Below are 72089 nucleotides of genomic sequence, written 5' to 3'. Positions count from 1 at the left end.
ATACAGCTGGGGAAGCAAAGGATAAGAGAGGGGATGAGGTTTTCATTAGGCCTCACCAAGACCTCAAATATCCATCCATAAGCTCCTCCAAGGGTGGGTAATCAGTTCTAGCTGCTTTAAGTTTTGGCTCTTTCATATCCTGGATCTTATTGTCTACAGAGACATATCCACATCCTATACTGCTCGCTTCAAGTCAAACCCTTCTCCTCTTCAAAAAACAGAAATAAAAGGAAGTAACCTTTCTCTGGTTTTAGTCTGGTCTAAATAGAGATCAAACCTTCCTTGCTACCAAGCTAAGAGCAGGTTTTCACTTCCTCTCTCTACAAAACTCCACTCCCCTATACACACACACACACATTACCTGGCCCACTTGATAGGCTAAGGGCCAAAATTAATCCCTCATTTAAAACTGGGGGATTTAGGCATGTTCCTGTAGGGGAAAGAACATTGAACTTGAATCAGGAGATCTGGGTTTAAGGGTTATCTTTGCTGCTAAAATGTGTGACCTTGTCAAATCACTTTACTTCTATGAGCTTCAGTTTATGATTTGTAAAATAGGGGTACCTATCTCTGACCATCCTACAGCCCAGCTTTTCAAACCCAGATGAGATAATGGAGATGAAGAGACTTTGTAAACTGTATGACACTTTGGAAATATAAATTATTGAGGGTTGAGGCTTAATAGGTAGATTGGGAACCCCACATCCTGGATCCTCTCAGAGCTGAACAGTCACAATAATCATCTAACTCAAAACTATGAAAAACATTTCCAACCTTCAATCAGCTGGAGGAGTCACCAGGGAGGAATTGTGGATATGTGCTGGGTAGTATTCCTCAGGATAAATATTTTTGTACTAGGATTTAAAGGCATGTGTTTGAGGGTCATCTCTGTGACCAAGTCACTACTATAACCTTGAGAGTAACATCAATTAAAATATTATGGAAGCTACAATTTACCAAGCTCTTCTGATATGGCAGGCATGAGCTAAGCACTGTATTATGTGCATTTTATCATTTAATCTTCATAACACATTATGAGTAGGAATACTTTTATCCCTCTTTTATAAATAAGGAAACCAAGACACAAGGAGGTCATGTAGCACATATAACAGCTGGGATATGAACCTTGGACCTTTTAACACAAAGGAAATTTTCTTAAGCCTATATAATACTACCTCTTGCCTCTCTGGATCAGAGAGCTTGAAGGGTTCCTAAGAGCCCCTCCAGGTCCACTACCCTGAAGTTCTATTCTTCTATATTTAGGAGCAGAGGGGTCATCAAAGTATTCTAGCCATTGGAAACAGAGATGAGAAGGAACTGCTTTGTGATTTCCCTCTAAACTCATCCCCTAAGTGGTAACAATAGTAAAAAAGGAAAAGGAACTTACAAAATGTACCTATTTATCAAATATTTACATAGTATTTTTATGCCAAGTACTTTTCTAAATACCTAACAGATATTAAATAATGTAATCTTCAAGAAAACCCTCAAACTGAGGTACAGCAAGTACCCAGGGTCACACAGATAGAAAGTGGCAGAGCTAGGATTCAAATTGAAGAAGTTTTGCTTTAGGACCTGTGCTCTTAACCACTATGCCAAACCAACTGTCTACTTAGTAGCTACCAAGTAGTGCCAAGCACTCTGCTAGATGATTTCCATACGTAATCCTTAACAATATTATTCTTCCCACACATTGTTCATTCATAGGATCTCTAAGACTGAAAAGTGTATTCAGGAGACTTGGGTTCTAGTGTTAGCTCTGCTTCAGAGTTGTTGTGTCACCTTGGGCAATTACCTTTCCCTCTCTGGTCCTCAGCCAAATGAAGAGGTTAGACCAGAAAGTCTCTGCCTTTCTAGGTTTCTTAGTATGATTGTAGAGTTTGTATTCTTTTGGTTTGGAGAATAGAGTTCTCTTCCTCATGGCCTCTCTTAGGATCTCACCTTCTGATCAAGGGCACTCTATAATCAAAGGGGGCAGTTACAACATGCCCAACCTTCTGAAACTGACCATTTTTCCTATTCACTAGGCCACTTGTGCCTAGTCAGTACCATCTGGAGTGAACTACGTCCACTATCACCTCATCAACTCTGTTCCCACCATTTCTTGTAGTTTTTTTTTCCCAAATATAAACACTAACTCATCCTTCAAGACCCAGCTCAGAAACCGCTTCCTACAGCAAGACCTTAAGCCCTCCCTGACTACCCTCTTCCCAGACTCAGCTAGAATTTGACCCTCAATTATGCATTTGCTGGTGTGAGCTCCCTGAGGTATAGTATTTTTTCCATCCCTACCCCCCCCCACTACAGTGACTAGCACATTTCCTGGTAGCTCATTCAATAATGATTTATTAAAAACAAACAAAACCCTCAGAAGAGCCTCTGAAGGTCACTGAGCCCCTGTCTCATGGCCTGATAGAGCCTAACTGAGACAGGCAGAATCTTCCCTGCCCTCCATTTAAGGAGCTCCTCAGATCTCCATTCATGTTTTATCTGGTTCTCTCAGATGAGAAACAGACACCTCATGACTTGACTTACTTAGAATATTTACGTGGCCTGGGCTCAAGCAATCAAGTTCATGCCTACATAAAATTGCCTCCCTTTCTAACAGGGAAATTGATGTTGTTTGAGTTTGACAAGGTTTGTGCCTAGAGCACCCCAACGCACTTGGGGCTGGTTTGAAAGCTTCAATTTAGCTGGCTGGATTTCCTATGGCTCTGGACTGCATTCAGAGTAGTAAAGCTGACTACACAGTTTTTCTACAACCAATGAGTACAAGTTGCAAAGTACTTGGTACACACATGTTTAAGTGATTTTACTAGAGCAAGAAAAGTGGGAATATTACACAGATTATATGAATGGAGACAATGTTGAGAAAGTCTGATTTCTACACAATTAGTGAAAAAGGTTACGTGTGGAAAAAAAAAAAGAACACTCAAATTCCTACTCTTCTACCCTCCAGCTAAACCCAAGTATTTGACATATTTAAACAATTCATATTAGGCACTTACTATGCAGCAGGCACTTCATTATGAACTTAGAAGTGGATGAAGCTGAAGAAGTCTCAGCCCCAACCCTCAAGTGGTGTAGTAGAATCCTCTCTGCATTTCTCCTCTCAGATGATGCTGTTGGGCCTGCCTGTCCCCTTCAGTCATGCTGCCTGCCTACCAAACAATGTGATGTACTACAACCCTTCAAAATAGCAAGTTCAAAGTCAAATCCAACCTGTGATCCATGTCAGCCTTCTGAACCTCTCATTTTTCCTGTAGCTTTGTCATCTTAATTTTTCTAAGACCGAATGAGTTTGAGCTTCTGTAAGCAATCTAGATGTGTTTTCTCATTCTATGATATCTTTGTTAGTGCTCAGATAAGGACAATATGGTACGGTGGAAAGAGCATGGGGATCTGGAATCAGAAAATCAGGCAGTCAGATTCCCAGTCTGCTACTTATCAACTCTGTGACCTTAAGCAGGTCACTTTAACCACACTGAGTTTCAGTCTCCTCCTCTGTAAAATAAGGATGTGGTATTTACCTCACATGGGTAATTCAAAGAGCTTATGCTTGTAAATTCCCTAATTTAGATGCTATAACATGATAGAGGCGTATTATATAGCCCCCTTTCCTCATTCCCTTAATCTCTTTTTTCTATTACGTTTTGAGGAGGGTAACAAAAGTTATCTACTTTTGAGGGTGAATTTGAGGTTCAAATGGAAGGCCCCTTGTAAACTATAAGATGCTATACACAGAAGAGTAACTACATGGATATGATTCCCTGACACAAAATTTATTTTCTTTTCCTGCTACCATTTGGACCATTACTTTTTAAGCTCATTTAGTGTTGTTTTTTGTTTTTTTGTTTTTTTGTTTTTTTTTTTTTTTGCTTTCCACATACTCCTTCTAGGCCCCACGGTGGTGCCCGTTTCTCAAGTTTCTGTTTTGTTTTTTTTTTCTCCCTCAGTGAGCTGATTTTGTCTTTCAGATTCAACTGTCACTTCAGCAGTTATAAATCAGGGCTGAAGCCTGCCTCACAAGGGTGCTGGGAGAAGCCAAAAATTCTGAACACCAAGCTCTCAGAAAATGGTAAAGTACTCTAAGGGACTTAATTGTGAACATTACTACAAGTATAAATGACGAAGATGGGTGGAGTTGCCCAAATATAATGTGGAAAAAAAGGCCAGGATTTACAGTCAGAAATCCTGAATTCAAGCCCCTCATTAATTCTGAAATGAGTTATGACCATAATAACTCAGAGTTATATATGCATTACAGCTGAAAACTGCTTTCACATATATTCTCTCATTGAACATCTTAATTGGTTTTTCTCTTCCAGTCTCTCAGTGCTCCAATCCTGCCAGCCAGAGTAAGCTTCTTAGAACACAGGCCCGATCATGTCACATCCATAGTCTAAACTCTTCAAGGGCACCCTTCCACTGGTTAAATAAATTATGGTATATCCATAACAAAAAATACCATACAGCCATGAAAATGAAGGAAGCAATTTTAAACGTAGTGATATGGAACAATCTTCAAGATGAGGTAAGCATAATAGTAACTAATGGTAGTAGTAGCAGTAATTTTTCATAAAAGGGTATAAAGTATGCAACAATTTAATTTCTATTTTAGAGAAGAGCTGGCATTATATATATTATTGTATTAGTATGAAAAGGAAACCAACAGTTTTGGGAGTCAATAATTTTCTATAGATTTTCTTTTTACTGTTTACACTTCTTACCATATGTATGTTATCTTGTCAAAAGAAAAGAAAATTTAAAAATTCCAATGGATTCTCACCATCTATATGATTAAAGTCCTAACACTTTGACCTGACTTTTATAGACCTCCATAATCTGGTACCAAAAGACCTTTTGAAACTCATTTCCAAATACTGTATTACCTTTTGTGTACCCTATACTTTAGGCAAGTTAGGCTTAGTCACGGTTCCTATTATACATCTATGAAATTCTAGCTTCTATACCTCTGTGAATGTGTGACAGTCCTTCAGGTATCTAAGAATACAGAGCATGTCTCCTTGAGTATTCTTTTAAAGTGGTTCTGTTTCTATAAACCATTACTTGTGCCTAAGATCTGAACTCCAACACCTTCCCAATTGCTAATTCACCATGTAATGTTCCAGATGGTTTTCTACCTCTCTTAAAATACAGATCTCAGAGCTGTAACACTATATTCTATTAATGCAATTTAATAGCATACTAGACTTTTATTTTTTGTATCTGCATCAATTTTGACTTGGATTATCTTACAATTAAACAAATCCTTCTACCCCCACCAAGCCTTATTTTTTTTTTCATATATGCTGCTTGTAATTCACATCTGTCATAGGTTGTATGGATGATTTGGGGGGCCCATGTAAGATCTTTATGTATGTATTTAATGTATTCTCTGAGGACACCTCCTCCCTTTGCCAGACACCCAGGCTGGGGAGCCTGATGTGAGGCTCAGAACTTTCACTCCTGTGAGATAACCTCTGCAATATAATTATTTTCCAGTTTGTGGGTCACCCAACCAGCAGGTGTGGGATTTGATTTTACTATGATATCACCTCTCCTACCGTCTCCTTGTGGCTTCTTCTTTGTCTTTGGACGTAGGATATCTTTTTCGGCAGGGTGCAGCATTCTTTTGTTGATGGTTGTTCAGCAACTATTTATTTTGTTAGAATTAACCATTGCTCCAAACTGCTGATATCTTTGTGGTACATTATGGTTCTGTTATTCAATATGTCTTCTGGCCCTCCCAGATTTGTGATGTTCATACACAATTCACTGTCCCTCATTATTTCTTCTTTAGGCACATAAAAAACATTTCAAATTAGTAGAACAAAAATTAGTAAACTTTTACTGCATTGTGTTTGAGGGTTAGCTTTGGTTAATCTCAATAGGAGGGGTCAAGTGAAAATTTAAAGGCAAGTTTAATAAAACTCTTCATACTGTGCTAGAATTTCATATCAAAGACAAAAACTTAGGAGGTATAATTGAATCATTCATCATTGAAAAAATACATACTTATTTAAGCAGAACAAGATAGTATAAATTATGGTCAAAAATATGGTAAGTATACCAGCTTTAAATATATGGTATGTAGTAGAGGTTGAATAAATGCTTAGAAGGATTGGTATATGGATACTTCCATAGTCTGTAACAGAAGAATATCATCAAACAATATTAATTAATATTCTGATCACACATAGTGCTCTGTTGGGCCTTGTGCAAAAAAAAAAAAGAAAAAACAAGAAAAAACCCAACTATATACCTATGATCCAATTTCTGAGACACATACTGACCAACGAATGAACAAACAAATGAAATACCAAGAGGCCAGAGAAAAAAAGCATCAATCAATATCTGAGTGGACAGCAAAGGGTTAGTTAGCATCATCTACAGGTTAGAGGAAGTCTGTGGCTTTACCTCTTTCACTTAAGATCTAACTAGAATGGCTTGAATCACTGTTCCATGTTTTATGTATAATCCAGTGCCCTTCTTAAGACTTCTGTGTCTTGGTGAGAAGTTTAAGTTCTCTTGGTCACTACTGTCCTGGATTCATGACTCCACTGAATTCCATTTTGCTGCTCTACATATTGCAGCGTTCTCTTATCTTCCTCTAGGGCACTTGGACTTCTTCTTGATTTCCAAAAAAGAAAAAAAAAACAAAGTTTTTAATATGTGATACATTTTGATGAAGGGTTGGGAAGATGATGGAGATTTGTATCATAACCAGACAATTTCAATTGAATATTAGTAACCCCTCTTCTTAAAAAGTCCTTAGATTATGTGAACTAAATCAGGTGTATCCTCCATCCAATTTATTTCTTTCTTCTTTTTCATCTTTTCCTTGCCCCCACACCCAGCCCAGCAATTCAGTTTAAAACAATTTTTTGCACATGTTTTGTCCAACAATGCAGCTTTTCTTGCATGGACTGCCAACCTACATTTAGATATTCTTTGCATATATAAAGATTCATTAAAGTAATCTGCTCAACAATGGGTTATCTACACAGGATTTGCCTTTTCTTTCTACCTCATGGCAGGATAGAAATTTAATTCTTGATCAACATGATTTATATTAACCAATCCTCAAACCCAGTCACACCCCTCATTATATTGATTACCCACTGCTGCATAAAAAATAGACACCAAACATAGCAGCTTAAGGCAACCCACATTTATTATCCTACAGTTTCTACAGGTCAGGAATCTAGTAGCACTTAAAGTTCCTGCTCAGGATCTCTCATGAGGTTGCAATCAAGATGGGCACATATATACCATGGAATATTACTCAGCCATAAAAAGAAATGAAATTGAGATATTTGTAGTGAGGTAGATGGACCTAGAGTCTGTCATACAGAGTGAAGTAAGTCAGAAAGAGAAAAACAAATACTGTATGCTAACACATATATATGGACTCTAAGAAAAAAAAAGGTCATGAATTACCTAGGAGTAAGACGGGAATAAAGACACAGACCTACTAGAGAATGGACTTGAGGATATGGGGAGGGGGAAAGGTAAGCTATGACAAAGTGAGAGAGTGGCATGGACGTATATACACTACCAAACGTAAAATAGATAGCTAGTGGGAAGCAGCCGCATAGCACAGGGAGATCAGCTCGGTGCTTTGTGACCACTTAGAGGGGTGGGATAGGGAGGCTGGGAGGGAGGGAGATGCAAGAGGGAAGAGATATGGGAACATATGTATATGTATAACTGATTCACTTTGTTATAAAGCAGAAACTAATACACCATTTTAAAGCAATTATACTCCAATAAAAATGTTAAAATAAATAAATAAACCTTAAAAAAAAGATGTCAATGGGGATGCAGGCATCTGGAGCTGGAGTATCTACTTCCAAGCTCACTTATGTAGTTGTTGGCAGGCTTCAGTTCCATGCAGGCTGTTAGCAGGAGACCTCAGTTCCTCACCACATGGGCTTCTCCACAAGCTATCTGAGTGTCTTCATGACAGGGTAGCTGGCTTTCACCAGAGCAGATGATCTGAGAGAGGAAGCCAGTGAGCTACAATATCCTTTATAACATTATCTTGGGAGTGACATAGCATCATTTTTACCTAGGACTGGCTCCACTTCTACCCAGGACTGGCTCCATAATTACATAATTTCATAGAATAAAATTGTGGGGTCTCTTGTTAAAAAAGTAGGGGAAAAGTTATGGTAAAGGTACTAAAATATAAATAATTTATGTCTACTGAAGTCTCTGCTCAACTAGCTCAGTTGTCAACTAATGATTGAGCAGAGATTTCCTTTCATGCTTTGAAACACTAAGCATTCAACTCTTTGCTGAACAGCTGTGTGTGTGTGTGTGTGTGTGTGTGTGTGTGTGTGTGTGTGTGTGTGTACACTGTGGTATGCTTTCAATGCTATGACCACTTAAAATTTTGCCTTGGACTTCACTTTCTACTTGTGCAGAGCCTCGGGTTCAGCCAGAGTTAGGAGACTGAGGATCTGTCACGTCTCTCTTGGGCATGTGCACAGCTCTGCACATGTGCATGGCCTTCTAGATGCCAAGGAATGTACTGAAATATTTCTATCACCTTACGTATATCTCATTCTTCATATTTCCTTCTAAGTATTTTGCCCACCCTCTTTATTGCCCAAACTGGCCTCACCAACTCAGACAGCTGTAATGTTAAATTACTGTGATCATTTTCAACAAACTTCCTGGGTATGTCTTTTCCCACTGAGCAAGATTTGACTAGGGTGAAATAACAAAAGCCCTGCTAAAAGGAATTCTCTAGGGAGCTTCCAGACAAGCCACCTAGTAACAATTTGATTGGATGTGTCTTTATGAGGAACTCTAAACTTAGTTTCCCCTATTCAGTAGCTACTAGGATGCTGGTTTTCACAGCTACCTTATTTAAATTTACCTTCACAATTTTTGCCATTATTCTCATTGTATTTGTAGAGGATAAGCTTTTGGGGGTCCTTGCTCTGCCATTCCTCTTCTCCCTTTCTGGATTTTCAGAAAATTTTCCAGTTTTTTGGTTTCATAAACAGCGTTTCATTGAACAATTTGGCATCCGTGTCCAAGATACTTTCTATTTTTCTACTGACAAGCAGAAAAGATATCTTCAATGTCTTTGTTTTTGTCCTCAGGTTGTCCCCCCATAACCATAAGATGACTGCAGTAAATCCCAGCATCACGTCACACATAATACCAACAAAAGTCAAGAAGGCAAAACATCCCTCCTTTGTGTCTATTTTTTAAGAGTGAAGAAGTTTTGCCAGAATCCCTCTATCTCCATGCATATACTAGTAGACTTTCCCTCACATTTCTTTGGTCAGACTGCACTGCGAGTCCATTCCTAATCCAATCATCGCCTAGAGTGAAAGGATTACTATTATTGTCTCAGACTAATCAACTACCCTTTGGAGCTTGAGAGAGGGTTCAGTATTTCCTAACATTAATGGCTTTCAACATATCGTTAAATACTGAGATTTTATTAGTAAAGGAAAAAAATGATATACTTGCATTTTAACAGGCAAAAGATAAAGGTATGGTGATGGAACAGAACTATCAAAAGATTTTTTTTTGAAAAGCAAAGAGGGTGTCAGGTTTGGGGAATTGCAGTTATAACTGGAGGTGAGATTATGATAAAGGATAGTTAAGAGATAAGCAGAGACTAGATTTGTTAGTCTCCCAAATATCCATAATATAGTATTTTCCATTCAAATAAATTACATAAACAGATGTTGAGCATTTTATTCTATGCAAAGACCACATACACATACCCCCTATACCCCCCCACACACATGCCTCTTATAGTTTTTACAATGTTTCAGAGTTGCCACGGTTCACTTACTATCTCAAAGATGAGAAATGCATATTTCTTGCTATCATGGAGCCCACAGCTTTGGAAGGAACTTATAAACAGCTGCCACACAAGCCCATGGATAGAACATAAGGTTAAAATCACAGCATTAGAGTTATAGTTCTGGACAAGATAGAGTAGAAATATTTCTTCCAATTTCTTCTGCATAGTACAGCTAAAAACTCTGGACATCATATATAATACTAACAAAAAAACCTCTGACTGGTGGAAAGAAAAATTGGACTGGCTAGATACTTTGGAACTCAAGGAATGAAATAGTGGTAAGTTCCCCAGGTTTTCCTTAGCCTCCTATATATCCCAGTCTGGATGCTAGAGAAGCTACAACCTGAAAATAACAACAGGCACAGAAACAATATTCCCAGAAAGAGCCTGCTTTCTCTATCCAAATGATCTGGAAAGGAGTACCCTGGAAAAAGAGAAACCTTTTATGAGAATACCTGCTCTACTCCAGAGACACATCATGGGAAAACCCCACACCTTTCCCCAATCTCACAGCAGTGGGCTTCAGTGGGGACCTTGACATCCACCACTGCTTGGTGGTAGCAAGGCATTCACCACTCTCTCTTTTGGAATGGTGTCAGTGGAAGCTGAGTAGGGAGCCTGAATTCCCATCACCACTCAGTGGTAATGAGGTGGAACTTCCATTCCATTCCTCTCCTGGCACAATAGAGGTCTGTTAAAATAGAATTAAATAAGGTCCAGAGTCTCATAACACAATACAAAGAATGTCTATGACACAATTGAAAATCACTCATCGTGCAAAAAATAATAAAGAACAATAGGAAAATCTCAAATTGAATGAGAAAAGACAACAGGCACAACATCTGAAATGAAACAGATGTTGGAATTATCTGACATGCATTTCTAAAGTAGCCATCATAAAAATGCTTCAATAAGAAATAATAAAATGTTTGAAACAAATGAAAAAATAGAAAGTGTTGGTAAAGAAATAGAAGATATAAAAGCTAATTTTGAACCAAAAAACTAAAATAACCAAATAAAACCTCACTGAATAGACTCAATAGAAATATGTAAATGGCAGAGAAATGAGTTAGTGAACATGAAGATAGATAGAAACCAAACTGAACAATAAAGAGATTATAGATTAAAAAAATAAAATAAAATGGATAGTGTCTCAGGAACCTGTGGGACAATAACAAATAATATAGCCTTTATATATTGGAGTCCCAGAAGAAGACAATAAATAGTGTGGGATGGAAAAAAAATCTGAAAATATAATGGCTGACAATTTCCCCAATTTGAGAAAAGTTATAAACCCACATATTCAAGAAGCTGCAAGACCAGAGAATGTAGAGTGGGTATAGAAAATGAAAGAGAAAGAGAGAGAGAGAGAGAGAACTAACTAGACTCTGGTCTCCTTTGAAATCAGGGACTCTGTGTCATTTTTCTCTGCATTAGTCCATGCTGCTTAACAGAGTGCTTTGTACAAAATAGACACTTATGAGTACTTTCGGAGAGTAAACATATGTTGGTATTTCGCATGATACCATCTTGCTGCTACTACCTATCTGGTAGCCCTAATTTGTAGAATTTGGGCAATGGGGTTCCAATGAAGAGAGCACATGTTACAGCACTTCACACATGGTAGATGTATAATAAACACTTGGGAACTTGATTCTGACCAAAAGGGTTTTTATCATCTTGCCCTGTTGACTGCACTATGCCAATCTTCAGTAGCAGGCCTCTTATGTCAGGCATCCAGTAAAGGCCTTAAGGATGGAAATTGTTCAGTGATCATTGTTGTATCATCATTGAAAGAAGGTTATAGGGCTTTTCACAGTTGGCAGCCTCAAACACAGCAGGAAATCATTGCTGAATTGAGTAGTCCATATCAAAGTTGAGTGTATGGAAGAGGCACACACTAAAACCTGGAAGACAACAAAAAATCTAAGCCTGGGACCTGCTAGTCAAATGAAGACTCAGAAATATCTGTCCAGGAAAAGAGCCCAGTAGAAGGGATAGCACAGGCTAATGGACAACCACTGGGTACGGGGTTAGGAAACAAGTTCTTTCCAGGAGTTGTCATTAACTGGCTATGTGACCATAGCCCAATCTCTTCCTCTCTTCAGCTTCATATTAGATATATGAGGTGTTGTTGTTACAGTAGATAGTCTCCAAGGATCCTTTCAGTTCAGTTCTGCCATTATATATTATCTACCTTGACAAGTTGATTGAGGGTAAATCAAAAACATAGAATCATACTTTTAGACCTGGAAAGGCCCTTTGAAGTCACTAACTACAATTTCCTTGGTAACTATGAAAAATGAGGTAACAAGTAAAAAGAAGGGAAATAATTACCCGTAGTCACTTAGCTGGTGATTCACAGTGAGAACTAGAACACATGTCATCAGGCTCTGTATCTGGAACTCCTGCTACTGTAGCCTCTGTCTTCTGTAAGAATGATTCTTGACTAGGCCATCAGCCTGAACTTTGTTTGATCTCCTAGTCAAGGCTCTTTGCCACTTTTCTCATTACCACTGCTTTGCTGTGAGATAGTGAGAATTTGGCTTAAAATGATCTTCATTTTCTGATTTAGTGGCAGATAATGGTTTAATATTTGGTTCCTGTGTGAACACTGCTTTTGAGCATTGCCTCTTTCTGCTAACTGTTAGCAGAGGCTTTGCATCTCAGATCTATCTGGCATAAGGTTACAAAGATATATTCTCTCCATAAAAGAGAAGAAGAAATACGTGGGGAGTGGAAGAAATAAAGTACATTTAGGGTTCAAAGGACAGCTGAAGATGGTCTATGTGATGGTTATACATAGTACCAACTTTGATTCATCAGTCATCACTGTTGTTAAAACAAATGTGACATTGCATAGTCAAAAAATCCTGCTTTTCTCTGTCTTCAGCATTGTCTCTAAGGTTATTCACCCTGAACAGAGGCTTGGTAGAGCAACAAAGTCTAACCTATGGGAGTACCAGTGAACCCCTGGATATATGTAGTGATTTGGGGTAAAAGGGACAGGGAAACTAAGATATATTAAACATCTAGTGTGGTTCCATAATTTTCCAGTCACTTTACATTATAATTTATACTAATAGAAGATGCCATCTTTTGACTGCTTACAGTAAGACAGGCACTTTACAATCATCTCATTTAATCCTCACAGAAACTGTAGGGTAGTAATTATTCTTATAATGCCTGATTTACAGATGAAGCAACCAATGCTCAAAACAGAGAAACTGTCTGGTCTAAGATCACTTGACCAATAATACGCAAAGCTTGACTTTAATCCCAAGTCTTTGATTCTAGTTAACTCATGTATTTTCCCCTGTAAACTGGATCTTTGGCCTTAGTGAAGCTTCCAGTAGTGTTTTTCAGACCAAAGCCTGTTGAAAGAGGAATTATACTTGAGTTCTATTGACTTTAGTTAATACTGATGTCATGGAAGGGAAAAGGACACATAGATAGTACATTCCCATTGCACAGGAAGGAAAAGAAAGATATAATTAGAAGATAAAGGACTCCAAGAGGGAAACAAGGTACATTGGGATTAAACTCTGTCAGCCAAATTCACTTTTCCTCTGGTTGAATCACTGTTCCTGTAGCAGCCTCTGTAAATGAACCCAAGTATCTCTCAAGGTCTTTCTGTGTGTGATCTAGCTGCTTCAAAGGCCACCTAGGACAAAATGTGATCTGGACCTCTGTCTTATGAAAGTATAATTCTTTGAGATCCTACGATAATGTAAAGAAGACTGAGAATCATTCAACGTGCAGAATCTTAAGGTGTATTTTCTTTTTTAATTGTGGCAAAATTTATGTGACAAGCTTTACCATCTACAATTTAGTGACATTAAGTACATTCACAGTGATGTGCAAGCATTACCACTATCCATTTCCAGAACTTTTTCATCATCCCAAACAAACTCTGTACCCATGAAATAATAAACCCCATTCCTCCCTTCCCAAGCCCTGGTAACCTCTTTTCTATTTTTAGACCCTATTAATTTGCATACTCTAGGTACCTCATATAAGTGGAATTGTACACTATTTGTCTTTTTGTGTCTGGCTTATTTCACTATGGATAATGTTTTCAAGGACCATCCATGTTGAGCTTGTATCAGAATTCCCTTCCTTTTTAAGGCTGAATAATATTCCATTTTATGTATATACCACATTTTGTTTATCAATTCATCTGTTGATGGAAATTTGGATTGTTTCTACTTTTTGGCTACTGTGAATATTGATGCTAAGAACATCATTGTACAAGTATCTGAGTCCTTGATTTCAATTCTTTTGGGTATATACCTAAAGTGGAATTGCAGGATCATATGGTAATTTTATGTTTGAATTCTTGAGGAACTGCAATACTGTTTTCCAAAGTGGTTGCCCCATTTTACATTCCCACCAGCAAGGCCCAAGTGTTCCAATTTTTTTCAAATCCTCCCCAAAATTCCTATTTTCTGTTTTTTTTCTAATAATAGCCATCTTACAGCATGTGAAATTGTATCTGATTGTAATGTTGAGTTGGACCCCCCTAACAACTAGTGAAGCTCAGTAACTTTTCATGAGTTTATTGGACACTTGTTTTCTTCTTAGGAGAATTGTCTATTCCAGTCATTTGCCCATTTATGGATTAAGTTTTTTGGTTTTTTATTTTGAATTTTAGGAGTCATTTATATATTTGGATATTAACCCCTTATGAGATATATGATTTGCAAATATTTTCTCTCAGTCTGCAGGTTGCCTTATCACTGTTGATAGATGGTTTCATTTGATGTGACAAAGGGTTTTAAATGAAGTCCAGTTTTTCCATTTTTTCATTTGTTGCTTGTGTGTTTGGTGTCATAGCATAGAAATTCTTTGCCAAATCCAATGTAATAAAGATTTTACCTTATATTTTCTACTCAGAATTCTAGAGTTTTAGTTCTTATGTTTAGCTATTTCTACTTCATCCATTTTGAGTTATTTTTTGTACATGGGATAAGGTAAGGGTCCAACTTCATTTTTTTTTTCCTTGTAGATATTCACTTTCTAAGCAGCATTTGTGGAAAAGACACTTCCTTCCCCATTGAATGGTCTTAGCTCCCTGGTCAAAAATCAATTGACTGTTTATGAGAGAAAATATTTTGGTGCTGTCTATTCTACTCCATTACTCTGTATGTCTATTCCTATGCCACATCCACACCATTTTGATTATGCTAACTTTATAGTAAGGTTTGAAATCAGGAATTTTGAGTTCTCCAACTTTGGTTTTATTTTTCAAGATTTTTTTTTGTGGTGTCGAGATTATATATGAATTTTAGGATGAAGTTTTCTACTTCTGCCAAAATGTCATTGGGATTTTTATAGGGATTGCGTTATACCTACAGATCACTTTGGATAGTTTTGCCATCTTAACAATATTAAGTCTTCCAGTCCATGACTATAAGATATCTTTCCATTTATTTATGTCTTCTTTAATCTCTTTAAAAATGTTTTGTAATTTCCAGTGTACAAGTCTTTTGCCTCTTTGGTTTAATTTATTCCAAAGTATTTTATACATTTTGATGCTATTGTAAGTGAAAAAATTGTTTTACTTAAATTCCTTTTAAGACTTTTCATTGTTAGTATATAGAAATGCAACTTAATTTTAATTGAAATATAGTTGATTCACAATATTATATTATTTTCAGGTATACAACAAATTGATTCTGTATTTTTACAGATTATATGTCATTAAAATTATTTTGTGTTAATTTCTTTTTATCTTGCAACTTGCTGAATTCATTTATTAGTGCTAACAGTTTTTTTTGTGTCTGGAATATTTAGGATTTCTATATATAAATCATGCCTTCTGCAAACAAGTTGGATTGTTTTTATTTCTTTTTCTTGCCTAATTGCTCTGGATAGAACTTCCAGTAATATGTTGAATAGAAGTGGCTGAAGAGGGCATCCTTACTTTGTTACTGATCTTAGAGGAAATACTTTCAGTCTTTTACCATTGAGTATAGTGTTAGCTCTGGGCTTTTCATATATGGCCTTAATCATGTGGAGGAATTTTCCTTCTATTCCTAGTTTATTGAGGATTTTTATATTGAAAAGTTTTTAGTTTTGCCAAATGCATTTTCTGCATCAATTGAAATGATCATGTGGTTTTTTTCTCTTTATTCTATTAATGTGGTGTATTATATTGTTTGACATTCACATGTTGAAGCATTCTAATATCTTTGACTGGATTTGATACCAGGGTAATGCCAGCCTCACAGAGTGAGTTTGGAAGTGTTTTCTTCAATTTTTTGGAAGAGTTCAAGGAGGATTCGTTTTAATTCATTAAATGCTTGATATAATTCAACAGGGAAGCCATCTGGTCCTGGACATTGTGTTGTTGTTGAGAATTTTTTAATTACTTATCCAACCTCCTTACTATTACAGGTTAATTCTGATTTTCTATTTCTTTGATTTAGTTTGGTAGATTCTATGTTTCTAGGACTTTGTCCATTTTCACTTGGCTATCCAATGTGTACGTTTACAATTGTCCATAGCATTCTATTATACTCCCTTTTATTTCTGTAATATCAGTATTAATTTCCCCAGTTTCATTTCTGATTTGAGTAATTTGAGCCCTCTCTATTTTTTTTCTTAGTCAATCTAACTAAATGCTTGTCCATTTTGTTGATATTTTCAAATAAACCACATTTGGTTTTATTGATTTTCTCTATTATGTTCTATTCTCAGCTTTCTTTTCCCCACTCTGATCTGTATTATTTCACTTCATCTTCTAGCTTTGGGTTTAGTTGTTCTTCTTTACCTCATTCCTTAATGTGCAAAATTAGGTATTGATTTGAGGTCTGTTTACATTTTTAATGTATGTATTTTCAACTACAAATTTCCCCTTAGTACTACTTTGCTTTTTTTTTATTTTGCAACTTGTTCTCTTTATTTTTGTTTACTAAAAGGTTTATTAAGAGATCATAAGATTATGTCAGCATGCTCTATAATTCTAACCTTCTTTTTTATTTTTCTGAGTATTAAAATCAACCAGCTCAATTTAATACATGCATATAGAACTTCAAAACATACAAATACAGAATATGTTTTTTACCTTATGTCAATAAAACATTTATATATTTATATATCATATTTCGATATCATGTATGTATGTATATATATATATATATATATATATATCCATCATGTACTTGGCCACAAATAAAACTTGACATATTCAAAAAAGTGAAGATTTTTGTAGGATATATTCTTCTGATCAATGTTTTAGAATACAAATGAATAATAAATAGAAGACCCCCAAACTATTAACTACTTAGAATAAAAATAACCTCTACATCAATACAGAAATCAAAATAGAAACCAAAAACTATCCAGAAAGTAATGAAGCTTATGTTTTGGTATGTTAAACCTATATTCCAGGGAAAATTAGTCTTAAAAGCGTTCAAGAAAATTGAAATTAAAGGAATCAAGAACTCCTGTTAGGAAACTAAAAATGAACAACAAAAATTCCAGCCAAAGGGATTAATAAAAGTAAAAGCCAAAAATAGTGAAATAGACAAAAATATAGTGGAAAGAATAAATAAATCCTAAATCTAATTTTTGTATTGTGGTAAAATATACATAATATCTATCATTTTAACAATTCATAAGTATAAAATTCCATGGCATTAAATACATTCACAATGTTGTATAACCATCACCACTATCTATATTCAAAACTTTTTCATCATCCTCAACAAAAACTTTGTACCCGTTAAACAGTAACTCCCCCTTCTTCCCTCCACCCAGACCCTGGTAACATCTCTCCTACTTTCTGTCTCTATGAATTTGCCTACTCTAGGTACCTCAGAGAAGTGGAATCATAGAGTATTGGTACTTCTGTGTCTCACTTATTGCAATAAGCATAATGTTTTCAAGATACATCATATTGTATCATGTATAAAAATTCATTTCTTTTTATGGTTGAATAATATTCTATTGTTTGCCTATTCCACACTTTGTTTATCCATATTTTGGTTATCTGTTGACAGTCACTTGGGTTGTTTCCACCTTTTGCCTATTGTGAATAATTCTTTTTAACAAAAAAAAACAATAAACTTTTATTGTGTCTCACAATTTCTGTGGGTCAGGAATTCAGAAGTGGCTCAGCTGGGTGGTTCTAGCTTGGGGCTTCTCATGAAAGACTAGAAATGATACATTTTGCAGACAAAGAGACTGAAATCAACTTGTACAAATACCCTATATTTCTAATTATTGTCTATCACTTTTTTTTGCAGCCACATTAATGAAGGCAAACACTCTTTACTGTGGTATATAGTTGTGGACTCTGATGATTGTAAAATAGCCTCAAATAGCCTCCTCATTCCTTTTAGGGATGAAGTTTTATTTTTTTTTCTCCTGCACAGTCATGCTGTTCTTTTGCCAGTGACTCATTTGTCCATTTTATCTCTCATGAAACACACACACACACACACACACACACACACACACATACACACTCACAGAGAACCCAGTATGAATAGTATTTCTTAAATCACCACAGGTACTAGCACCAAACCTGTAAATATAGGTAAAAAGCAGATTGGGACATTGATATCAAGTAACATTAGTGGTTTCTTGTTTGTTTGTTTGTTTTTTAATTGCACTCATGTCTATAAACCTGATAAATAGTTTTTTTTCTATTTTTTTATAGAGCAGGTTCTTATTAGTCATCAATTTTATACACATCAGTGTATACATGTCAATCCCAATCGCCCAATTTATCACATCAAAACCCCCATCCTCTCACGGCTTTACCCCCTTGGTGTCCATACATTTGTTCTCTACATCTGTTTCTCAATATCTGCCCTGCAAACCGGTTCATCTGTACGATTTTTCTAGGTTCCACATAAATGCATTAATATACGATATTTGTTTTTCTCTTTCTGACTTACTTCACTCTGAATGACAGTCTCTAGATCCACCCATGTCTCAACATAATGACCCAATTTTGTTCCTTTTTATGGCTGAGTAATATTCCAGTGTATATATGTACCACATATTTTTTATCCATTCATCTGTCGATGGGCATTTAGGTTGCTTCCATGACCTGGCTATTGTAAATAGTGCTGCAATGAAAATTGGGGTGCATGTGTCTTTTTGAATTGTGGTTTTCTCTGTGTATATGCCCAGTAGTGGGATTGCTGGATCATATGGTAATTCTATTTTTAGTTTTTTAAGGAACCTCCATACTGTTCTCCATAGTGGCTGTATCAATTTATATTCCCACCAACAGTGCAAGAGGGTTCCCTTTTTTCCACACCCTCTCCTGAATGTGTTGTTTGTAGATTTTCTGATGAAGCCCATTCTAACTGGTGTGACGTGAAACCTCATTGTAGTTTTCATTTGCATTTCTCTAATAATTAGTGATGTTGAGGAGCTCTTCATGTGCTTCTTGGCCAACTGTATGTCTCCTTTGGAGCAATGTCTATATAGCAATATCCATTTTTGGATTGGATTGTTTGGTTTTTTAATATTGAGCTGCATGAGCTGTTTCTATATTTTGGAGATTAATCCTTTGTCCATTGATTCATTTGCAAATATTTTTCTCCCATTCTGAGGGTTATCTTTTCATCTTGTTTATGGTCTAATTTTCTGTGGAAAAGTTTCTAAGTTTCATTAGGTCCCATTTGTTCATTTTTGTTTTTATTTCCATTACTCTAGGAGGTGGGTCAAAAAAGATCTTGCTGTGGTTTAGGTCAAAGAGTGTTCTTCCAATGTTTTCCTCTAACAGTTTTATAGTATCCGGTCTTACATTTAGGTCTGTAATCCATTTTGAGTTTATTTTTGTGTATGGTGTTAGGGAGTGTTCTAGTTTCATTCTTTTACATGTAGCTGTCCAGTTTTTCCAGCAACACTTATTGAAGAGGCTGTCTTTTCTCCATTGTATATCCTTGCCTCCTTTGTCATAGATTGGTTGACCATAGGTGCGTGGCTTTACCTCTGGGCTTTCTATCTTGTTCCATTGATCTATGTTTCTGTTTTTGTGCCAGTAGCATATTGTCTTCATTACTGTAGCTTTGTAGTACAGTCTGAAGTCAGGGAGTGTAATTCCTCCAGCTCCATTTGTTTCCCTGAAGACTACTTTTGCTATTCGGGGTCTTTTGTGTCTCCATACAAATTTTAAGAATTTTTGTTCTAGTTCTGTAAAAAATGTCATTGGTAATTTGCTAGGGATTGCATTGAATCTGTAGGTTGCTTTGGGTAGTATAGTCATTTTCACAATATTGATTCTTCCAGTCCACGAACATGGTATATCTCTCCATCTGTTGGTATCATCTTTAATTTCTTTCATCAGTGTCTTATAGCTTTCCACATAGAGTGCTTTTGTCTCCCTAGGTAGGTTTATTCCTCAGTATTTTATTTTTTTTGTTGCAATCGTAAATTGTTTCCATAATTTCTCTTTCAGATTTTTCATCATTAGTATAAGGGAAGGCAAGAGATTTCTGTGCATTGATTTTGTATCCAGCAACTTTACCAAATTCATTGATTAGCTCTAGTAGTTTTCTGGTGGCATCTTTAGGATTCTCTATGTATAGTATCATGTCATCTGCAAACAGTGAAAATTTACATCTTCTTTTCCAATTTGTATTAATTTTATTTCTTTATCTTGTCTGATTACTGAGGCTAGGACTTCCAAATCTATGTTGAATAACAGCGGTGAGACTGGACATACTTGTCTCGTTCCTGATCTTAGAGGAAATTCTTTCAGTTTTTCACCATTGAGAATGATGTTTGCTGTGGGTTTGTCATATATGGTCTTTATTATGTTGAGGTAGGTTCCCTCTATGCCCACTTTCTGGAGAGTGGTTATCATAAACAGGTGTTAGATTTTGTCAAAAACTTTTTCTGCATCTATTGAGATGATCATACGGTTTTTATTCTTCAGTTTGTTAATATGATGTATCACATTGATTGATTTGCATATGTTGAAGACTCCTTGCATCCCTGGAATAAATCCCACTTCATCATGGTGTATGATCATTTTCATGTGTTGTTGGATTCTGTTTGCTAGTATTTCATTGAGGATTTTTGCATCTATATTCATCAGTGATATTGGTCTGTAGTTTTCTTTTTTTGTAGTATCTTTGTCTGGTTTTGGTATCAGGGTGATGGTGGCCTCATAAAGTTAGTTTGGGAGTGTTCCTTCCTCGGAAACTTTTTGGAAGAGTTTGAGAAGGATGGGTGTTAGCTCTTCTCTAAATGTTTGATAGAATTCACCTGTGAAGCCATCTGGTCCTGGACTTTCGTTTGTTGGAAGATTTTTACTCACAGTTTCAATTTCATTACTTCTGATTGGTCTGTTCATATTTTCTATTTCTTCCTAGTTTATTCTTGGAAGGTTATACCTATCTAACAATTTGTCCATTTCTTCCAGGTTATCCATTTTATTGGCATAGAGTTGCTTGTAGTAATCTCTAATGATGCTTTGTATTTCTGTGGTCTCTGTTGTAACTTCTCCTTTTTCATTTCTAATTTTATTGATGTGAGTCCTCTCCCTCTTTTTCTTTTTCTTTCTTTTTTTAAGATGTTGGGGGTAGCAGTTTATTAATTTATTTATTTATTTTTACTGTGTTGGGTCTTCGTTTCTGTGCGAGGGCTTTCTCTAGTTGTGGCAAGCGGGGGTCACTCTTCATCGCTGTGCACGGGCCTCTCACTATCACAGCCTCTCTTGTTGTGGAGCACAGGCTCCAGATGTGCAGGCTCAGTAGTTGTGGCTCATGGGCCTAGGTGCTCCGTGGCATGTGGGTTCCTCCCAGACCAGGGCTCAAACCTGTGTCCCCTGCATTAGCAGACAGATTCTCAACCACTGCACCACCAGGGAAGCCCTCTCCCTATTTTTCTTGATGTGTCTTGCTAATGGTTTATCAATTTTGTTTATTTTCTCAAAGAACCAGCTTTTAGTTTTATTGATCTTTGTTATTGTTTTCTTTGTATCTATTTCATTTATTTCTGCTCTGATTTTTATGATTTCTTTCCTTCTGCTAACTTTGGGTTTGGTTTGTTTTTCTTTCTCTAGTTCCTTTAGGTGTAAGGTTAGATTATTTATTTGGGATTTCTCTTGTTTCTTTAGGTAGGCTTGTATAGCTACAAGCATCCCTCTTAGAACTTCTTTTGCTGCATCCCATAGGTTTTGGATTGTCTTGTTTTCATTGTCATTTGTCCCTAGGTATTTTTTGATTTCTTCAGTGATCTCATCTCTTCATTATTTAGTAACGTAGTGTTTAGCCTCCATGTGTTTGTGTTTTTTACATTTTTTTCCTGTGTAATTCATTCCTAATCTCATAGCCTTGTGGTCAGAAAAGATGCTTGATATGATTTCAATTTTCTTAAATTTACTGAGGCTTGATTTGTGATCTATCCTGGAGAATGTTCCATGCGCACTTGAGAAGAAAGTGTAATCTGCTGTTTTTGGATGGAATGTCCTATAAATGTCAATTAAATCTATATGGGCTATTGTGTCATTTAAAGCTTCTGTTTCCTTATTTATTTTCATTTTGGATGATCTGTCCATTGGTGTAAGTGAGGTGTTAAATTTCCCCACTATTGGGCTTCCCTGGTGGCGCAGTGGTTGAGAATCTGCCTGCCAATGCAGGGGACACGGGTTCGAGCCCTGGTCTGGGAAGATCCCACATGCCGCGGAGCAACTGGGCCCGTGAGCCACAACTACTGAGCCTGTGCATCTGGAGCCTGTGCTCCACAACAAGAGAGGCCACGACAGTGAGAGACCTGCGCACAGCAATGAAGAGTGGCCCCCGCTCGCCACAACTAGAGAAAGCCCTCACACAGAAACGAAGACCCAACACAGCCAAAAATAAATAAATAAATTAATTAAAAAAATACCAAAGTTGTTAAAAAAAAATTTCCCCACTATTATTTTGTTACTGTCAATTTCCTCTTTTATAGCTGATAGCAGTTTCCTTATATATTGTGGTGCTCCTTTGTTTTGGTGCATATATATTTATACTCGTTATATCTTCTTCTTGGATTGATCCCTTGAACACTATGTAGTGTCTTTCCATGTCTCTTGTAACATTCTTTATTTTAAAGTCTATTTTATCTGATATGAGTATTGCTACTCCAGCTTTCTTTTTATTTCCATTTGCATAGAATATCTTTTTCCATTCCCTCACTTTCAGTGTGTATGTGTCCCTAGGTATGAAGTGTGTCTCTTGTAGACAGCATATATATGGGTCTTGTTTTTGTATCTATTCAGCAAGCATGTGTCTTTTGGTTGGAGCATTTAGTCCATTCATGTTTAATGTAATTATCTATATGTATGTTCCTTTGACCATTTTCTTAATTGTTTTGGTTTGTTTTTGTAGGTCCTTTTCTTCTCTTGTGTTTCCCACTTAGGGAAATTCCTTTAGCATTTTTTGCGGAGCTGGTTTGGCTTTGCTGAATTCTCTTAGCTTTTGCTTGTCTGTAAAGCTTTTCATTTCTCCATCAAATCTGAATGAGATCCGTGCTGCATAGAATAATCTTGGTTGTAACTTCTTCCCTTTCATCATTTTAAATATATCATGCCACTCCCATCTGGCTTGTAGAGTTTGTGCTGAGAAATCAGCTGTTAACCTTATGAGAGTTCCCTTTTATGTTATTTGTCATTTTTCTCTTGCTGCTTTCCATAATTTTTCTTTGTCTTTAAGTTTTGCCAATATCATTACTATGTGTCTTGGCATGTTTCTCCTTGGGTTTATCCTGTATGGGACTCACTGTGCTTCCTGGCCTTGGGTGACTATTTCCTTTCCCATGTTAGGGAAGTTTTTTACTATAATCACTTCAAATATTTTCTTGGGTCCTTTCTCTCTCTCTCTTCTCTTTCTGGGGCCCCTATATTGTAAATCTTGTTGTGTTTAATGTTGTACCAGAGGGCTCTTAGGCTTTCTTCATTTCTTTTCATTCTTTCTTCTTTATTCTGTTTGGCAGCAGTGAATTTCACCATTCTGTCTTCCAGGTCACTTATCCATTTTTCTGCCTCAGTTATTCTGCTATTGATTCTTTCTAGTGCAGTTTTCCTTTCAGTTATTGTGTTGTTCATCTCTGTTTGTTTGTTATTTAATTCTTCTAGTTCTTTGTTAAACATTTCTTGCATCTTCTTGATCTTTGCCTCCATTTTCTTTCTGAGGTCCTGGATCATCTTCACTATCATTATTCTGAATTTTTTTTCTGGAAGGTTGCCTATCTCGACTTCATTTAGTTGTTTTTCTAGGGTTTTATCTTGTTACTTCATCTGATACATAGCCCTCTGCCTTTTCATCTTGTCTATTTTTCTGTGAATGTTCTTTTTGTTCCACAGGCTGCAGGATTGTAGTACTTCTTGTTTCTGCTGTCTGCCCTCTGGTGGATGGGGTTATCTAAAAGGCTTGTGCAGGTTTCCTGATGGGAGGGGCCAGTGGTTTGTAGAGCTGGGTGTTGCTCTGGTGTGCAGAGCTCAGTAAAACTTCATTCCACTTGACTGCTGATGGCTAGGGCTGGGTTCCCTCCCTGTTGGTTGTTTAGTCTGAGGCAACCCAACACTGGAGCCTGCCTGGGCTCTTTGGTGTGGCTAATGGCAGACTCTGGGAGGACTCATGCCAAGGAGTACTTCCCATAACTTCTGTTGCCAATGTCCTTGTCCACACAGTGAGCCACCCCCGGCCTCTTCAGGAGACCCTCCAACACTAGCTGGCATGTCTGCTTCAGTCTCCCCTGGGTCCACTGCTCTTTCCTCTGGGTCCCAATGCAAACACTACTTTGTGTGTGCCCTCCAAGAGTGGAGTCTATCTTTCCCCCAGTCCTGTGAAAGTCCTGCAATCACATCCCACTATACTTCAAAGTCTGATTCTCTAGGAATTCCTCCTCTCATTGCCGGACCCCCAGGTTGAGAAGCCTGACGTGGGGCTCAGTACCTTCACTCCAGTGGGTGGACTTCTGTGGTATAAGTGCTCTCCAGTCTGTGAGTCACCCACCCATCAGTTATCGGATTTGATTTTGCTGTGATTCTGCCCCTCCTACCATCTCATTGTGTCTTCTCCTTTGTCTTTGGATGTGGGGTATTTTTTTGGTGAGTTCCAGTGTCTTCCTGTTGATGATTGTCCAGCAGGTAGCTGTGACTCTGGTGTTCTCACAAGAGGGAGTGAGAGCACGTCCTTCTACTCCACCATCTTGGTTCAGGCTAGCACTACTTTTCTGAACCCATAACTTTTGGTATGTTGTAGTTTCATTTTTATTTGTTTCAATGTATTTTCTAATTTACATTTTAATTTCTCTTTTGGCTTATCATTTGTTTAATAATTTGTGGTTTAATTTCAATACAGTCATTAATTTTCTAGTTTTCCTTCTTTTGTTTTTTGCTTCAATCCATTATGATCAGGTAAGATACTTTGTATAATTTCAAACTTTTTAAATTGATTAAGACTTGCTTTGTGGACCAACATGTTGTCTATCCTGAAGAATGTTCCATGTGTACTGTAGAAAAATTTGTATTCTTCTGTTGGTGGTGCAGAGTTCTATATATGTCTCTTAGGTTTAATTGGTTTTTGGTGATGTCCAAGGCCACTATTCCCTTAATGATCTTCTGTCTGATTTTCAATCCATTATTGAAAGTGATGTATTGAAGTTTTCCACTATTATTGGAGAACTATTTCTCCCTTCAATACTGTCAGTGTTTGCTTCATATATTTTGTAGTGCTTAAAGTGGTGTATATATATTTACAATTGTTATATCTTATTGGTGAATTGACTGATGCATTGATATATAATGTCCTTCTTTGTCTCTTGTAACAGGTTGTTTTACTTAAAGTCTATCTTGTCTGATATTAGTATAGCCAATCTGGCTTTCTTCTGGTTACTGTTTACATGGAATATCTTCTCCCATCCTTTCAAATTCAACCATTTTTGTTTTTACATATAAAATGTGACTCTTGTATATAGCATATAATTGGGTCATGTTTTTCTTTAAATCCATTCTGCCAATCTATGCCTTTTGAATGGAGAAAATTTAATCCATTTACATTTAAAGTAATTATTGATAAGGAAGGAATTTCTTCTGACATTTTGCTATTTTTCTTATATGTCTTAATAGTTCTTTTGTCTCTCATTTCATCCATTACTGCTTTTGTTTGTGTTTAGTTGATTTCTTTTTTCGGTACATGGGCCTCTCACTGTCGTGGCATCTCCCATTGCAGAGCACAGGCTCCGGACACGCAGGCTCCGTGGCCATGGCTCACGGGCCCAGCTGCTCCATGGCACGTGGGATTTTCTCAGACTGGGGCATGAACCCGCATCCCCTGTATTGACAGGCAGACTCTCAACCACTGCACCACGAGGGAAGCCCTAGTTGATTTTTTGTAGTGACATGTTTGATTTCCTTCTCATTTCCTTTTGTGTATATTCTATAGATATCTTCTTTGTGGTTACCATGGGGATTACCTACCACATGCTAAAGTTGTAAGCATTTAATTTGAGTTGATATCAGCAGAACTTCATTTACATACAAAACTATTCCCATATAGCTCCATCTCCTTTCAAGTTTTTGGTGTCATGAATTACATATGTATGCAACTTGTGGTCAATAATATAGACTTATAATTATATGTAAGCTTTTGTCCTTTAAATCCTGTAGAAAATGTTTTAAATGAAGTTACAAACAAAAAGTAGAATTATACTGTACAAGATAATTTTATATCTTCATATGGCCTTAAGTTACTCTTTACCATCCTTTTATTTCACCCTGAAGGAACACCTTTAGCATTTTTGGTAGGGCCAACCTCTTGGCAATAAAATCCCTCAGCTTTTGTCTAACTGAGAATGTCTTAATTTCTCCCTTTTTTTTTAAATTGTGACAAAATATAAGTAGCATAAAATTTACCATTTTAAACATTTTAATTGTACAATTCCATGGCATTAAGTACATTTGCATTATTATACAACCATCATCACCATCCATCTCTAGAAACTTTTCATCTTCTCAAAGTAAAATTCTGTACATATTAAACAGTAGCTCCCATTCCTTCCTTCCCCCCACTCCAAATCTCTTCCTTCCCCTATCCCTCCAAACCACCATTCTACTTTCTGTCTTTGAATATGACTATTCCAAGGTACCTGATGTAAGTGGAATCATGCACTAACTTTCCTTTTTTTACTGGCTTATTTAATTATCATAATGTCTTTAAGGTTCTTCCTTCTTGTAACATATGATTTTTTGTGATGACTTGTTTTGATTCCCTTCATATTTCCTTTTGTGTATATTCTATAGATATTTTCCTTCTGGTTACCTTGGAGATTACATATAACATCTTAAAGTTATATGTAATTGAAAGACTGTTTTGTCAGGTATAGTATTCCCAGTTGACATGGTTTTCTTTTTAGGTCTGAAATATATCATCCCTCTACCTTCTGGCCACAAGGTTTCTGATGAGAAATTGGCTGATAATCTTATTGAGAATCCCTTTTATGTGATGAGTCATTTCTTTATTGTTGTTCTTATGATTCTCTTTTTGTTTTTGCTTATCAAAAGTTTGTTTATAATATATATTTGTGTGCTCACCTTTGGTTTATCCTACTGGGAGCTTATTGAGCATCTTGAACTTATAGGTTTATTTATGTATTTCCTCAAATTTGATAAGTTTTCAGCCATTATTTCTGTAAATAATCTGTCTGCTCTTTTCTCTTTCTTTTTCTGTGACTGCCATAATGTGTACTTTTGTCTGTTTGTCTGCCCACAAGTCTCTTTGGCCCTTTTCTCTTTTCTTAATTCCTTTATTCTCTTCTCTTCTAACTTGTTAATTTCAGCTGTCCTTTCTTCAAGTTTGCTGATTCTTTTTCTGTGCCTCCTCAGTTCTGCTGTTGAATTCCTCTACTGAATATTTTATTTCAGTTTTTATTTTTTAGCATTGGAATTTCTGTTCGATTCCATATTATAATTTTTATGTCTTAATATTCCTTTTTTGTTCATATATTGTTTTATGGTTGCTCTTTATCTGTGTTTTCCCTTAGTACTTTGAGTATATTTAAGACAATAGTTTTAAAGTTTCTGCTTAGTAAGTCAATTATCTGGACTCCCTTGCAGATGATTTCTGACAGTTTAATTTTTTCCTTTGACTGTGCCATGTTTTCCTTGTTTCTGTGTGTGTCTTGTAAATTTTTTGTTGTTGTTGAAAACTGGGCATTTGATTATATAACAAAGTAACTGAAAATTAGATTCCCTTCCCACCATTTGATATTTTTAATTGTTTAGGTCTACAGTAGTCCATTTAATTTGAGACTTTTACAAACTATTTTTACAAAAACTCTTCCTTGTCATGTGTTCTCACCAATATCTCTGTTCTTTTAGCTCATGTTCAGCTAGTGTTATCACAGACATTTCCTTGCATGCTAGAAGCTCAAATAAACAAACACCAAAAAATAAACAAACAAAAAGAGAACACACTGAACTCTCCCAGTCTTTGTAGACTGGTTCTGTGCTGGGTCAGTCCTTCAGCAAATAGCTAGACTTACTCTGAGCTCAGGGGTCAGCCTGAGGTCAAAGGTTAAGGTCTTTTCATGTTTTATCCGAGCATGTGTCTTCTTTGGACCTGCACATGGCTTTCTAAATTTCCTCATATATATGGCTGTTTTTGAATGTCTTAAATTTCTGAGAGTCTCATCTCAGTTTCTCCTCCAGGCCTTAGATATCATATTATATGTCTCCACCTGTACCTCCTTGCCCCAAGTATCTGTGAATCTGTAGTCTCCCTGTAGCTTTTATAAGCAGGGCCCACCAGTTCACACCCATGTTTGAGTTTTGCAAGATAGAAACCAAAAGCCCAGTCCTTAAGTTAGCTCCCAGACAGGTTAAAACAGTTGTACAGTATAATTTGCAAATTAGGCCTCTCTTTTGAGAGAGGAAACTAGAAACTGAGCTACTGCTGCTCAAGACCAACATCTTCATCACACAATGGATGATATGGGGGAAGGGTGAAAAAAAATGCAAAAGATTTTCCTACTGTTTTGAAGATAGCTTTTTCTTGTTTGGGAATTAGCTTGGTTGCTGTAACCTTTGATTGTTTTTCAGTTTCTAAAAATTGGTTCAGATGCCTACTGTTATTATTATTATTATCTCAGTAGAAGGAGAACTTGGAGATTACTAGTCCCTCATTTCACTGTAGCCACTCTCTAGAAATACTTTTTTGACCTGATAATTCCCACCAGAATTCTGTCAGCAAGCCCTGGGTATTTCAACCCCAATTCAGAAGATATGCTATAGATAAAGATATGCTATATACTTCAGAAGGGATATATAAGTAATTTTAAGCTCCTATCCAGTTGAAATATTTAACAGTCTCCCCATAATCCCATTTCTCTACCAGTTCAACTTCCTCATTTATAATTGATATCCTATAGGAAATAGCATGATAATTATTAGGGAATGGGGAAAACAAGCCAGTTGACAATGTAATTTTTGCTTCCAACTCTAAGGTGTTTGTTTTTAGAGAGCATACTTTATCTTCCTATGATTTCTCAACATTTTGTAGAGTATAACATTTGCCTATAAGCAATGATATGTTCCAGAAAGCGCCAGAAATTATTTTGTGTGTGGTTTGGCAGCAGCAGTTATCACTTGAGTCCGTCCTGAGTCATCCTTGGCATTTTATTTGACTTAGGTCTTCAGTAAATATTTGTAGAATAAATGAAAATAAATAGCCAGCTATGCATCTCATATAGAAAGAGCTAGAAGAAATGGTATTTACCAGGGGCGCTAACTAAACCTCCTATCATCCTCTAATGCCCAACTCAAATCCCATCTCTTTTGTAAAAATACCTTTGTTCTCTAAGTTCAAAATGGATTTCCCCCATCGAAGTTCCTTTAAACTTCAAACCATTCAAAAGCACTTTGTAATGTCTTGTAGAGAAAGATGGCCTTTTAGATTCAGATGAACTTGAGCTCAGTTCCCAGCTCTGCTCTTTACTAACTGTGGATCCTTGGTCAAGCTGCCAAATCTCTCTGAGCCTCAGTTGCCTTCTCTGTAAAATGTTTCCTTATCTGTAGTGATCTTACAGTATTGTTGTAAGGATTAAATAAGATAGTGTAGGTGATAGTACTAATATGGTGTCTGGTTGAATAGTTAATTTTATTTTCTTTTTTTGTCAGGTATTCACATGAAGAGTAGAAATTTTTGAAGTATGGCATGCTGTATGAAGTATGAAGTATGGCATGCTGCTACCTTTTGCATTACTACACATGAAGGATGTGCCATGTGCATTCCCATGAAGATTCCCAAGGTCCAAGGAAGATGCCCAAGGTTGTAGTGAGCTAAGTGCTGCCACTGGTTTACTGTCTATGGACTTAGTTCTCCTAAGTAAATCCTCTCTTCTCAATCCTTCTCCCATTCCCCTAAGGGAAAGAAACTACAAAGTATGAGCCTTGCACTGGGAGTTTTATATAAGTTTACTTTGCCTTAATAACACCTTCCCCTTTCCCAGATTATGGTAAGTAAGTGGAAGCACAGAGCAATAAAGTAACTCATACTAGTTACACAGCTTATAAGTCACAGAGACAGGATTCAAAAGATATCCTGATAGGTATAGACTAGGTATCTGTACAGGTAATGGTATATGTATAAAGTAGAGATGTAGATGGGCCTTACTGCTGTCCCTATGGCAAATAATTCTAGTCTTTGGGTCCAGGAACGAGGGTGGCCAGATGGCAATATTAGAGAATCAAAGAATGACAGAGCAGCAAAGGTTATTAAAGGTTCTTGAGTCTGATCTCCTCATTGAAGGCTAAAGAAGCAAGAGACATACAAATAAGTGACCAAGCTAGGACACCAATCCAGGGCTTCCAACCGAGTTCAGTATCCTCTCCAAGTCCAGCTTCCCTCACTCTGCATTATTTCAATAGATGACAAAGTAGCCTGGATATGGGGGGAAAAGAGGCTGACTTGGAGGCCCAAGGGAAGGTTTTCTTGTTGGTGCACCACTGTGGTGCACATTGGGTTCTGTGTTTCCAACAGGGGGACTGACCATACTAACTTGACCACATACTCTTACTCAGTCCATCTTATGGCTAACACCTCCACAGGCTGGCTTGACTGCTGGAGATCTTCAGTCATGGGGTGTAGGTGAGGGGAATGCTGGGTAAAAGGTCCCATTGAGGGAGGAAATTCACCACTATGGCTTCACTGACACCAATAATGGAGCCCTCATTCATTATTCTTTCTGTTGCGTGACACTAATGGAGTGATTATGAGAATGGATTTTGGTATCTCATTCCAGTACCACTTACCAACAATGTGGGCTCAGGCAAGTTACTTAATCTCTTTGAGACTCAGCGTCCTCCCTCTTCAAATGGGGATCATGATGATTATCTTGAATTAAATAAGAGAATTAAACAAGGCACTTGGAACATTACCAGGTACTTAGTAAATACTCAGGAAATGAAAGTTATTATAATTTTAACATTAATATTAACAACTGGCACTGAAGAAAAGGTTCTGCTTTATAGCAAATTTTAATACGCTTTGCTATATATCAAGGCATGTAGCCTCCACTTTTCACTGAAGGCCAATGGAGAGATACAACTTGTTGTCTTTATCATAATGATCCCATTATGTTGGAAGCCTGTTACCGAGTCCCTCACATATTTATCTTTCCCAGGACGAATTTTGAGGCAATTCTAAGTCCCATTTTTTGTTCCATTAAACCTCTTTAGAGATGACAGCCTTTACAAAGGCAAGTGATGCCTTTATAAGCCTTTTGGAATTCCCAGGAAATGCCTCCCTCTGTGTCAACAGCCAGTTTTGTTGTGAGCTGAATAAAGAGGCATAACAGTTACAAGACCTAAATCCACCAGCCCTCCTGAAAGAAACACTGGCTTTTTATTTGTTAGGGTGAGCTTTTTTGTACCACAAGGGTGAATCTGTGTGGATTTGGGCCAACTACTTCACATTTATGAGCCTCAGATTTTCTTATTTAAAATATTGAGGTGTGGGCTTCCCTGGTGGTGCAGTGGTTGAGAGTCTGCCTACTGATGCAGGGGACACGGGTTAGTGCCCCAGTCCGGGAAGATCTCACATGCCATGGAGCAGCTGGGCCCATGAGCCATGGCTGCTGAGCCTGCACGTCCAGAGCTCTGCAATGGGAAAGGCCACAACAGTAAGAGGCCTGCGTACCACAAATAATAATAATAATAATAATAATAATAATAATAATATAAAATATGGAGGTGCAAGACACCTGGTAATTGAGGAGAGTTTAATGGAAGTTCTATTTTCAAAGTTGTGGGCGGGGTAAAGAGAAGAAATTAGGAATGGTGAAACACTCTGGGGCTAGAGAGAGCTGGTTGGTTTTACCACTTCTAGAGGAAGGTGTAGAACAGTTACGGTAACAAAAAGACAGACATACAGATGCATGCATACACACACACACACACACACATACACAGAAGGAGAGAGAGTCAGAAATAGAGGGAGGAGGGAGAGAGAGAGAAGCTATGAAAAGGTACCATCCCAACAGAGCTTCGTCCTTCTTAGATGAATGTAGTCACTGCCAACGTGCAGCCTAGCAGGGGTAGAGCTGAAGGAATAAAGACTTGATCCCTCTCTCCTCCCACTCTTCTACTATTGTCTCCTACTAATGACTCCTAAAGGAAACCAAAAGTCAAAGGAGTTCAATTGACCTATTCCATATGTGTCAGTTTCCCAAGGCACAGGGAAGTACACAGAATAGCAGAGAGTGAATCTAGATGGGTAAAAGGAGAATAGCTATCATGAGAGCTAGCATTTATTCAGGGCTATTTTGTGCCTAGAACTGTTCTAGGTCCTTTACATCCATTATCTCACCTGGTCCTTATGGCAGCCTTGCAAGGTGGGGATTATGTCCTTATTTTATACATGAGGAAACTTAGTCTCAGAAATTAAAATTCCAATACCAGATTGTTGCATAAATTGAGACAATCTGTGGATAACATCTCTGATTCTTAGATTCACATATGCAGCCATTTATTCAATATTCTTAGAGATAGATACAGAGATGAATAAGAATCAATACCTGGCCTCCAAAAATCCACAGAATCAAATGCTCAACAGGGAAAATGTGAAATAGCAAGATGACAAGGAAGAAAACATAATCTTTTGCAACAAAATCTTTTGAGAAGGACTCACTTAGCAAGTTTTCCCACATAACAAACTATATATATACCACACTTTACCATGTGGCAAGCACACTATAGTCAGTATTTCTTTATCCTCATTGCAACTTTGTGAAATAGGCATTGCTGTTGTTCCAATTTTGCCATTGAGAAAACTGAGGTTCAGTTCATGGTCTTGAAGCAAATAAGAGGCTGACCCAGGCTAGGAAGCCAGGTTTTCAACTACTATTGCATTTGTCATTGCTAACTTTGTAAGTGCTAGGTGCTGAATATATTACCACAGTGAAGCAGTGTAGTGCTGCTTCATACTAGGAATTTTGAGCATCTCTCTAAAAAGTTTTTACTCTTAAGATATAATAATTTTAGGTCCCAGAAAAAAAGGCTTCTAATGGCCTTATTGTACCAATGATTAAAAAAAACCAGACATTTAAAAAGTTCCTTCTCTAAAACTTTAAATGTACATAACACGTTCAACATTCACAGACACATTCCACTCTCACATCAACCTGGGTCTGGCCCCAAGTCTATTCTGTCTCAGTTTGACTACAAAAGTTTAGATGGAACTTGGGCCAGGGGATTGAAGTGAGAGTCCCAGATAATACACATGCAGAGAGAAATGAGTTTCTTGTCTTTCACTAGGTGATAAAGTTGGAAGGAACCTACCCCCATCTGAAGCTTGAATCCCTTCTACTACACCACCTCCAGGTAAGCAGTTAGCTTTTGTTCCCTTATCACTTCTTCTTGAGGCCACTTCTACCTTGTCAGGAGAACTGACTCTTCAGAACTTCTTTCTTTTGTTGGGCTGAAATTTATCTCCATGTGGTTTTCTCCCACTGGTCTCAGCTCTATCTCTGAAGGACACATAGACCTTGTTTACTGCTCTGCTCTGTGATATCCCTTCAGAGATCTGAAGACACAGACCTGGTCCCACTTTAGTCTTCTATTCTCCAGGCTTACAATTATACACTTAACCAAATGGGGGAAGGTGGCAAAAGCTGGGGCCCTCTATATACATACATACATACAGAATCTGGTCCAAGCCCAGGCCCTGGCCCACATTTCAGCTTAGTCAGCCCAAGCCTTTTCTATAACTATTGCCCTGTGGTTCAGTCATTCCCTCCGAATCTTGATCTTCAGTTTGTGTGGAGTAGTGGTGAAAGATAGAAACTTCAGAGCCATTCAGACTAGGGTTGGAATCCCAACTTTGCCACTTACTAGCCAAGAAACTTTGGAAAAGTTGCTTCAATTCTCTGAACTTCAGTTTCCACACCTGTGAAATAGACTAATGTTACTCACCTGTGTCAGAGACTGTTAATTGTCCCCTAATATCTTCTCTGATTTTATAGTAGTAGAAAGTGTAGTGGATACATAGTCACTCAGCTAAATTCTAGATTTTCCAGCCTTCTTTGGATGTAGGTGTGGCTATATGACTAATATCTAGCAAATAGATATGAACAAAAATGACATAAGTAGCTTCTAGGTGGTACTATCTTCTGCTGGCTAGAATACATATGTGATGATGGAATTGGAGAAGCTGCTTTAAATCATGATTCAAGTCCTTACTCTGCTAAACACATGGCAAGTTATCTCCCAGTTTCTGAATGTGTAAATTGGAGACCACAATGTTGACCTTTAAGAGATGTCAGGAATATTCAGTGAAAGAGTGAATTTTAACATACTTTGGAAATGGTCCAGTCATTATTTTTAGGGTTGTAGTACAGCCCAAATACACTGAAAGAGGCTTTGAATTTGGGGGATAGCAGTTTCTAATCTCATCCTAGTCATTTTAGTAACTGTGTGATATTGTACAGAATCCATAAAATTTCTCAGCCTCAGTTTCTTCAGCTGTAAAATGGGGAAAATCGCACTTCCCCTCAGAGATGTTGAGAGATTAATTGACATGGTATCAGTGAAAGTGTTTGGCATATAGTAGGTGCTCAATATTTTTTTTTTCTTTTCCCCTTTTCTTCCATAAACATCTACAACTGTGTCTGGGTGAAGACATCTGTGGGCATCATGAAGACAATTAGGTATGGGTGGAGAAAGGAGAAAGTTTAGAAGATGAACTAAAAGTAATTTTAATATCAGCCTATTCTGTCTTATTTTCTATCATTCCCCTTGAGCATTTGTTTTGTTCTCCTCAACATGGACTGAGCGTTAAACTGGTAGGTATGTTCCTTAGTTATTTGATGACATGGACACTTTCAGAAGTCTGGTGAAGCCTATTGACCTTTCTTAGAATAATATTTAAAATGCATAAAATAAAATATAGAAGATTGCAATGGAAACCAATTATATTTAAATGCATTTATCAATTATACAAAAATCAAAGTTGTGGTATAGAAATACACATACTTCTTTATTAATGCATTAAATAACAATATCTAATGGATGGTTTAATACTATCATAATTTCAAGTAGTGATGAACATAAAATAAATGATATTCCAAGATGTATGCAACAACGGTAATGTGATATGTGAACTTTGCAATTTCTACTTGCTATAAGATCCAGGTATTGTGAAAATTACTGTAGACTTTTTTCTCTTGGCATGGTTTTTATTATAGATAAATAATAAAGAAAAAGAGAAGAAACCTAATGAAGGAGCTAGGCTTACTTAAAACTGAAAAGATATCATCTCCCACTCTTGCCCTCCATGGACATTATATATATATATATATACATATATATATATATATATATATATATATATATATATATATATACATATATATACATACATATATATGTATATGTATATATATATATACACATATATATACATATATATGTATGTATATATATATATATATATATATATACATACATATATATGCATATATATGACATTTTTAGCCCATTCTGAAATGTATTCTTTGTTTCTTTGTGTGGGTAGATGGGAGAGTGAAGGGAAGTTTCTCTTAAATTCTAAGAAGGGAAATAGCTTTCTCCTAGGTTCCCACATCATCAATCAACTCATCATATCCTCGGTCTACTTCATTTTCTCCCTCAAAAAAAAAAAAAACTGAATAATCACATCTGGTATTAAAGCTTGAGAAAAAAATTTCAGAAAGTTCTGAGATGGCCCATTATTTGGGGGGACTGTAGGCTTTTTGTAGCCCTAATTCTGTATTGAAGGGATGTCCAGCTGCTATTTTTACTTACATTCATAATTGGAGGAAAAGCTAAATTTTAGTTAGAGGCTCGTGAAAATAAAACGTATTTTTTTTTCATCCAATTTCATGGATCCCTGCCTTAGACCCTGCATGAAAGAGCTCTTATAGCAAAGATTTTATGATATGGAAACATACCACTGACTGGTAAAATTTAAAAAAAACCAATTTGGTACTACATACACTAAACTGATTGATTCAAAGCAGACCCAAAGTAGAAAGAAACCTTAGAAGTTATGTATTCTAGCCACTCCATTCCACAACTTGAGGAGGCAAAAGTGAAATGATCTGTTCAGGCTCACACAGTTAGATAGATATTACAAAACTAGAACCCAAGCTCTTGACTAGCAGGTCACTGTTGTAATTCAACCAAACTAATCTTGAAATCTAGATATGTAGATATATAACAGTTTTGCAAGTTTAGAAAGGTAAGTGGTCAGTATTAAAAGTCAGCATGGGCTTTCTAAGCATGTCACACTAGATTTAACTGACTTTATTTCTTATTACTAGGATTACTAGATTGAAAGTTCAATATAATCTTCTTCCAGAGGGTATCTCAACTTTGTCCTGGTGTTTGACAAAGTATCTACGGATATCCCTATAGATATTACTGAGAAATAAGGATGCAGATGACAGTATATTTAGGAGACTTGTGAATGACTGTAGCCTCATAACCAAGTAAAGAGTCAAATGGGTCAATCTAGGTAGAGTGCTCTATTGTGTACTGCAGGTGTTGGCCCTTATCCCCGACTCATTCAACATTTTTACTAATAGTTTTTATGAGGACTCTAATTGTACATCACAACAGGTGACAGGAAGCTGTGGTGGGGAGATGCAAATGAATGAATTATATGTCCACAAGCTGCAATAATGGGCTGGATAGAGCCAGATGGAATTGAAGAAAGATTTATGTGAAGCCCTCAATTTTGTCTTGAAAATTGCTCAGGCACAGGATGGGAGATATTGGCAAGTATGGAAGAGTAGAGGAAGGAGGTATTTCAGCAAGGTTATGAATGATATTCCCTAAAACCTCAGTAAGTTAACACAATGGGATTTATTACTAATGGAAATTTTAATAAGTGGTGATAGAAAGAAGTACTGATTTCCACACAGTCATTGAGGGACTCAGGCTGATAGAGGTTCTGCCATGATCAAAATATGGCTTTCAAGATTTTCCTAGAACTCAATTACCAGGGAGCAGATGAGGGAAAATTGTGGAAAAGTTTATATTGTAGGACTAGAAATGGTATATATCACTTCTACGTATATTCCATTTGCTATAATTAAGTTAAATGACTATACGTAGCAGCAAGGGAGGTTAGTAAGTGTAGTTTAGATGTGTGAAGAGAAAGAAAGCAAAATATGTTAAATGAACAACCAGGCAGTTTTTGCCAGAGACTTAGGCCAACATGGCTAGAAGGGGGTTTAGGTATGATAGTCCTATTCTCTTCTGCCCTAGTGCCACAGTTTAAAGGTGAAACAGAACAACTGGAAGGGAATGAATATGGTAATAATGAGCTGGATTCCAGAATTCATAAAGAGTGGTTAAAGGAGCTGGAGCTGCTTGGCCTGGAGAAGAGAAGGACCAGGGATGTGATGTCTGTCTTCAGGCCTCTGAAGAACTGTCACAGGGAAGAAGGAGAAAACAGGGTCTATATGGTCCCAAGACGTAGAGCTTGGACTTACAAGTGAAAGCCACAGGGTGGTTAGGTTCAGCTAAATCGAAGGAAGAGCTGTCCATGGGTGGAATAAACTGCTTTTGGAGATAGTAAGTTGTTTATCACCAGAGGTGTGTAAAGGCTGGATGAGCTATCTCTCAGGGATCATGTTGAAGTGGAAGTGATTCTTCCATTATGGGCAGGATTGTACTACTTGATCTAAGACTCTTTCCAAGTCTGAGATGCTATATTTCTACATCCTTTCCCTGATATAGTCTCAGCTTTCTTTCTCTGGTTCTAGTCTTTTAAGGGTAATGCAAACTGAAGAGATATGATTTGAAAAGCACTTTTATGAAAAATAAAAATCAGGACGAAAGGCAATATTAACTCACCATTAAACTATGCAAGAATTGCACTTATAAATTGCAGACTAACAATAGACTATGCCTTTAACATAGAACTTCACTGCAAGTTTTAAAATGAAAATACCTAAGTGACTAATCTTTGAGAAATACGGCAATTTCAGGAATATGGCCATATCAAGAAGTTACTGTAGTTTGTAATTGATTCCGGGTATCAGATTGGATATATATTGAATTTAGGCTGGTATTTTCTGATATACATTGTCCTGTAAAATACAATGACAGCACAAGGCTTATACAAAGCAATATGTTAGATAAATGAGTCCTTACCACATTATCAAAGGAAATTAATCTGGTTGAAGTGAAGTGACACCACAAAAGCCTCTGAAGTTACACTTTTAGTATGTCAGGGCTTCCTAGGAGCCTAGTTATCATGGAATACAACCCCTTCAATGTAATTGATGACACATGAGCATTTAGGGGAGAGAGAGATAACTTATAGCAGGAAAATCAGGGATACCTTCATGAAAGAGATGACATTTGACTGGAGTCTAAAAAGTGGGTTTAATTTTCTCAGGCAGTGATAAGGAGACACATTCATTCTTTCACTTATTCTTTCATTCAATTATTCAGTAAACACTTCTACCAGAGACTGTTTTAGGCTGTAGGGATACAACATGTCCTTGTGGAGCTCACATTCTAGACCAGTATACAGGTAAGAAATATATGTATATATATATATATATATATATATATATATATATATATATATATATATATATATATATATATATATATATATATATATATTTAAAGTTCCAATGGTAATACATGTTTTGAAGAAAGCAAGATAGGGTAATGGGTGGGAAACCATATCAGGTAGTATTTTATAGGTCATTAAAAAGAGCTTGGGGTGGAGTCAAAATGGCAGTGTGGGAGGGCATGGAGTTCACACCTCCCCACAACTAGGGCACCTGCTGGATGCTGGTGGGAGACCTCAATGTCCAAGGAGATGGAAAGATCCCCCAAGTGACTGGGTAGGATGTGAGGGGCAGTGAGGAGGGAAGAGAAGTGGAGGTCAGATAGGACCAGAGCCCCTGAGAAGTGGCTGGGAGAGGGAAGGTGTTTCCACGCCTGGAGGGAAAGCCCCCCAGTTGGGGACTCAGAGGATTGGGGGGAGCATGCCTAGCATTTCCCTTACCAAATAGACCACTGGGAAGCCTGCTGCACTCCTGGGCCTGGTCCTCCACCCTCCAGGGCCCCCTCAAGCCACGTGGGTCCTAGGCACATGGGAAGGAGGGAGGAGGAGGGAAGAGGAGGAGAGGTGGGCAGTGAGGGAAGGTGAACCTCTGGGACCAGAGGATGAGGAGAGGTACGTGGGAGCATTTCCCCCACCCACTCAGACCCTGAGAAGCCTGCTGGGGTCTTGGCTTGGTCCTCTGCCTTCGTGCCCCCCCCCACTTCTTCATTGGTCCTGTCGGGAGGAAGAAGAAGAGAGGCACACAGGGATGAGCCTCCAGGACTGGAGGATAAGGGGAGGTGTGGAGGATGTCTCCCCCAACCACTCAGGCCCTGGGAAGCCTGCTGGGCCCCTGTGCCTGGTCCTCTGCCCTCTGGAGACCCCTCCAACTGCATGCGTCTTAGGGGCATGGGAGGGAGGGAGGGAGGGAGGAGGGGGTAAGAGGAGGAAAGATGGACAGTGGTGGGTTGACCCTCTGGGACTGGAGGATCAGGGGAGGCACAGTGGACATTTCCCCTACCCACTCAGGCCCTGGGAAGCCTGATGGGGTCCTGCGCCAGGTCCTCCACCTTCCAGGGCCCCCTCTGGCTGTCTTGGTTCTGGGCAGGAAAGAAGAGGAGAGGTGAATGGGGAGGGATTCTTGGGGAATGGAGGATCAGGGGAGGCGCCACTGGCATTTACCTTGCTCACTCGGGCCTCAGGAAGCTTGTTGGGCTTCCAGGTCTGGTCTCCTGCCTTCTGGGGGCCCTTATGGCTCCTAGGGGCATAGGAGGGAGGGAGGGGGAAGAAGAAGAGAGGCAAATGGGGAGGGACCTTCTAGGATGTGAGGATCGGGGAGAACACTCCTAGTATTTCCCCTGCCCACTCAGCCCCAGGGCACCTGCTGGGGTCCCAGACCTGGTCCTCCAACCTCCAAGGCCAGAGGCACTCTTGGGCCACCCTTGCTGTGCTGAGTCTAAGACACCCCCACCCCAGCCAAGGTCTTTTCTGACTTTTTTTTCCTCCTCTTTTTTGCTATTGTGGTTGTTTTACCTTCTGGTTGTTGTTTCATCTATATATTTATTATTTTTATTTTTTCTAAAATATCTGTTAGTTTTCTAACCTTATTTTATGTTTTACTCTTTGTCAATGTTCAGCTACTTTTTGTCTTCTTCTTTTTGTTTTTTTCTTTTTTCTTTTTCTTTTCTTTTTTTTTTTTTTTTTTTTTTGCTGCCCCATGCATCTTGCGGGATCTTGGTTCTTGATCTGGGATTGGGGCTGAGCTCCTGTCATGAGAGCTCTGAGTCCAAACCACTGGACTAACAGAGAACCTCAGACCCAATGAAAAATTCATCAGAGTGAGGTCTCCCAGAGGTTCTGATCTAGGCACAAAGACCCAGATCTACACAACAGCCTACAAACTCCAGTGCTGGAAGCATCAGGCCAAACAACCAGTAAGACAGGAACACAATCCCACCCATCCAAAAAAAAAAATGAGATGACAGAAAAAACATGTCATAGATGAAGGAGCAAGGTAAAAACCTACAAGACCAAATAAATGAAGAGGATATAGACCACCTACCTGAAAAAGAATTCAGAGTAATGATAGTAAAGATGATCCAGAATCTCGGAAATAGAATGGAGGCACGGATTGAGAAAATACAAGAAATCATTAACAAAGATCTAGAAGAACTAAAGAACAAACAAACAGAGATGAACAACACAGTAACTGAAATGAAAAATACACTAGAAGAAAGCAAGAATAGAAAAACTGAGAAAGGAGAAAGAGTAAGTGAGCTGGAAGACAGAATGGTGGAAATAACTGCTGAGGAGAAGAATAAAGAATAAAGAAGGAAAACAATCAAAGACAATCTCAGAGACCTCTGGGACAACACTAAATGTACCAACATTCTAAATATAGGGGTCTCAGGAGAAAAAGAGAAACAGAAGGGGTCTTAGAAAATATTCAAAGAGATTATAGTGGAAAACTTCCCTAACATGGGAAAGGAAATAGCCACCCAATCCAGGAAGCACAAGGAGTCCCATACAGGATAAACCCTAGGAGAAACACACCAAGACACATATTAATCAAACTAAAAATAATTAAAGTCAAAGAAAAAAATATTAAAAGCAGCAAGGGAAAAACAATAAATAACATATAAAGGAATCCCCATAAGGTTATCAGCTGATTTTTCAGCAGAAACTGCAGTCAAGAAGGGAGTGGCAGGATATACTTAAAGTAATGAAAGAGAAAAACCTACAACCATGATTACATTCAGGTTAGACAGAGAAATGAAAAGCATTACAAACAAGCAAAAGCTAAGAGAATTCAGCACCACAAAACCAGCTTTATAACAAATGGTAAAGGAACTTCTCTAGGTGGGAAACACAAGAGAAGAAAAACACCCACAAAAACAAACACAAAACAATTAAGAAAATGGTAACAGGAACATACATGTTGATAATAACCTTGAATGAAAGTGGATTAAATACTCCAACCAAAAGGCACAGACTGGCTGAATGGATACAAAAACAATACCCATATATATGCTGTCTACAAGAGACCCACTTCAGACCTAGGCACACGTACAGACTGGAAGCGAAGGGATGGGAAAAGATATTCCATGCAAATGGAAATCCAAAGAAAGCTGAAGCAACAATACTCATACCAGAAAAAATAAACTTTAAAATAAAGACTGTTACAAGATATAAGGAAGGACACTACATAATGATCAAGGGATCAATGCAAGAAGAAAATATAAAAATTGTAAATATTTATGCACCCAACATAGGAGCACCTCAATACATAAGGCAAATGCTAACAACCATAATAGGGGAAATTAACAGTAGCACAATAATTGTAGGGGACTTTAACAGTCCACTTACACCAATGGACAGATCATCCAAACAGAAAATGAATAAGGAAACACAAGCTTTAAATGACAAAATAGACAAGATAGATTTAATTGACATTTATAGGACATTCCACCCAAAAGTGGCAGAATACACTTTCTTCTCAAGTGCACACGGAACATTCTCCAGGATAGATCACATTTTGGGTCACAAATCGAGCCTCAGAAAAGTAAAAACATATAAAGCATCTTTACTGACCACAACGCTATGAGATCAGAAATCAATTACAGGAAAAAAAATACATGGAGGCTGAACAGTGCACTAGTAAATAACCAAGAAATCACTGAAGAAATCAAAGAAGAAATAAAAAAATACCTAGAGAAAAATGATATTTAAAATGCGAGGACCCAAAACCTATGGGATGCAGCAAAAGCAGTTCTAAGAGGGAAGTTTATAGCAATTCAATCTCATCTCAAGAAACAAGAAAAATCTCAAACCTAAAGCAACTAGAGAAAGAAGAACAAAGAAAACCCAAAGTCAGTAGAAGGAAAGAATCATAAAGATCAGGGCAGAAATAAATGAAACAGAAATGAAGAAAACAATAGCAAAGATCAATAAAACTAAAAGTTGGTTCTTTGAGAAGATAAACAAAATTAATAAAACTTAAACCACACTCATTAAGAAAAAAAGGAGAGACTACAAATCAACAAAATGAAAAATGAAAAAGGAGAAATCACGACTGACACTGCAGAATTACAAAGGATGATAAGAAACTCCCACAAACAACTATATGCCAGTAAAGTGGACAACCTTGAAGAAATGTACAAATTCTCTGAAAGGTACAATTTCCCAAGCCTGAACCAGGAAGAATTAGAAAGTATAAAGCAACCTGTCACAAATAATGAGCTTGAAACTGTAATTAAAAATCTTCCAACCAAAAAAAAGTCCAGGACCAGATGGCTTTACAGGCAAATTCTATCAAACATTTAGAGAAGAGCTAACCCTGATCCTTCTCAACTCTTCCAAAAAATTGCAGATGGAGGAACACTCCCAAATTAGTTCTACAAGGCCACCATTACCCTGATACCAAAACCAGACAACAGTGTCACAAAAAAAGAAAACTACAAGCCAAAATAACTGATGAACATAGATGCAAAAGATCCTCAACAAAATACTAGCAAACAGAATCCAACAGCACATTAAAGGGATCATACACCATGAGCAAGTGGGATTTATCCCAGGAATGCAAGAATTCTTCAATATATGCAAATCAATCAATGTGATACACCATATTAACAAATTAAGGAATAAAAACCATATGATCTTCTCAATAGATGCAGAAGAAGCTTTTGATAAAAATCAACACCCATTTTTAATAAAAACTCTCCAGAGATAGGCATATATGTAAACTACCTCAACATTATAAAGGCCGTATATGACAAACCCACAGCAAACATCATTTGCAATGGTGAAAAATTGAAAGCATTTCCAATGAGATCAGGAACATGCAAAGGATGTCCACTCTCACCCTTCTTATTGAACACAGTTTTGGAAGTCATAGACACGGCAGTTAGAGAAGAAAAAGAAATAGAAGGAATACAAATTAGGAAACAAGAAGTAAAACTCTCACTGTTTTCAGATGACATGATACTATACATAGAAAATGCTAAAGACACCAGAAAACTATTAGAACTAATCAATGAACTTGGTAAGGTTGCTGGATACAAAATTAATGCACAGAAATCTCTTGTCTCTCTATACATTAACAACAGAAAATTCGAAAAAGAAATTAAGGAAATAATCCCATTTACCAATGCAACAAAAATAGTGAAGTATCTAGGAAGAAATCTACCTAAGGAGGCAAAAGCCCTGTACTCAGAAAACCATAAAACACTAATGAAAGAAATCAAAGATGACATAAATAGATGGAGAAATATACCATGTTCTTGGATTGGAAGAATCAATATTGTGAAAATGACTATACTGCCCAAAGCAATCTACAGATTCAATGAAATCCCTGTTAAATTACCAATGGCATTCTTCACAGTATTAGAACAAAAATTTTTTACAATTTGTATGGAAACACAAAGACCCCAAATAACCAAAGCGATCTTGAGAAAGAAAAATTGAGCTGGAGGAATCAGGCTCCCTGACTTCAAAGTATACTACAAAGCTACAGTTATCAAGACAGTATGGTACTGGCACAAAACAGAAATATAGAACAATGGTACATGATGGAAAGCTCAGAGATAAACCATGCACATGTGGTCACCTAATTTATGACAAAGGAGGTAATAACATACAATGGAAAAAAAAGACAGCCCCGTCAATAAGTAGTGCTGAGAAAACTTGACAGCTACATGTAAATGAATGAAATTAGAACACTACGTAACACCATACACAAAAATAAACTCAAAATGGATTAAAGACCTAAATGTAAGACCAGACACTATAAAACTATCAGAGGAAACATAGGAAAAACACTCTTTGACATAAACCACAGCAAGATCTTTTTTGACCCCCTTCCTAGAGTAATGAAAATAAAAAGCAAAATAAACAAATGGGACCTAATGAAAGTTAAAAGCTTTTGCACAGCAAAGGAAACCATAAACAAGACAAAAAGGCAACCCTCTAAATGGGAGAAAATATTTGCAAATTAAGCAACATACAAAGGATTAATCTTTAAAATATACAAACAGCCCATGGAGCTCAATATTAAAGAGAAAAAACACTTAAAAAATGGACAGGGCTTCCCTGATGGTGCAGTGGTAAAGAATCCACCTCCCAGTTCAAGGGACGTGGGTTCTAGGCCTGGCCTGGGAAGACCCAACATGCCATGGAGCAACAAAACCCATGTGCTACAACTACTGAGCCTGTACTCTAAAGCCCATGCTCCACAACATGAGAAGCCACTGAAATGAGAAGCCAGTTCACCACAAAGAAGTGTAGCCCCCACTTGCCACAACTAGAGGAAAGCCCTCACACAGCAGCGAAGACCCATCACAGACATAAACAAACAAATAAATAAATAAATATAAATTTAAAAAGTAAAAAATAGGCAGAACACCTAAATAGTCATTTCACAAAAGAAGACATACAGATGGCCAACAAACACATGAAAAGATGCTCAACATCATTAATTATTAGCGAAATACAAATCAAAACTACAATGATGTATCACCTCAAACCAGTCAGAATGGCCATCACCAAAAATTCTACAAACAATAAATGCTGGAGTGGGTGTGGAGAATAGGAAACACTTTTGCATTGTTGGTTGGAATATAAATTGATCCAGCCACTATGGAGAACTGTATGGAGGTTCCTTAAAAATCTAACAATAGAACTACCATATGAACCAGAAATCCTACTACTGGCATATACCCTGAGAAAACCATAATTCTAAAGGACACATGTACCCCAGTGTTCATTGCAGTACTATTTACAATAGCCAGGACAAGGAAGCAACCTAAATGTTCATCAACAGATGAATGGATAAAGAAGATGTAGTACATATATACGATGGATTATTACTCTGCCATAAAAAGGAACAAAATTTGGTCATTTGTAGAGATGTGGATGGACCTAGAGTCTGTCATACAGAGTGACATAAGCCAGAAAGAGAAAAACAAATTTTGTATATTAAAGCATATATGTGGAATCTAGAGAAATAATACAGATGAACATATTTGTAGGGCAGGAATAGCGACTTAGACATAGAGAACTGACATTTGGACATGGGTTGGGGAGAAGTGGAGGGTGGGACTAATTGTGAGATTAGGATTGATATATATACACTGCCATGCGTAAAATAGATAGCTAATGGGAACATGTTATAAAGCACAGGAAACTCAGCTCAGTGCTCTGTGACGACCTAGATGGGTGGGATGGCAGTGGGTGGGAGGGAGGTCTAAGAGGGAAGAGATATATGTATACATATAGCTTATTCATTTCATTGTACAGAAGAAACTAACACAATACTGTAAAGCAATTATACTCCAAAATTAAAATAAAATAAAGTAAATAAAATGAAGCAGAGGAAAAATGATAGAAAAAATAAAATAAATGGAAAAATTGATAAATGAAAAAAAAAGAGCTTGGTGGAATCTAAAAAAACAAAATGGTTCTGAAGAACTTAGGGGGAGGACAGGAATAAAGACACAGACGTAGAGAATGGACTTGAGGACATGGAGGGGAGAAGCGTAATCTGGGACGAAGTGAGAGAGTGGCATGGACATATATACACTACCAAATGTAAAATAGATAGCTAGTGGGAAGAAGCTGCATAGCACAGGGAGATCAGCTCGGTGTTTTCTGTCCACCTAGAGGGGTGGGATAGGGAGGGTGGGAGGGAGATGCAAGAGGGAGGAGATATGGGGATAAATGTATATGTATAACTGATTCACTTTGTTATACAGCAGAAACTAACACACCAGTGTAAAGCAATTATATTCCAATAAAGACGTTTATTTTTTAAAAGAGCTTGGATATTACTTTAATTAATATAGAAAGCCATTGGAGGGTTTTAAGAAATATTACCCTTGCTGTTATTTGGAAAATATATTGAGAGTGGGTCAAAGTGGAAGCAGAGGGACCTATTAGGATAATGAAGTAGTAGACCAGAGAGATGGTAGAGAAGATGGAGAGAAGTATTCAGACTCATTATATGGCTTGGAAGTAGACCTAATAGGACAGACTAGTGGGTAGAAATAAGAAGGAACACTTATTTTGGCACCTACTTTTTAATCTAATCTATAAACAACCCTGTAAGGAAGGTGGAATTACCCTCACTAGAGGATTTTCATTAGGGAAGTGATATACTCTAACTTACGTTGCTTAAAGATCCTTTCAGTTTCATTATCTCAACATCCATAAAGATCTCTGCAGTAGGTAGGGTGAGGACTGTGCTCTCCTCACTCCCTGCCATTTTACAGGTGGGGAACCTAAGACTCAAATATCTGATCCTGATTTGTAACTCTTATCACTGATTTTGAATACAGGAACCGTGTTCACTCCAACTGTTGGAATTGCCCCTCAGATCCTCAAGAGGTAGGTGTAACCCATTTCCTGATTGTTGTAGCTCTCCAGGATGTGTTATCCATGGCACACTGAGATCACAGGCTAGTAACCATCATCCCAAGGGCCAACTCAGGAAATACTCTCAAGCACCTGTGTTTGGCTTCTTACAAGGTATATAGGGTTTATCTAGGAAAAGACCAGTTTAACTTACCTGAGCTAGGGCAGGGAAATACATGCGAATGAGGAGAAACGTAAGTACCAGAGCTATCTAAGTCCCTAGGGCTCACACAGTGCCCTGTGCTCCCCTCTCTCAGGGTACTCATCACACTATTTTGTTCTCTTCTGTTTCCTAGCCTGCCTTGCCCCACTGAAGGATAAGTCCTCATATAAGACCTAACTCAGTAAATATTTGTTGATGGCATGCATAAAAATTATAAAAGAATCTTGAAATTTAACTTTCCCCTTCTGCTTTGTAGAATATTATCTACCCTAGCATAATTTGGGTCATATGAACTTTGCAAATTTGGCCATTCAGTATTCTACCTCAATACTACAGCTGTTTCTTCAACTTCCCAACTTGGTAACAAAATGTGAGATATATTGTTTTTCTACTTACCAGCATTGCCTTGCTGGAGTAGTTTAGTTATGAGATGTAATACCAGCTGAGTCAACTCATTCTCCTCTTGTTCTTGCTTACCCCCATCAAAACACTCATTATCTTGTACTATAATTGTTTGTTTACTTGGCATTTTCTCACTTGACTAATATTTCTCACTCTCTTTAAGATCTAGGACCATGCCATGCATGTGCACAATTCAAGAGATCCCGTAGCCTGGAGCATATAAGGCACTAGTGTCTGCTGAACACTCTGCCACTCTCTGCTGAGATACATCTTCTCCTAACATTCATCTTTATTTCCTACAGTGTCTTCAATTTTTCTCCTCACACTGACTTCACACATGATTTGATATCCTCTACAATAGGCAGGCCTACTTCCTCCTTTTATTGCCAAACTTCAAAGAGAAGCCCCCAACTTGATGTCTCTATGTCCAACCACTTGTGCTCTTTCTGTTATACAATCTAGTTTCAAACTCCACTAATCTAATGAATTTTTGAAGATTGTATTTAAAAACTTCTTGTCAAGTTTAGGGTCTTTTTTTGATATTCTTTCTCTTCAAGTCATTTGTAGTATTTGAAAGTGGGGATAACCCTTGTTCTTCAAAACCTCCTCCCTTATAAAATGTAAAATAGGTTAGTAAATCTTAGCTACACAGGATGGTTTGTTATGAGGCTTAAATGAAATCATATATATATGCACAGGCTCTGATAACACAGGTGCTGTCCCTTTAACATTTGTAGAGCTGGCAACAAGAATAGAAATGGAGGTCCATATATCATATGTCTAAATATTTACAGGTTATTAATCAAGTTGACTAACTGTTAAATAAAATGTTAATATCTCCTACTTTGATAAATACATCTTTATAACAACTTTGAAGCCCAGATTTGAATGTAGAATCCTTGCACTTCTGATAGTTCCATGCCAAAATGTCCTGGCATGTGGGAGAGCTATCTCTCAGCCTTCAGTACATCCCTTTTATCTTCCCATGATTGGCTCTGCTCTATACTAAGAAGGGCCTTGCTTGTGCACATGTGGGTCCCTGGAATGTAGTCTGAAAAAGGAGGTGTAGTCTCTTTGTGGGCATGTCCCCTTGGCTTTGTAGACTATTCACTCGGTGGGGAAGATTGTACCTAGAGGAAGGCTAGAACAGGGCCTCAAAATACTGGGTGGCATTGCCTGACCCATTGTAGATATTCAATAAATGGTAGCTAATATGAATATGGTTATTTCTTTTTTGCTATCAATGGTGAATTTTATTTTTAAATCACTTTATTGAGGCAAAATTTCCACATATTTAATATATACAACTCAGTGAGTTTGAATATAAATATATACCAGTGAAACCATTACCAGCAATGCCATAGACATATCCATTAAAGTTACTTCCTACTCCTTTTATTATTACTACTTTTTTGTAATAAAAACTCTTACCATAAGATCCACCCTCTTAGCAAGTTGTAAGTTGGAAATTTTGGTTATTTTTGGAATCATTTATTCCTCTGCTCATCTCTATCTGGCCAACAAGCATGCCAAGCATGGTTCTGTGGCTGGATGTTAAATGTTCAACTGGTCTGAAAGGGAATTTCTTCTCTTCAATTTCAGCACCAGAGCTGTTAGAGTGGAAAGGAAGATCTATGAAGTGGACACAAAAAGAACATCTTACCATATTAAGTGGCATCTTTAGGTACTAGTGTTTGTGCAAGGTTGGCAACAATAGCAGCACGATGTGTTGCAGGACACCTAAATACCTGGAGACCATGTGAGAACCTAAAGGAAGGAATTGGATTGTGGGACAATGTAACCAAGGGCATGTCTCCTTGGCCTTGTAGACTATTCACTCTATGGGGAAGATTGTACCTAGAGGAAGGCTAGGACAGGGCCTCAAAATGCTGGGTGGCATTGCCTGACCCATTGTAGATATTCAATAAATGGTAGCTAATATGAATATAGTTATTTCTTTTTTGCTATCAATGGTGAATTTTATTTTTAAAACACTTTATTTATTAATGTGTTTTGGCTGCAAGAAGTAGAAAACAGACTCAAAGAAGCTAAATTAAGAACCTCTATTGGTTTGTATAACTTTAAGTAGAGAGGATGGCTTCAGGGTTGGCTTTATCCCGTCTTAGGTACTTTTCTTAAATAAATAAATGGAAATAAATTTGATAATGATTAGTTATTTAAATTCAATGTGCCCCAAATCTTATTAACCATCTTTCATCTGAATCTACCTCACACCCGCTATTTCCCATTCTTGCTAGTAGCAGCACCAATGACCCAGTCACTTAAACTAGAAACTTTGGAGAATTTTTGGAATCCTTTTTGTTTATCCATATGTTACTTAGCTGTACACTCTCTGTATGCAGACACACTCTTCAACTTGGATTTTCTCATAGTGGAAAAATGTTTGTAGCACTTTCCAGCACACACTGGGATGTCCAGAAAAAGAGAGAGTCTAATCATTGCTGGAATTGTTTTTTCCTTTCCCAAAAATCTCCAGTAAACCTCTCCTTACATTTCATTGGCCTGATTTGGCTCACATGTTCATTCCTGAGCCAGCCACTGGCTAGGAGAATGGTATGGGTTTACTGGTTTAGGCCTAGGTCTCTGAATCAACTATTGTGGCAAGAGGGATAAGATGCACAGACTAGTCTATACCAGCCCTGGTGCTGAAGTTGATGTTGGAGTGGGAGCTGAGGTTGGGTTGGCTTCCTCTGAGGCCCAGGAGTGCTTGGAGGAAGAGATGGATACTGAAAGAACATCAGGTGTGTAGAAAGGGGAGAAAAGATATTAGGTAGGTACCAATAATGTCTATTACAGGTCCTTTGATCCAGAGGGAAACTTTTGGACAGGATGGGTTTTCTAGAGATCTGTATCTTGGACAGAAATCAAACATCAGTTGTTTTTGTTACAGGTTAGTGTATGTGGTGTGTGTGTGTGTGTGTGTGTGTGTGATGATTTTGTACTCAAGTTTGGAAACTCTGCTTATACTCAGCCTATTCTAAATGGCATTGCAGTTTAGAAAATTTCATCATATTGCATTTGCTTAAACTCCCCAGTGGCTACCCAGTACTTGACAGAATAATGTTTTAAACACTCAATTTGGCATTCACAGTCCCAACCTATCATCTCCTGCTGTTAGCCATCATCATTATCATTATTATCATCATTTTTGATCAAAACCTTGATGTGTTTTGTATAACTTGTATAACTGTGTTAGCTAGCTTACATGAATTATCTAATTCATTTAATTTTAATCTTCATATGCACAAATGATTCCTATTTTATAAATGAAAGAAAGGAGATTCATAGGTTACATAACTTGTCCAAACTTTTCCAAAGTTGTAGGGGCTTTAACTACCATGTTATTTGGTCTTCCTGTCTTATGCAGGCCACTGTCCCCTAAAACAAAGCTGGATTTATTTAATCCTTGAAACTTTCCGGATACATTTCTATTTCTAAAGTTCAATTATGGCAATCCTTTCGCCTAGAATGCCCTCCTCAGCTCAATCCAAAATGTCCACGATGTGAAGATACAATTCTTTCAGAAAGATCATCTTCCTGACTGAATGTGTGCACGTGCACACACACACACACACACACACACACACACACATCCTCTGGGCAGGTTTCCTTGCGACCCATCCACTTGTAATTACTTGTTCAATGTCTTATCTTCTCTTGCCAGACTATATCCTCCACAAGGAAAGAGATCAAGTCTGTCTTTTTGACTGCTGTGTCTGTAATGTGTACACGTAGTAGGCACTCAACAAATATTTGTGGAATGAGTGAATTTTGACTGTCAAGTCATGGGTAAAGTATACTATGCCTTTAAAATTAGTGGAAGATTGCTTAAAGATGTGGGGCTCCTGCTCTTCTAAATATTTCTTGCCACTACAGAATAGCTTAACTCCATATACTTTCCTCCAAAATTATCCCCACCAGATTGAATCTTAGATTGTTTCCTTTGGAATTTGGTTTGGTGCTTATTCTCAGCTCTTCCCTTGATTCTTCTCTCACCCAGCTGGCTAAGATCGTCATGCCATCTATCATCTCCTGGTATCTGACCAGATTCAGTTTGCTTATTCTTTCCTGCCTAACTCCTCTTGTCAAGTGCTTGAGCTTCACAGAACCCCATTATTCTATGTACCTTAAGAACTTCACTTTGCTTGGGTCAGTGTGAATGGAGGGGACAAATGCTCTGAGCTTAATGCCAGCTTCTTAAATAAGGAATATGAGACATATTAGTCTGAAATATGTACTTATATTTCAAGACATTTTCAGATCTCAAGTTTCAAAATTACCTCAGTATATTACCATAGACCTTAGATTACATTACAGTTGAAATTTGAGGTAGGTGTCCACAGGATATCAGGAGGATAGCAGAATAGTATTCTACCAGCTTCCCCCCACAGAACATTGACTTTGATCTCTCCTGGCTGAGAGTATCTGTGTGGAAGCCCAAGGTTTCATTTGAGAAGTTCCAGCACACCGTTGGAGCAAAAAATCCAAGGAGAGATGCATTGAAGAGGGTAAAAAGAACAATTTCACTTTAACTACAAAACTCTTCCCCAAAGGTAGCACAGTTCAGTTCTAAGATAGACATCCTCAGTCCATTATTTCTCCCATGGGGGAAAGTATAGCATGATAAGTGAGTTCCTGCCTTCCCCTGCCATGTGAGGTGTTGCCCAAGAGCCCACTTATTTCTCTTCTCATGCAAAATAATGAGGTGATAAGCATGGCTAAAGGATTGAGAGACCATGGGAGAACAGCAAAGAAGGCTCAGAACTTATCAAAGGGCTGTGGATCCTTCCAACTGCCTCATGGACTCCATCAGGAAGCCCATCCATGAGCTGTTTCGGACACCTCACCTGTGAACACAACCAACTAGTCCTAATGTTCTGTACATCTCATGCACTCCCTGTGACTGGTTCCTTGTGTGCAACCTTGAAGACATCAAATGCAAGCCGTTCCAAATAGCTCACAAGCACACACACAGAAAACCAGCTTGATTCTCTGGGATTGGGAGAAGGCAGACAAACTTGAACAGTTCAGGACATCACCTTATGGAAAACAAACAAGAGATTCTCAGCATTCAACCTGGCTTTGCATAATCAAAAGAAGGCATGCAATATTAAGAATTACTCACCAAGAGGAAATAAGAGGTGTGGAGCAGGCACATCCATAGAATATGTCTCAGAGGCTCTCAGAATCACTAGCCAGGCTGATTGGTGAAGCTTTACTTTCCTAATGTTAGTCAGTAAAGACTGGAGGAGGTGATTGCTTCTACAAATGCAAAGACAGCAACACAAAACTGAAAGGAACATTAAAAAAAAAAAGGAAACATGATTCCATGAAAGGAACATAATAATTTTCCAGTAACTGACCCCAAAGCAATGGAGATCTACAAATTGCCCAACAAAGAATTCAAAACAATTATTTTAAGGAAGCTCAAATAGCTACAACAAAACACAGTTAAATAACTCAATGAAATTGGGAAAATAATACACGAACAAAATGATAAATTCAGCGAAAAGTAAACATCATAAAAAAGAACCATATAGAAATTCTGGAGCTAAAGAATACAATGAATGAAATGAAAAATACCATAGAGAGCATCCACAACAGACTTGATTAAGCAGAAGAAAGAATCTGTGAACTATAGCAGAGTTTATTTAAAATTATCCAGTCAGAGAAGAGAAAAGAATGAAAATGAATGAATGACACTTATGGGATTAATGGAACAACATCATAAAAACTAATACATGTATTATGGCTCTTCCAGAAGGAGAACAGACAAAGCATGTGAGCATAAAGCTTATTTAAAGAAATAATGGCTGAAAACTTCCCATATCTGAGGAGAGATATGGGACAACATAAAAAAAGTAATACATGTATTATGGGACTTCCAGAAGGAGAAGAGACAAGGAGAGAAAGCATAAAGATTATTTAAAGAAATAATGGTTAAAATTTTCCCAAATCTAAGGAGAGATATGCACTTCTAGTTACATAAAGTTCAGAGATACCTAAACAGGTTCAACCCAAAGATGACTTATCTGAGACACATTATAATCAAATAATCAAAAATTAAAGGAAAAGGTAATTTTGAAATCACCAAAAGCAAAGAGACTTGTCATATACAACAAATATTTGTGGAATGAGTGAATTTTGACTGTCAAGTTATGGGTTCAGTGTACTATGCCTTTAAAACTAGTGGAAGATTACTTAAAGATGTGGTTTACTCCTATAAGGTTATCTGTGGTTTCTCAGGAGAAACCTTGTGGGCAAGTAGAGAGTGAATAATGTATTCAAATACCTAAAGAAAAAATAAATGCAAAAAAAGAATATTTTAACTGGCAAAGTTGCCCTTCATAAATGAAGGAAAAATAAAAGTTTTCCCAGATAAATAAAAGCTTAGTGACTGCAACACCACTAAGTCTGTCTTACTAGAAATGCCAAAGGGACTTCAAGCTGAATTGAGAAGATGCTAATTAGTAACATGAAAACATATGGAAGTAAAAAAAAAAAAAAACTCACTGTTAAAATAAGTGTATAGTCAAATTCAGACTATTCTAATACTGTAAGGGTGGTGTGTAAATCATTTTAACTTCTAAGATAAAGGTTAAAATATAAAATATTAGAAATAGGCAAACTACAATAATTTGTTAATGGATACACAATAAAAAATGTACATTGTGACATAAAAAATGAACGAAATATGGGTGGAAGAAAGTAAAAGTTAAGTTTCAGACTGCTATCAAAATTAAATTATCAACCTAAGTAGACTGTTATAAGGTATTTTATGTAAGCCTTATGGGAACCACAAAGAAAAAACCTATAGTAGATACAAAAAAAAAAAAGAAAAAGAGAAGTAAATCAAAGCATGACATTACAAAAAAAAAATCAAACCACAAAGGAAGACAACAAGAAGCACCCAATATCAGAGGACCTAAGTATGTAAAGAAAATATTAACAGAAATAAAGGGAGAAATAGATAGCAATAAAATAATAGTAGGGAACTTCCATACCCCACTTTCAACAATGCATAGATCATGCAGAGAGAAAATCAATAAAGAAACGCTGGACTTGAACTGCACTTTAAATCAAAGCGACTTAATAGACATATATAGAACATTCCATCCAGCAGCAGCATACACATTCTTCTCAATTGCACACAGAACATTCTCAAGGATACATTGTATCTTATGACCAAAAACACATCTTAACAAATTTAAGACTGAAATCATATCAAGTATCTTTGTTTTATGACCACAAAGTTATGAAAGTAGAAGTCAGTAAAATGAGAGAAACTAAAACATCCACAAATATTTGGAACTTAAATAATACACTCCTGAACAACCAGGGCATCAAAGAAGAAATCTAAAGAGAAATTTAAAAAATCTTGAGACAAACAAAAGGGAAACATAACATGGTAAAACTTATGGAATGCAGCAAAATCAATTCTAAAAAGGAATTTTCATAGTGATGAACATTTTATTAGGAAAAAAATCTCAAATAAACAACCTAACTTTATATACCTTAAGAAATAAGAAAATGGAGAAAAAACTAAGCACAGAATTAACAGATGAAATGTTTAACTATTAGAGAAGAAATAAATGAAAGAAACTATAAAAACAATAAAAAGGTAAAGTAAATTGAGAGTAGGTTTTCTGAAAGATAAACAAAATTGACAATCCTTTACTAGATTACAAAAAAGAGAGAAGACTTAAATAAAATCAGAAATTCAAGATGAGACATTCCAACTGATATGATAGGGATACTAAATATTATAAGATAAGCATATGATAACAAATTGGACAACCCAGAAGAAATTGACAAATTGCTACAAACATACAGCATATCAAGATTGATTCATGAAGAAACAGAAAATTTGAATAGACCAATAATTAATGAGATTGAATCAGTAATCAAAAACTCCCAATAAGAAAAGACCACTACCAGATAGCGTCACATCCCAAAGCATCAAGAGGAAAGAACACTTCCAAACTCATTTTATAAGTCCAAAATTACCTTCATACCAAAGTTAGACAAGGCCATTGATAGAAAAGAAAATTACAGACCAATATCCCTGATGAACATAGGTGCAAAAATCCTAAAGAAAATTCTACCAAACCAATTCAACAACACATTAAAAAGATGATACACCATGATCAAGTGAGATTCAGCCCTGGGATGGTTCAACATATGCAAATCAATAAATTTGCTATACAACATGAACAGAATGAAAGATAAAAAATCATATGATCATTTCAAAATATGCAGAAAAAGCATTGTACAAAATGCAACCTTCTTTCATGATAAAAGCTCTAAACAATTTTGTTATAGAATGAATGTACCTCAACATAATAAAGAATATATATGACAGACCCTTAGCTAACATCATGTTCACTGCTGAAGGTTGAAAGCTTTTCCTCTAAATGCAGGAACAAGACAAGGATGCCCACTCTTGCCAGTTCTGTTCAACATGGTAATACCGAGAGAAATTAAGGGGAAAAAAAGATATAAATGACTATGCTGCACAAAGCAATCTACAGAGTCAATGCAATCCCTATCAAATTACCAATGGCACTTTTCACAGAATTAGAACAAAAAAATTTAAAATTTGTATGGAAACACAAAAGACCTTGAACAGCCAAAGCAATCTTGAGAAAGAAAAACGGAACTGGAGGAATCAGTCTCCCTGACTTCAGATTATGTACTACAAAGCTACAGTAATCAAGACAGCATGGTACTGGCACAAAAACAGAACTATAGACCAATGGAAAATGAGAGAAAGCCCAGAGGTAAACCTACACACCTATGGTCAACTAATGTATGAAAAAGGAGGCAAAAATATACAATAGAGAAAAGACATCCTCTTCAATAAATGATCCTGGGAAAACTGGTCAGCTACATATAAAAGAATGAAATGAAAACACTCACTAACAACCCCATACACAAAAATAAACACAAAATGGATTAAAGAATTAATGTAAGGCCAGACACTGTAAAGCACATAGGCAGAACACTCTTTAACATAAATCACAACAACATATTTTTGACCTACCTCCTAGAGTAATGAAAAATAAATAAATAAACAAATGGACCTAATTAAACTTAAAAGCTTTTGCACAGCAAAGGAAACCATAAACAAAATGAAAAGACAATCCTCAGAATGGGATAAAATATTTGCAAATGAAGCAACCAACAGGGGATTAAGCTGCAAAATATACAAACAGCTCATGCAGCTCAATATCAAAAAAACAAGCAACCAACATAAAAAATGGGTGGAAGACCTAAATAGACATTTCTCCAAAAAATACATACAGCTGTCCAACCAACACATGAAAATATGTTCAACATCACTAATTATTAGAGAAATGAGGATCAAAATTACAATGAGGTATCACCTCACACCAGTCAGAATGGCCATCATCAAAAAATCTACAAACAGGGCTTCCCCGGTGGCGCAGTGGTTGAGAGTCCACCTGCCGATGCAGCAGACGTGGGTTCGTGCCCCGGTCTGGGAAGATCCTACGTGCCGTGGAGCGGCTGGGCCTGTGAGCCATGGCCGCTGGGCCTGCACATCCAGAGCCTGTGCTCCACATCGGGAGAGGCCGCAATGGTGGGAGGCCCGCATACCGCAAAAAAAAAAAAAAATCTACAAACAATAAATGCTGGAGAGGGTGTGGAGTACAGGGAACACTTCCACACTGTTGGTGGGAATGTAAATTGATCCAGCCACTATGGAGAACTGTATGGAGGTTCCTTTAAAAATGAAAAATAGAATTACCATATGACCCAGCAATACCACTCCTGGGCATATACCCAGATAAAACCATAATTCAAAAAGGTACAGGCACCCCAATGTTCATTGCAGCACTATTTACAATAGACAGGACATGGCAGCAACCTAAATATCCATAAAGAGAGGAATGGATAAAGAAGATATGGTACATATATATAATGGAATATTACTCAACCATAAAATGATATGAAATTGGGTCATTTGTAGAAACGTGGATGGACCTAGAGACTGTCATACAGAGTGAAGTAAGTCACAAAGAGAAAAACAAATATCATATATTAATGTGTATATGTGGAATCTAGAAAAATGGTATAGGTGATTGCATTTGCAAAGCGGAAATAGAGACACAGTTGTAGAGAACTAATGTATGGATACCAAGGGGCAAGGTGGAGGTGGGAGGAATTGGGAGATTGGGATTGACATATATACACTATTGATACTATGTATAAAATAGATAACTGATGAGAACATACTCTAGAGCACCGGGAACTCTACTTAATGCACTGTGGTGACCTAAATGGGAAGGAAATCCAAAAAAGAGTGGACATATGTATATGTATAGGTGAGTCATTTTGCTGTACAGTATAAACTAACACAACATTGTAAAGCAACTATATTACAATAAAAATTAATTTAAAAAAATAAAAGCTGTCCAAATCAGAAATGAAGAAATAAAGTTGTCTCTGCAGATGACATGATATTTCACTTAGAAAATTCTAAAGACTCCACAAAAAATGTTAAAACTATAAACTAATTCAGAAAAGTTGCAAGATACAAAATCAACATACAAAAATCGTTGCATTTCTATATATTAACAATGAATGAGCTAAAAACGAAATTAAGAAAATCCCATTTACAATAGCATGAAAAGAATAAAATATTTGGTACTACTTCAAGCAATATACTGAGGTAATGCACTCTCTATCAAAATTCCACTAGCAATTTTCACAGAAATAGAAAATACAATCCTACAATTTGTAGGGAAGCAAAAAAGAGCATGAATAGACCATGCAATCTTGATAAAGAAGAACAAAGCAGGAGGCATCACACTTTCTGATTGCAAACTGTATTACAAAGGTAAAATAATCAAAACAGTATGGTACTGACATAGAAGCAGACACATAGCCCAATAGAACAGAATAGAGATCCCAGAAGTAAACTTACACCTATATGGTCAAATAACTTTCAAAAAAGGCATCAACAATACACAATGGGGAAAGGATAGTCTTTTCAATAAATGGTGTTAGGAAAACTGGATATTCACATACAGAAGAGTAAAATTGCACTCTTATCTTACACTATACACAAAAAATTCAACTGAAAATGGATTAAAAGCTTAAATATAAGCCCTGAAACCATAAAAACTTTGGAAAAGAAAATAGGGGGAAAGCTCCTCATGGATGATCTTGTCAATTATCATCAATTTTTGCATTTGACACTAAAAAGCACAGAATACAAATGTAAAAATAAACAAATGGGTGAAACAACATCAAACTAAAGAGTTTCTGTACTGCAAAAGAAACGACCAGACAAATTAAAATCCCTGTGGAAGGGATAAAATATTTGCAAACCACACATACTATACAGTGGTAATATCCAAAATATATAAGGAACTCTAAAAATCAAGACCAATAAAACAAATAATCCAATTAAAAATGGGTTCAGAACCTGAATAGATCTTTTCCCAAAGAAGACACACAAATGACCAACAGGTATTTAAAAGGATGCTCAACACCACTAATCATCATGGAAAAGCAAATCAAAACCACAAAATATGTAACACCTGTTAGAATGACTATCATCAAAAATACGAATGATAATGTGTTGGTGAGTACGTAGAGAAATAGGGACCTTTGTACATTGTTGGTGAGAATGTAAATTGGTACAGCCATTATAGAAAACAGTATGCAGATTACTCAAAAAAATTAAAAATTAGGGCTTCCCTGGTGGCGCAGTGGTTGAGAGTCTGCCTGCCGATGCAGGGGACATGGGTTCGTGCCCTGGTCCAGGAGGATCCCGCATGCCGTGGAGTGGCTGGGCCCGTGAGCCATGGCTGCTGAGCTTGCGCATCCAGAGCCTGTGTTCCGCAGCAGGAGAGACCACAGCAGTGAGAGGCCCGTGTACAGAAAAAAAAAATTAAAATTAAACTACCATTTCCCTATTCTGGCTACATGTCCAAAAGAAGTAACATCCCCATATCGAAGAGATATATCCACTTATATGTTCATTGCAGCATTATTCACAGTAGCCAAGATATAGAAACAAACTAAGTGTTCATTGATTGATGAATGAATGAAAAAAATGTGACACATATATGATTTTTCTAAATTTTATTTACTTATTGTTATCTGGCAGGTTCTTATTAATTATCTATTTTATACATATTAGTGTATATATGTCAATCCCAATCTCCCAATTCATCCCACCGCCACTCCACCCACCTTGCTTTCTGCCTTGGTGTCCATACGTTTGTTCTCTACATCTGTGTCTCTATTGCTGCCTTCCAAACTGGTGCATATGTACCGTTTCTCTAGATTCCACATATATGCGTTAACATATGATATTTGTTTTACTCCTTGTGACTTACTTCACTCTGTATGACAGTCTCTAGGTCCATCCATGTCTCTGGAAATGACCCAATTTCGTTCCATTTTATGGATGAGCAATATTCCATAGTATATATGTACCACATCTTCTTAATCCATTCATCTGTCAATGGGCATTTAGGTTGCTTCCATAACCTGGATATTGTAAATAGTGTTGCAATGAACATTGGGGTGCATGTGCCTTTTTGAATTATGGCTTTCTCTAGGTATATGTCCAGGAGTGGGATTGCTGGGTCATATGGGAATTCTTTTTTTTTTTAAAGAACCTCCATACTGTTCTCCATAGTGGCTCTATCAATTTACATTCCCACCAAGAGTGTAGGAGGGTGCCCTTTTCTCCACACCCTCTCTAGCATTTGTTGTTTATAGATTTTCTGATGATGACCATTCTAACAGGTGTGAGGTGAGACCTCATTGTACTTTTGATTTGCATTTCTCTAATAATTAGTGATGTTGAGCATCTTTTCATGTGTCCCAGGCCATCTGTACGTCTTCTTTGGAGAAATGTCTATTTAGGTCTTCTGCCTATTTTTGGATTGGGTTGTTTGTTTTTTTAAAATATTGAACTGCATGAGCTGTTTATATATTTTGGAGATTAATCCTTTGTCTGTTGATTCGTTTGCAAATATTTTCTCCCATTCTGAGGGTTGTCTTTGCATCTTGTTTATAGTTTCTTTTGTTGTGTAAAAGCTTTTACGTTTCATTAGGTCCCATTTGGTTATTTTTTTTAAATTTCCATTTCTGTAGGAGGTGGGTCAAAAAGGATCTTGCTGTGATTTATGTCAAAGAGTGTTCTTCCTATGTTTTCCTCTAAGAGTTTTATAGTGTCCAGTTTACATTTAGGTCTCTAATCCATTTTGAGTTTATTTTTGTATATGGTGTTAGGGAGTGTTCTAATTTCATTCTTTTACATGTAGCTGTCCAGTTATCCCAGCACCACTTATTGAAGAGATTTTCATTTCTCCATTGTGTATCCTTGCCTCCTTTGTCATAGATTAGTTGACCATAGGTGCATGGGTTTATCTCTGGACTTTCTATCTGTTCCACTGATCTATATTTCTGCTTTTGTGCCAGTACCATATATTCTTAACTACTGTAGCTTTGTAGTATAATCTGCAGTCAGGGAGCCTGATTCCTCCATCTCCATTTTTTTCCCCCTCAAGATTGCTTTTGCTATTCGGGGTCTTTTGTGTCTCCATACAAATTTTAAGATTTTTTGTTCTAGTTCTGTAAAAAAATGCCATTGGTAATTTGATAGGGATTGCATTGAATCTGTAGATTGCTTTGGGTAATATAGTCATTTTCACAGTGTTGATTCTTCCAATCCAAAACAAGGTATATCTCTCCATCTGTTTGTATCATCTTTTATTTCTTTCATCAGTGTCTTATAGTTTTCTGAGTACAGGTGTTTTACCTCCTTAGGTAGGTTTATTCCTAGGTATTTTATTCTTTTTGTTTCAATGGTGACTGGGATAGTTTCCTCAGTTTCTTTTTCTGAGCTTTTGTTGTTAGTGTACAGGAATGCAAGAGATTTCTGTGATTTAATTTTGTACCCTGCAACTTTACCAAATTCATTGATTAGCTCTAGTAGTTTTCTGGTGGCATGTTTAGGATTATCTATGTATAGTACATATATGTTTTATATAAAATGTTATACACACACATATATAATATATGCAGTGGAATATTATTCAGCCTTAAAAAAGGAAATTCTGCCATTTGCAACACTGAAGAACCCAAAGGACATTATTCTAAGTGAAATAAGTGAGACACAGAAAAACAAACACTTTTATGTGGATTCTAAGTACAAAACGAAACAAAAACAAAACACCCACAAAACTGAAGTCTTACAAATAGAGAGTAAGGAAGTAGGTAGAATTTGTGGTGATTACCAGGGATTGAGATGGGAGAGGAGTAAATAAGGAGGTGTCTTTTAAAGGTTACATGCATTCCTTGAAGTTACTGTGGGTTCAGATCAAGGTCACCACAATAAAGTGAATATTACAGTAAACTGAGTCACATGAAATTTTTGGTTTCTTCACGCATATCAAACTTATGTTTATACTACACTAGACTATTTAGGTTGCAATAGCATTATGTCTAAAGAGCACTACGTACATACTTCAATTATTAAAAAAAAATATTTTTAAAAAGTGATAATCATTATCTGAGCCACCAGCAAGTTGTGAACTTTTTGCTGGTGGAGGGTCTTTCCTCAATGTTGATGGGTGCTGACTGAACAGCGTGGTGGTTACTGGAGCTTGGGGTGGCTGTGGCAATCTATTAATATAAGACAACAGTGGAGAATTCCCTGGCCATTCAGTGGTTAGGACTTTGTGCTTTCACTACTGAGGGCCCAGGTTCAATCCCTGGTCAGGGAACTAAGATCACACAAGCCACATGGCAAGGCCAAAAAAGTAAATAAAATAAAATAATATAAATATATAAGACAACAGTGAAGTTTGCCTCATAAATTGACTTTTCCTTTCATGATTTCTCTGTAGTATGCAATGCTGTTTGATAGCATTTCACACACTCTGGAACTTCTTTCAAAATTGGAATCAATCCTCTCAAACCCTGTCACTGATTTATCAAGTAAGTTTATGTAATGTTCTAAAACCTTTATCATTTCAACAATCCTCACAGCATCTTCACTAGGAGTAGGTTTCATCTCAGGAAACCACTTTCTTTGCTCAGCCAGAAGAAGCAGCTAATCAGTCATTTATCATGAGATTGCAGCAATTCAGTCACACCTTTAGGCTCCACTTCTAATTCTAGTTCTCTTGCTATTTCCACCACATTTCCCATTACTTCCTCCACTGAAGTCTTTTTTTTTTTTTTTTTTTTCTTTTTGCAGTATGTGGGCCTCTCACTGTTGTGGCCTCTCCCGTTGCGGAGCACAGGCTCCGGATGCGCAGGCCCAGCGGCCATGGCTCACGGGCCCAGCCGCTCCACGGCATATGGGATCCTCCCAGACCGGGGCACGAACCCGTATCCCCTGCATCGGCAGGCGGACTCTTAACCACTTGCGCCACCAGGGAGGCCCTCCACTGAAGTCTTGGACCCCTCAAAGTCATCCATGAGGATAGAAATCTTCTTCCAAACTCCCGTTAATGTTGATATTTTGACCTTTTCTCATGAATCACAAATTTTCTTAAAGACATCTATAATGATGAATAATTTCCAGAAAGTTTTTAACTTACTTTGCTCTGATCCATCAGAGGAATTACTATCTTTGCCAGCTATAGCTTACAAAATGTATTTCTTAAATAATAAGGTTTGAAACTCAAAATTACTCTTTGATTCATGGGTTGCAAAAAGAACATTGTGTTAGCAGGCATAAAAACAACATTATTCTCATTGTACATCTCTATCAGAGCTCTTGGGTGACCAGGTACATTGTCAATGAGTAGTAATGTTTTGAAAGGATTCTTTATTTTCTGAGCAGTAGGTCTCAACAATGGGGTTAAAATATTCAGTAAACCATATTGTAACAGATGTGCCATCATCCAGGCTTTGCTTTTCCATTTAGAGAGCACAGGCAGAGTAGATTTCTCACAATTTTTAAAGGCTCTAGGAATTTCAGAATGGTAAAGGAGAATTGGCTTCAACTTAAAGTCAGCAGATCCATTAGCCCCAAACAAGAGAGTTAGCCTCTCCCTTGAAACTTTGAATACAGGCATTGGCTTTTCCTCTTTAGCTATGGAAGTCTTTGATGGTACCTTCCAAGACAAGGCTGTTTAGTCTACATTGAGAAACTTCGTTGAGTGTATCACCTTTGTTAATTATCTTAGCTAGATTTTCTGGATAACTTGTGCAGCTCTACATCAGCACTTGCTGTTTCACCTTGCAGTTTTAAGTTATGGAAATGGCTTCTTTCCTTAAACCTCATGAACCAAACTTTGCTAGCTTCAAACTTTTCTTCTGCAGCTTCCTCACCTCTCTCAGTCTTCATAGAATTGAAGTGAGTTAGGCCTTAGTTCTGTATTAGGCTTTGGCTTGAAGGAATATTGTGGCTGGTTTGATCCTCTACACAGATCAGTAAAACTTTCTCCATATCAACAATAACACCGCTTCACTTTCTTATCATTTGTGTGTTCATAGAGTAGCACTTTTAATTTCCTTCAAAAATTTTCCTTTGCATTCACAACTTTGATGCAAGAAGCCTACTTTACAGCCTATCTCAGCTTTCAACATGCCTTCCTCACTAAGCTTAATCATTTCTAGCTTTTGGTTTAATGTGGGAGATGTGACTCTTCCTTTCACTTGAACATTTAGAGGTCTTCAAAAAATTATTAATTGACCTAATTTCAATATTGTTGTATCAAGAATCGGGAGGCCTGAGGAGAGGGAGAGAGCTGGGGGAATGGCCACAGGGAGCAGTAAGAATACACACATGACTTATAATTTAAGTATGCCACCTAATATGCGTGTAATTCATTGTGCCCCAAAACAATTAGAATAGTAACATCAAAAATTGCTGATCACAGATCACCATAACAAATATAATAATAATAATAAAAAGTTTGATATATTGTGAGAATTACTAAAATGTGACACAAATACATGAAGTGAACAAATTCTACTGGAGAAATAATGCTGATAGACTTTCTCAGCAAAATTATTTTTAAAAATGAAATATCTGTGAAGTGTAATAAAATGAGGTATACCTATATATGCATCTAATAACAGACCTCAAAATATGTGAGGCAAAGCTTACAGAATATAAGGGAGAAAACAACAACTAAACAATAACAGTTGGAGACCTTCATATAGCAATTTGATAAAGGAAAATACTAGGCAGAAGATCACCAAAATAGAAAGTCTGAACAATACCACAGAACAACTAGAGTTCCAGAAGGTTGCAGAATAGTAGGTGAGTATACAAAACTCAATTGTATATGTACACTAGCAGTGAAGACTCTAAAATTAACAAAACATTTTCATTTATAAAACATGAAAAAGAATAAAACACTTAGGAATAAATATTTCAAAGTAGTGCAAGACTTTTACAATGAAAACTATAAACCATTGTTGAAAATGCAAGAAGATGTAAATAAATGGAAAAACTTTCTGTATTCATGTATTGGAAAACAATATTTTTAGATGGCAATAATTCCCACATTAATCTATAGATTCGAAGAAATTCCTATCAAAATCCAGATGTCAGTTTTTCAAAAATTGAAAAGCAGATTCTAAAATTTATGTGGAATTTAAAGTAACCCATAGTAGCCAAAAACTGCCTTGAAAAAGGAAAAAAAAATTGAACTACTCAAGCTGTCCAATCTAAAAATTTATTACAGGAAGTACAGAGCTTGGATGCAATCTCTATCAAAATCCCAGCAAGTTATTTTGTGAATTAATACTAAAGTTTTTATGGAGAAGCAAAATGCTAAGAATAATCAACACAATATTGATGGAGAAAAACAAAGTTGGAAAACTTATGCTACTTGATGTCAAGTTTGACTATAAAGCTACAGTAATCTAGACATTGTGGTAGTGACATAAAGATGGGCATATATGTCAGAATTATGAGTCTAGAATAAACTCTGATATTTATTCTTAGTTGATTTTTGATGAGTGCTAAGAAATTTCAATGGCAATAGTCTTTTCAATAAGACTATATCTAAAAGAATGTAGTAGTACTCCTTCCTCTCATCATTTAAAAAATATTAACTTCAAATGGTCCAGAGACCTAATGAAATAGCTAAAAATATAAAGCTAATAGAAGAAAATGTAGGAGTAAATCTTTATACACTTGCATTAGACAATGGTTTCTAGATTGAAAAATAGTCACATATGGCAAAAGAAAAAAAATAGATAAGTTGGACTTCATCTAAATTAGAAATTTTGGTTCTTCAAAGAACACCATCAGGAAAGTAAAAAGACAACCCACTGAAAGGAAGGAAATACTTGCAGACCATTTATGTAATAAGGAGCTGGTATCCAGAATACATAAAGAACTCTTACAGCTCTATAATAAAAATCACAAAATACCCCATTCAAAAACAGGCAGTTTTTCAATATATATTTTACCAATTTAGAGATACATATGATGAATAAATATATAAAAAGCTAAATATAAGTTATTAGGGAAATGAAAAACAAAACCACATTGAGAGTTTCATATCTGGTATGACAACCTGAGGTACTCCATGGACCCATTCCCCAGCAGAACAAGCAAAGTTGACCAATATTGTTTTCTAAAAAGCATTTGAAGTCTGTGGAAATTTCCTTAAGGGCAAGCAACAAATGAGGAAACATATATTCAAGAAAATCTAAATGTCAGTGGTAATGACCAAAATCTGCAATATTTGAGCCTCATCCCACTCACTCCCTCTCCTCCCCCAGCTCATCTTTATGGAAGTTTCACTGAGCAATAGTGGCTGAGAAAACAAGATTCCTTCTCCCCTTGGTTCACAGTCAGTGTTTGCCATAGGAGCAAGCTACCAGATTTTCTCAGTTCCTTTCATTCCAGATAGAAGCAGCCAAATTCCTGGTGAGTGTAGCCAAGTGGTTTCGGACTTCTTTCCTCCACCCAAAACCTACCTATAGGATGGAGGCTGTACCTGAGGCATGGAAAGCCAAAAATACTGGAGTTCTGGTTGCTCACACCCAAACTCATTGGTATATACAAGGTAAGATAATCAAAGGTAAGACAATAAACCACCTCACCCAGTACTCAGAGAGTTTTTCCTGGGAAAGAAGCAGTCCATAAGAAAATAGATTCACCAAGCTTTTCTCGAAGCAATTGATTTTATTTGAAACAGAATGTAGGGAATTTTAAGACTAAAGGTACCCTTGAAAGAATAAAAGAGCTCCTCTTAATTAAGAGCAAAAGCAAAACCATTGGTCAGTTAGTTCACCAGAAAGAATCAAATAGACAACTAAGAAGAACCATCATGGAGTCAGAACACATATCAAAGACCAGCCTCATAAACTACCCTCAACTTAACATAACTGGATTGGACTACTGAGTGATTGTTGCTTCAGGGCACTGTCGAAAACAATAGAACAATCAACCAGTAATTAATGGAGTCTAATGGGCAGGGTATAATACAAATGAAAAAGATAACTTAAAAAAGAGATCAAGAAAAGAAACAGCTCAAGAAAGCCTTCCTAAAAATCACTGTTATCCTAGGGTGACAGCACACATACCCAGGGTTGCATGCTCTGAAAAGTGATAATAGAGTCTTCACACTTGGGGGAAACAGATTTCACCAAAATACACTAGGAAATTTACCAAAAAAGTAAACAAGCAAATAGCACCAAAAATAAGTCCCAGAGAAAGGGGGAAGAAAATTAGTATCGAGAGTTGCTATAACATATTACCTAGAATGTTTAGTTTAAAAACAAAAAAGTATGAGACTAGCAAAACAACAAGAACAATTGACAAATACAAAGGGAAAAAATCAGGCATTAGAAACTGGCTTTAAGAAGGAATGGATGTCAGATTTAACAAAATCTTCAAAGTAGCCACTGTAAGTATGTTTAAAGAACCAAAGGAAACCATGCTAAAAGATGTAAATAAAGGTATAAAGATAATGTCTCATGAAATAGAGAATATAAGTGAAGTGATGGAAATTGTAAAAAAAAACAACTAAGTAGAAATTCTGAAGTAAAAACTTGCAGTAAGTTGAAATTGAAAATTAATTAAAGGGGATCAACAGTAGATTTGAACTGGCAGAAGTATGAGCAAATTTGAAAATAGATCAGTATATATTATACAATCCAAAAACAGAGAATAAAACAGAATGAAGAAATATAAACAGAGCCTCAGGGAAATGTGGGATATACTTAAGTACACCATAATATATGTAATGGGAGTACCAGAAGGAGAAGAGCAAGAAAAAGGAGCAGAAAAAAATATTTGAACAAATAATGGTTTAAAAGTTCTCAGATTTGCTGAAACACATGATCTATGCATTCTAGAGCTCAATGAACTCCAAGAATAATAAATACAAAGATATATCTACACCCAGACACATCATAGCAAAAATACTGAAAGTGAAAGACAAAGATAAAATCCAGGAAGCAGCAAGAGAAAAATGACTTCTAATGTGTACAGTAACCCAAGTAGATTAAAGCTGGCTTCCTATTAGAAACAATGGGGCCAGAATGCACAGATGACAATAAAAGTGCTGAAATTAAAAACAAAAAACAAAAACCTGTCAACCAAGAATCTTATAGCCAGCAAAAATATTTTGCATTATGAAGGCAAAATAAAGGCATTGCCAGATAAATAAAAACTGAATTAATTTATTTCCATCTGACCCACCTAAACAAGGAACACTAAATGAAGTTTTTTGAGTTCAAAAACAAGTAAACCCTGATGGAAATTTGAATCCACATGAAAAACAAGAGAGTACCAGTAAAGGTAATTACTATATAAAATTTTAAAAGATAATATAAATGCATATTTTTTCTTAACTGATTTAAGAATCAATGGTTTAAAACAATGTGTATGTATATATAATGGGAATTAAGCTAATATAAAATTGAAGTGGATTCTTAAAAGACAACATGGATATGGTGAGTGATAGAGCTACCACTGAGAAAATAACTCAAAAAATATACAGTGAAAAAAATTAAAGGAATTAACATGTTACACTAGAATATATTCACTTAATACAAAAGAAAGCAGAAGAAAAGTTAAGAAACAAAAAATATGACAAATTTAAAAACAAAATTAGATGCAGCAAAAGTGGTGCTTAGAGGGAAATTTATACAAGTAGAAGCTTACCTTAGGAAACAAGAAAGAACTCATCAATAGCCTACACGTTCACCTTAAGACACTGAAACAAGAGGAAGAAACCAAACCCAAAACAAGGAGTTAAAAAAATCAAAAGTTAATAAGGTAGAGAATAGAAAGGAGAAGTGAAAATAAATTAAACAAAAAGTTGATTCTTCAAAAAGATCAATGAAATTGCAACCATTAGGTACACTGACTGAGAGAGAGAGAGAGAGAGAGAGAGAGAGAGAGAGAGAGAGAGAAGACTCAAATTAATAAAATAATAAATGAAAGAACTGTCATAGCTACAAACCAACTAAACTTACAGCAATAAAAAGAATTATAAGGGAATACTATGAACAACTATATGCCAGAAAATTAGATGACTTAAATACAACTGTCAAATTGGAAGAAAGCCACAAAATATCAAAAGAGACTCAAGAAGAAATTGACAATTTAAATATATAATAGATAATCCTGCAGCCTGTGGAACAAAAACCACATTCACAGAAAGATAGACAAGATGAAAAGGCAGAGGGCTATGTACCAGATGAAGGAACAAGTTAAAACCCCAGATAAACAACTAAATGAAGTGGAGATAGGCAACCTTCCAGAAAAAGAATTCAGAATAATGATAGTGCAGATGATCCAGGACCTCGGAAAAAAAATGGAGGTAAAGATCAAGAAGATGCAAGAAATGTTTTGAAAAGACCTAGAAGAATCAAAGAACAAACAAACAGAGATGAACAATACAATAACTAAAATGAAAAATATACAAGAAGGATTCAATAGCAGAATAACTGAGGCAGAAGCACATATAAGTGACCTGAAAGACAGAATGTTGGAATTCACTGCCAAAGAGAATAAAAAGAAAAGAACGCATAGAAATGAAGAAAGCCTAAGAGACCTCTGGGACAACATTAAATGCAACAACATTCACATTATAGGAGTACCAGAAGGAGAAGAGGGAGAGAAAGGACCCGAGAAAATATTTGAAGAGATTATAGTCAAAAAATTCCCTAACATGGGAAAGGAAATAGCCACTCAAGTCCAGGAAGCACAGAGAGTCCCATACAGGATAAACCCAAGGAGAAATACACCAAGACACATGGTAATCAAATTGGGAAAAATTAAAGACAAAGAAAAATTATTGAAAGCAGCAAGGGAAAAATGACAAATAAAATACAAGGGAACTCCCATAAGGATAACAGCTGATTTCTCAGCAGAAACTGAACAAGCCAGAAGGGAATGGCATGACATATTTAAGCTGATAAAAGGGAAGAACCTACAACCAAGATTACTCTACCTTGCAAGAATCTCATTCAGATTCGATGGAGAAATCAAAAGATTAACAAACAAGCAAAAGCTAAGAGAATTCAGTACCACCGAACCAGTTCTACCACAAATGTTAAAGGAACTTCTCTAAGTGGGAAACACAAAAGAAGAAAAGGACCTACAAAAACAAGCCCAAAACAATTAACAAAATGGTAATAGGAACATATATAAAATAATTAACTTAAATGTGAATGGATTAAATGCTCCAACGAAAAGACACAGGCTCACTGAATGGATACAAAAACAAGACCCATATATATGCTGTTTACAAGAGGCCCACTTCATACCTAGGGACACATACAGACTGAAAGTGAGGGGATGGAAAGAGATATTCCATGCAAATGGAAATCAAAAGAAAACTGCAGTACCAATACTCATATCAGATAAAATAGACTTTAAATAATGCTAAAAGAGACAAGGAAGGACACTACATAATGATCAAGGGATCAATCCAAGAAGATATAACAATTATAAATATAAATGCACCCAACATAGGAGCACCTCAATACATAAGGCAACTGCTAACAGCTATAAAAGAGGAAATTGACAGTAACACAATAATAGTGGGGGATTTTAGCACCTCACTTACACCAATGGACAGAAAATCCAAACAGAAAGTTAAAAAGGAAAGACAAGCTTTAAACAATGCAATAGACCAGATAGATTTAATTGATATTTTTAAGACATTCCATCCAAGAACAGCAGATTACACTTCCTTCTCAAGTGTGTACAGAACATTCTCCAGGATAGATCACATCTTGTGCCATAAATCAAGCCCCAGTAAATTTAAGAAAATTGAAATTATATCAAGCATCTCTTCTGACCACAATGTTATGAGATTAGAAATCAAATACAGGGAAAAACACACGTAAAAAACACAAAAACATGGAGGATAAACAATATGTTACTAAATAACCAAGAGCTCACTGAAGAAATCAAAGAGGAAATCAAAAATTACCTTGTGACAAATGACAATGAAAACACGATGATCCAAAACCTATGGAATGCAGCAAAAGCAGTTCTAAGAGGTAGGTTACAGCAATATAATTGTACCTCAAGAAACAACAAATATCTCAAATAAACAATCTAAACTTACACCTACAAGAACAAGATAATGAAGAACAAACAAACACAAAGTTAATGGAAGGAAGAAATCATAAAAATCAGAGCAAAAATAAATGGAATAGAAACAAAGAAAACAATAGCAAAGATCAATAAAACAAAAAGCTAGTTTTTGAGAAGATAAAAAAACAGGTAAACCATTAGCCAGCATCATCTAGAAAAAGAGGTAGAAGACCCAAATCAATAAAATTAGAAATGAAAAAGAAGTTACAACAGACACCACCGAAATACAAAGCATCCTAAGAGACTACTACAAGCAAATCTTTGCCAATAAATTGGATGACCTGGAAGCAATGGACAAATTCTTAGAAAGGTATAACCTTCCAAGACTAAACCAGGAAGAAATAGAAAATATGAACAGACCAACCACAAGTAATGAAGTTGAAACTGTGATAAAAAATCTTCCAACAAACAAAAGTCCAGGACCAGATGTCTTCACAGGTGAATTCTATCAAACATTCAGAGAAGAGCTAACACCTATCCTTCTCCAACTCTTCCAAAATATAGCAGAGGGAGGAACACTCCTCAACTCATTCTACAAGGTCACCATCACCTTGATACCAAAACCAGACAAGGATGTCACAAAGAAAGAAAACTACAGGCCAATATCACTGATGAGCATAG

The sequence above is a fragment of the Mesoplodon densirostris genome, chromosome X (genome assembly GCF_025265405.1).
Source record: "Mesoplodon densirostris isolate mMesDen1 chromosome X, mMesDen1 primary haplotype, whole genome shotgun sequence".
NCBI classification, from domain to species: domain Eukaryota; kingdom Metazoa; phylum Chordata; class Mammalia; order Artiodactyla; family Ziphiidae; genus Mesoplodon; species Mesoplodon densirostris.
This window is presented reverse-complemented; position numbering follows the sequence as displayed.